At 41.8% G+C, this 72,089-nt stretch overlaps 2 protein-coding genes across 11 annotated transcripts; both read right to left on the reverse strand.

The window, feature by feature from the left end:
* Positions 1-21,999: 21,999 nt before the first annotated feature.
* LOC120027841 (alpha-amylase-like) lies at positions 22,000-44,971 on the reverse strand. Of its 8 annotated transcripts, XM_038972901.1 has the most exons (12): positions 44,621-44,943; positions 42,419-44,425; positions 42,027-42,224; positions 41,328-41,474; positions 33,056-33,262; positions 32,659-32,889; positions 32,167-32,300; positions 31,688-31,810; positions 31,511-31,610; positions 31,228-31,349; positions 23,870-23,995; positions 22,000-22,402 (listed from the first exon to the last, which is right to left on the reverse strand). In XM_038972901.1, exons 2-12 carry the CDS (start codon positions 42,575-42,577, stop codon positions 22,210-22,212), a joined length of 1,740 nt encoding a protein of 579 aa, XP_038828829.1. In that variant the 5' UTR covers positions 42,578-44,425; positions 44,621-44,943; the 3' UTR covers positions 22,000-22,209. The 8 variants fall into 8 exon arrangements, 6 of the variants coding, with proteins under 6 accessions (XP_038828829.1, XP_038828827.1, XP_038828831.1 ...); XM_038972899.1 differs by having other exon boundaries at positions 42,419-44,943; XM_038972903.1 differs by having other exon boundaries at positions 44,261-44,936.
* Positions 44,972-45,105: 134 nt separating this feature from the next.
* On the reverse strand, positions 45,106-58,705 carry rnpc3 (RNA-binding region (RNP1, RRM) containing 3). 3 transcript variants are annotated; one of them, XM_038972908.1, is made up of 16 exons: positions 58,656-58,705; positions 56,596-56,755; positions 55,030-55,077; positions 54,820-54,929; positions 54,639-54,728; positions 53,476-53,587; positions 50,717-50,785; positions 50,255-50,394; positions 49,776-49,901; positions 48,885-49,045; positions 47,390-47,566; positions 46,807-46,901; positions 46,579-46,637; positions 46,285-46,417; positions 45,974-46,049; positions 45,106-45,199 (listed from the first exon to the last, which is right to left on the reverse strand). In XM_038972908.1, exons 2-15 carry the CDS (start codon positions 56,749-56,751, stop codon positions 45,978-45,980), a joined length of 1,548 nt encoding a protein of 515 aa, XP_038828836.1. In that variant the 5' UTR covers positions 56,752-56,755; positions 58,656-58,705; the 3' UTR covers positions 45,106-45,199; positions 45,974-45,977. The 3 variants fall into 3 exon arrangements, with proteins under 3 accessions (XP_038828836.1, XP_038828834.1, XP_038828835.1); XM_038972906.1 differs by having other exon boundaries at positions 47,390-47,569; XM_038972907.1 differs by lacking the exon at positions 45,106-45,199 and adding an exon at positions 45,211-45,740 and having other exon boundaries at positions 47,390-47,569.
* Positions 58,706-72,089: the final 13,384 nt, after the last annotated feature.

Raw genomic sequence — 72,089 nt, forward strand, 5'->3', positions numbered from 1 at the left:
GGCTCCCAGAGAGATGACGATTCCTAGCATGCATGGGTTTCTGGCTATTATGAGTTGAGGAATCTGTGTGTGTTACTTGATATTGAGTAATGCAAACCATTTTTTATTAACTATTTCCAAATATCAACTACACTGAACCAAAATACAGACGCAACATACAACAATTTCCAAGATTTTACTAAGTTACAGTTCATATAAGGAAATCAGTCAATTTAAATAAATTCATTAGGGTCTAATCTATGGATTTCACATGACTGGGAATAGAGATATGAATCTGTTGGTCACAGATACCTTAAAAAAAGGTAGAGGCGTGGATCAGAAAACCAGTCAGTATCTTGTGTGACCACTATTTGCCTCATGCAGTGCGACACATCTCATTCGCATAGAGTTGATCAGGCTGTTGATTGTGGCCTGTGGAATGTTGTCCTACTCCTCTTCAATGGCTGTGCGAATTCGCTGGATATTGGCAGGAACTGGAACACGCTGTCGTGCATGTCGATCCAGAGAATCCCAAACATGCTCAATGGCTGTCATGTCTGGTGAGTATGCAGGCCATGGGACATTTTGGGACACTGGGACATTGGGACACTGGGACATTTTCAGCTTCCAGGAACTGTGTACAGATCCTTGTGACATGGGGCCACGCATTATCATGCTGAAACATGAGGTGATGGCAGACAATGGGCCTCAGGATCTCGTCACGATGGCATTGAAACTGACATCGATAAAATGCAATTGTGTTCATTGTCCGTAGCTTATGTCTGCCCATACCATAACCCCACTGCCACCATGGGGCACTCTGTTCACAACGTTGACATCAGCAAACCGCTCACCTACACGACGCAATGCACGCTGCCTGCCATCTGCCTGGTACAGTTGAAACCGGGATTCATCCATGAAGTGCACACTTCTCCAGCGTGCCAGTGGCCAGCGAAGGTGAGCATTTGCCCACTGAAGTAGGTTACGACGCCAAACTGCAGTCAGGTCAAGACCCTGGTGAGGACGACGAGCACATAGATGAGCTTCCCTGAGACGGTTTCTGACAGTTTGTGCAGAAATTCTTCAGTTGTGCATACCCACAGTTTCATGAGCTGTCTGGGTGGCTGGTCTTAGACGATCCTGCAGGTGAAGAACCGAGATGTGGAGGTCCTGGGCTGGCGTGGTTACACATATGGTCTGCGGATTGGACATCCGTTGGACATGCTGCCAAATTATCTAAAATTATGTTGGAGGTGGCTTATGGTAGAGAAATTAAAAATAAATTATCTGGCAATAGCTCTGGTGGACATTCCTGCAGTCAGCATGCCAATTGCATGCTCTCTCAAACCTTAACACTTGTGTAGTCTTATCATTCTGTATACTCCCCTTGTCCTAGGGGTAAAAAATTACCCGCCTTCACTAAACCCCTAAAATAAAGCAGCTTAATTGAATTTTAAACCCCAAATCTATTTTGCATGAAGTAAAAACCTGTCATTCATCACAAACTTTGTGAATATCTGTGTTTTCCCTCTTCACAATGCAGAAAGACTGCATTTAATCAGTGGACACCACTCATTTTTATTACAACACACCTCTCATAATTGTTTTCTTTACTAAAGTAGAGGTTTATTATTATTGCTAAAGGTGTAAACAATTTTTTTTGCAAGAGATATAACTTGTACAGCCTAAGAAAGTAGCAGAAATGTGCAGAAAGTAGTTTTGAATGCATTTTATTGAAGGGAAACAATATCAGTCTTGACCTTTTTGGGGTACATAGTGATATATTCTTATATACTGTAATATGAGGAATTCTGCTACAAAATACTGGTCTTCTCCCATTTTTTAACCATTGCCCCCACCCACAAGGTGTATAAACAACAACAATAAATAAGAATAAAATAAGATAATAGATACAAAACAAAAACGTGAAGAACATAAATCAATCAACTCTAATTAGCACATGTAGGACAGTATGCAAGTGTGTGTGCATGGACTTTGCAGATGTATTTCTCACATGTGCAGCACATATTATTGTTTTACAGTCCTTCTTTGGGGGGCAGAATTGGTATCTCCTCCTCTTGCCTGTCCCAGCTGCAGCCTCAGGTGATCAGGACAAGATTCAGCCCCCTGAACAGCTTTCACAAGCACTGCAGAGACTGCTGTGCGGGGGAGGTGCTCCCTTCTTTGAATGTGTGGGGTTACAAGTGCCTTTCCCAGCTGCTCAAGGAACACCGTCTTCTTGTTCCGCTTATCAGGCATCCAGGTAGGGTTAATCTTGTTCCATATCATGAAGGCATTGTATGAGGACACATTAATGGTGTTATGGAAGATGACCAGGGGCCAGCGGGCAGTTATCATCCTGCAGCTGTAAGTTCCAATCCCCTTGTCCAGGTTGTCCACGCCTCCTTTGTTGTGGTTGTAGTCCAGGATGATGGCTGGCTTCCTGTCCTCACGATCACTGATCTCAGCCGTTTTGTACGGTGTGCTCAGGGGGACCACATTCTTGTTCCACTTTGGGAGGTAAGAAACTAGAGTGGTGGTGGGGGTGAAGGCAAACTTTGATGAGAAGGCCTCTCTCCCCCTTGTTGCATGGAGTGCAGGGTGGAGCTCAGGCTTGTTCTTTCTAACTGTGCCAACCATGGTGATCTTCCTCTTCAGGAGCTGCTGGCTGAGTTCATAAGAGGTGAAGAAATGGTCACACGTGACATTGTGCCCCCTCAGTCCATCTGTCACATTAAGCACAACACACATCCCCTGGTTCTTCTCCGGGCCTCCACTGGTCGGTTTCTCTGTGTAGATTTGCATCTTCCAAGCGTAGCTGGATAGTGTGTCACAGGCCATCCATATCTTGATACCATACTTTGCTGGCTTGCTGGGCATATACTGCTGGAAAGGACAGTGACCTTTTGACAAAAAGAGATTACTATCAGTAATTAGTATCAGTGTCACAGAAAACAATCACATAAATCAATGATATTACAGCAATACATAATGACATTAACAGTGTAAATCACTTACATTACAGATATGAACATAAAAATGTACCTCTGAATGGAACCAGTTGCTCATCCACTGTGACTTCAGGCCCAGGGTTGTAGAGGTATGGCAAACGCTCCACCCACTTCTCCCAGACCTTTCTTATGGCCGCCAGTTTGTCTCTCACACGTCTTGCAGGTCTTGACTCACGGTTATCAAATCGTGGCATTCTTGAGAAAGTGTGAAAGACTTTCAGTGGCATCTTGGCACGGAAAATAGCCCTTCCACTCTCTCCAGCCCAGAGACTACATGTAGCTTCGCCTCGGGACCTATACACACCCACTAAGATTAGTAGCCATATGTAGGCATGCAGGTCAATCACATCCATCCTTTTCCTGTTGTCTCCATATTTACGGAAACCCTCCAAATTTGTAATCTCAAAGATGATTTTTTTGTAATGAACATGTAGAATGTTGAGGCGATGCCCTGGGCATGGGCAACTGCATGTCTTGTGGGCCATGGGGTCATCCTTATGACATTTTGTACTGCGATCCTGCCCTGGTTGTCATATAGTGACAAGGACCATGTTATTTTTCTGTTTTTTGACAAAAATGTCTCTCTTTCAGCTTAGGGGATTTCTTCTTCATCTGAAGATGATGCATCGTGCTCTGGGTTGTATTCTTCCCCATCTTCTTCTTCAGATACCTCCACTAGGAAGTCCTCTTCTAAATCATTGTTCTCTTGTTCCTCCTGGACATCTGAAATAATCTGATGTTATGACCTGTTGGGCACTGAAACGTGCACTCATGGCTTCAGCAAAGAGAGAACTGGGGGGACTGCCGTCTGCAGCACCTTCATAGCCTCTGTTGTGTCTGTGACTATCATTAAATGTGAAGACTGTTATTTTATCAAATCAATTCTCTATGTGTTATTATTATTACGTGATTAAACTAATCATGTAAACTTGAATTAACTAGGAAGTCGGGGCACCACGGGAAAATTGTTTATAGACTCTCATTTAGAAGGTTAACATCACATTACATCTTTTCACAAATAGTTTCATGTTTAATCACATACGTTTCACAATATTTAGATGTAAACCTGACAGCTGGGAAATGTCCTTGATGAGATCACCAAATGAAACACACTCGACATGACTGTCCCTTAAGTGTCCACGGACCATTTCCACATTCTCAAAAGTATAAATATTGTTTAGTTCTCCCATTTTGGGGATTAGGAGTTTTGAACCAAGATAAGCTCTTTGTTCTGGTAGACTCTCTCCCTCAATACTGCATGGCAGTTTCTACCAGGTATTTATGACCTGTCGTAAAGTCATAAAACTGTGGAGCGAGAGAGGGGGTGGGGGGCTATGATCCTCCCCCCAGGGCACGTCATGACACCTCTGACTGCATTCCTCATTAGTAAACAATGCTTTCAATACATTTTTACTTTGTCTGAAATTGTTATTATTTTGTCTGTGAACTTGAGTCATGTGTGGGGTCGTGGAGGGGAGATGCTGCACATGCACAATAAAGTTTTAGTTTTGTCTGAGTTCAATAAGTAGCACACAATCTCAATTTCTTATTGTGTGTGTGTGTGTCTTTGTGGTTTTTCTGGTGTATAAATGATTTTATAACTGCCGGGTCAAAAATAATCCTAAAACAATGGTTGTACCCTGGCGGTGTACAGCGTTCATGGAAATATGAACATAGGTGATGTTTCACTTTTTCTAATGTTGGGTCACTCTAGGAAAAGTAATCCAATTTTAAGTTGAAAAAATATAATTTAGGGGGTTTTCTCTGCTGTTAAACATAGTGGCGGGTAATGTTTTACCCTTAAGACAACACAAGGGTTAAGACATCTGTGGCATTGTGTTGTTTGACAAAACTGCACATTCTAGAGTGGCCTTTTATTGTCCCCAGCACAAGGTGCACCTGTGTAATGATCATGCTGTGTAATCAGCTTCTTGATATGCCACACCTGTCAGGTGGATGGATTATTATGAACCATTTCTTTTGTTTCCATGGACCCGCTGATACGGTAGAGTGTTGATTGTTTTTCTCACAGTATTTATTCCCTGATAGACAGCACAGTGTTTGGACCCATAGGAAAGGGTTGTTGTGACAGGAAGACAGATCTACAGTTCTGGGTAGCCTGGTTACATCCGTCAGATGAGACCACATCCACTTTGGGGGCCCCAACTGTTTTAGTACTGAACATCTCAAACAGGTGTCAAGACTGAAGAGGATGAAGATACTTTGAGTCACCCGGTAACAGTGCCCCATGTTTCACTTCAGACTGTTGTCATACTCTTTAACAATGACATGGTGTTGTTGTGTGTTATCAGTGCTGGGGAGATGACCAAACTCCTTCTCTTCACTCTCCTTCTTTCTCTCTGTGTCTCTCTCAATCACTCTCTCTTTCTCCATCTTTATCTATTCATCTCTGTACCTCTTCCTCTCTTTCCCCTTCTCTCTCTGTCCATCTCTTTGCCTCCCTTGCTCTCTTTTCTCACCCCCCTCTCTCTCCCTCCACTCTCGCTCTCCCTCTTTTTCCTCTCTCTCCTCTCGCAGTCTCAGTTATTTGCATAATCCCTGTGATACTCAGATTAATAACTCCACAGTAATTTGCATATCTATGCCTGGAACTGAGAACAGACATTAACACAGTCCATCTTGAAATAAACTGTTTACTGATGTAGGAATAGATGTGTTGAGTTATACTGGCAGAGTAGTGAGGGAAAGAAAGACAGCCTGATGGTTCCCAGGCCCCCAGTACACACACTCCCTCACACTGTCCTTCCTTCTGCTCTCTTCAAGCCCTTCACCCCGACCAAACCAGGCCTGGGAAAAGGGAGACCTTGCCACTCTAATGGTTCTCGGTAACAAACTGCAGTTTAAGAAAGTGTAACCCCAAATTACAAACCCAGAGCTTTGGTTAAAACAATGTTTTAACCAAAGGGGGCGAGGAACCACCAAGATCATATCTGCATCAACACTGTCCCCCAGTGGATATAAGATGGTCAGCTCTATCACAGATTTTTGCCTGGGAAGCACAGGACTTTGAGTTCTAGGAAAAGAGATGGTCTTTCCTAGTATGAATAGGAGATCCAGGACTTTGGAGCTTCTAGGAAAGGGTTGCCCCGTGTGTACAAAGCAATCCGACGTCAAATATCAAATATGAATGAGACAGTTGAGAATTGAGAAATCTATAACGCAGTACCAAACCGTCAAACCAAGCGGGCCAAGCTGGTTCAAGTGATTTCATTACATATCCTGCCGGGAAGAGATTGAGAATGTCTTCTCTAATAAACGAATTGAGGGTGGAACTCTGTGAACGAGACATAATATGCAAGTTCTGTCTGCATACAGATGAACAGCAATGTATGTACAGCTTCCATAAGAGCTTTAAGCATCTATTATAGTTTCTTTACCCTTATAGCCATCAATAGATGAAACAACAAGAGTTTTCTGACATTTCAATCTCATATGTCAAGTCCTTTCAAATCAGTGGTCAGAAAGGAAAGGAAACATAGAAAGGAGGCCTATCGAGCCAGAGAGAGAGTGTGTGTGTGTGTGTGTGTGTGTGTGACTGTTAGTTACTGACAGAGAGTGGCAGGGTGATCTCACCCCAGGATCTGGTGATAAGAGTCTGTTTATACTCCAGAGTTTGTGAACGTGGTCCTCCTGCTCTGCGCAGTGGGGCCTAATGCAATGCTACTGTGTGCTTACACTACACACACTCTTCACAGTCACACACAGTCACACACAGTCACACACACACACACACACACACACACACACACACACACACACACACACACACACACACACACACACACACACACACACACACACACACACACACACACACACACACAGAGAGAGAGAGAGAGAGAGAGAGAGAGAGATGCACCACTGCAGAAATGACATGTGTACAATGAGGTAATGACATTTCCCCCATAATGTGGCCGAAGGCATCTTTCAGCAGAATGGCAGGTCTAAGAGTCTGACCTGCTCCAGTGACAAGCCAGGCTCTAATCGGTAGGTACAGCTTTCACTGCGGCTCAGGACCCAGCCACAGAGTGGCCATTCAATTATTGAACAGGTGCAATATGTTCAGGCAGAGAGAGAGAGGTACTTCTCTAAAATGGCTGCAGTGTCCTTCCTCTGCTTGCTTGGTAGGAGTCATCAAATGTTAGACGGGAGAAAATGTCCAACTACTTTCCCCCTCGTTCCTTCGGTCCGGAAACATATTCCTCTCAATTCCCCAAAGGTGCAACGTCTTCGTCGGTTGTCAGCCGCGGCACTGATTTATTTTCTTCCTCTCCTATCTCCCTTTCAGACCTTTATTTTATTTATTTTTTTCTCCTAAGGATGTTTTATTGTTTTTCAGCTTTTCATCAGGGCCTGGGTTGCCATGACGACAAAGTGGAATGTCATGCTGAATTTCACCTTTGCTGTTTCACCTCATATGCAGCACAGCATCGTTGTGTGTGTGCGCAAGTCTCATATGGAGCTTGCCACTCAGAGCAAACACTGCGGAACGACTCGGCCATACAGATGCCTGATTTCACGGCGACGGGCGATGAGAGAAGGAGGCGGAGGGGAGGAGGAAGAGGAGGTGGCATGGGAGAGTGACCTTGGGAGAGTGTCCCTCTTGAGGTTTGGGGGGGAGGGGTGTTTCACTCAGCAATCTGCTGCTTGTGAGCCCCCCCAACACGGGGCCCAAATGGTGAGTGCCACAACTGCACTCAGGTGAAACCGACATGGCCTCCCACTGAAGGCTAAGGACTGGAGGGAAAGTTGAAATTAAAAAACAATAACACTGACTATACTGTTACTGTAGGAGACCTACAGTAATATCTGAGGGGCTGTGTTATGGAACGGTATTATACCGTTACTGTAGAAGACCTACAGTAATATCTGAGGGGCTGTGTTATGGAACGGTATTATACCGTTACTGTAGAAGACCTACAGTAATATCTGAGGGGCTGTGTTATGGGATGGTATTATACCGTTACTGTAGAAGACCTACAGTAATATCTGAGGGGCTGTGTTATGGGATGGTATTATACCGTTACTGTAGAAGACCTACAGTAATATCTGAGGGGCTGTGTTATGGAACGGTATTATACCGTTACTGTAGAAGACCTACAGTAATATCTGAGGGGCTGTGTTATGGAACGGTATTATACCGTTACTGTAGAAGACCTACAGTAATATCTGAGGGGCTGTGTTATGGAACGGTATTATACCGTTACTGGAGGAGACCTACAGTAATATCTGAGGGGCTGTGTTATGGGATGGTATTATACCGTTACTGTAGAAGACCTACAGTAATATCTGAGGGGCTGTGTTATGGAACGGTATTATACCGTTACTGTAGAAGACCTACAGTAATATCTGAGGGGCTGTGTTATGGGATGGTATTATACCGTTACTGTAGAAGACCTACAGTAATATCTGAGGGGCTGTGTTATGGGATGGTATTATACCGTTACTGTAGAAGACCTACAGTAATATCTGAGGGGCTGTGTTATGGGATGGTATTATACCGTTACTGTAGAAGACCTACAGTAATATCTGAGGGGCTGTGTTATGGGATGGTATTATACCGTTACTGTAGAAGACCTACAGTAATATCTGAGGGGCTGTGTTATGGGATGGTATTATACCGTTACTGTAGAAGACCTACAGTAATATCTGAGGGGCTGTGTTATGGAATGGTATTATACCGTTACTGTAGAAGACCTACAGTAATATCTGAGGGGCTGTGTTATGGGATGGTATTATACCGTTACTGTAGAAGACCTACAGTAATATCTGAGGGGCTGTGTTATGGGATGGTATTATACCGTTACTGTAGAAGACCTACAGTAATATCTGAGGGGCTGTGTTATGGGATGGTATTATACCGTTACTGGAGGAGACCTACAGTAATATCTGAGGGGCTGTGTTATGGAACGGTATTATACCGTTACTGTAGAAGACCTACAGTAATATCTGAGGGGCTGTGTTATGGGATGGTATTATACCGTTACTGTAGAAGACCTACAGTAATATCTGAGGGGCTGTGTTATGGGATGGTATTATACCGTTACTGTAGAAGACCTACAGTAATATCTGAGGGGCTGTGTTATGGGATGGTATTATACCGTTACTGTAGAAGACCTACAGTAATATCTGAGGGGCTGTGTTATGGGATGGTATTATACCGTTACTGGAGGAGACCTACAGTAATATCTGAGGGGCTGTGTTATGGGATGGTATTATACCGTTACTGTAGAAGACCTACAGTAATATCTGAGGGGCTGTGTTATGGGATGGTATTATACCGTTACTGTAGAAGACCTACAGTAATATCTGAGGGGCTGTGTTATGGGATGGTATTATACCGTTACTGTAGAAGACCTACAGTAATATCTGAGGGGCTGTGTTATGGGATGGTATTATACCGTTACTGTAGAAGACCTACAGTATATTCATAAAGTACTAAGACCCCTTGACTTCTTCCACATTTTGTTACGTTACAGCCTTATCCTAAAATGTATTCAATTGTGTTTTCCCCACATCAATCTACACACAATACCCCCTAATGCCAAAGCAAAAAAATGTTTTTACACATTTTTGCAAAAAAATAAAATATTACATTTACATAAGTATTCAGACCCTTTACTCAGTACTTTGTTGAAGCACCTTTAGCAGGGATTACAGCATTGAGTCTTCTTGGGTATGATGCTACAAGCTTGGCACACCTGTATTTGGGGAGTTTTTCCCTGTATTTGGGGAGTTTCTCCCATTCTTCTTTGCAGATCCTTTCAAGCTCTGCCAGGTTGGTTGGGGAGCATCGCTGCACAGCTATTTTCAGGTCTCTCCAGAGATGTTCGATTGGGTTCAAGTCCGGGTCTCCGGCTGGGCCACTCAAGGAAACTTGTCTCGAAGCCACTCCTGCGTTGTCTTGGATGTGTGCTTAGGGTTATTGTCATGATGGAAGGTGAACCTTCGCCCCAGTCTGAGGTCCTGAGCAGGTTTTCATTAAGGATCTCTCTGTACTTTGCTCTGTTCATCTTTCCCTCTATCCTGACAAGTCTCCCAGTCCCTGCCACTGAACAACATCCCCACAGCATGATGCTGCCACCACTATGCTTCACCGTAGGTTTCCTCCAGACGTGACGCTTGGCATTCAGGCCAAAGAGTTTAATATTGGTTTCATCCGACCACAGAATTTTGTTTTCATGGTCTAAGAGTCCTTTAGGTGCCTATTGTCAAACTCCAACCGGGCTGTCATTTACTGAGAAGTGGCTTCCGTCTGGCCACTCTTCCATAAAGGCCTGATTGGTGGAGTGCTGCAGAGATAGTTGTCCTTCTGGAAGGTTCTCCCATCTCCACAGAGGAACTCTGGAGCTCTGTGTGACCATCGGGTTCTTGGTCACCTCCCTGACCAAGGCCCTTCTCCCCCGATTGCTCAGTTTGGACGGGCGGCTAGCTCTAGGAAGAGTCTTGGTGGTTCCAAATTACTTCCATTTAAGAATGTTGGAGGCCAATGTGTTCTTGAGGACCTTCAATGTCGCAGAATGTTTTTGGTACCCTTCCCCAGATCTGTGCCTCGACACAATCCTTCGACCTCATGGCTTGATTCTTGCTCTGACATGCACTGACAACTTTCGGACCTTATATAGACAGGTGTGTGCCTTTCCAAATCATGTCCAATCAATTGAATTTACCACAGGTGGACTCCAATCAAATTGTAGAAATATCTCAAGGATGATCAATGGAAACAGGATCCACCTGAGCCCAATTTCAAGTCTCATAGCAAAGGGTCTGAATACTGTATAAATGCAAATAAGGTATTTTATTACATTTGCCAACATTTATAGAAATCTGTTTTCGCTTTGTCATTATGCGGTATTGTGTGTAGAATGATAAAATATATATATATATATATTTAATCCATTTTAGAATAAGGCTGCAACAGTACAAAATGTGGAAAAAGGGAAGGGGTCTGAATACTTTCCAAATGCACTGTATATCTGAGGGGCTGTGTTATTGAACTCACAAGGCAGTATTACAGTAAACCGTATAAATTATGTGATGTTTAATATTCGTAAACATCAGCTGTTTCTGAGTTCGCACAGTAAAGTTTAGAGTATGGCCTACAAATAATAACTGTAAACTCCTACTCAACAACCAAAACCATCTATTGTAATGACAGATCATGCAGTGTGTTTTCAGGAGTCTCTACATGCTCTGAAGGTCCCTATTAGACGAGTCATTGTTGTGAGAAGTGGCACGGTGCCACACAGGTGCCACAGCAAGCAGATGCTGTCGTAGCCTGTCACCGTTGAGTGGTAGACCGCAGGAAGAATACTCCCCCCCCCCCGAGAGAGAGAGAAAGAGAGAGGGGAGGGAAAGAGAGGGACATATAGAGATGGAGAGAGGGAGACTGAGAGATGGAGAGAGGGAGACTGAGAGATGGAGAGAGGGAGAAAGAGAGAGGGGAGGGAAAGAGAGGGACATATAGAGATGGAGAGAGGGAGACTGAGAGATGGAGAGAGAGAGAAAGAGAGAGGGGAGGGAAAGAGAGGGACATATAGAGATGGAGAGAGGGAGACAGAGATGGAGAGAGAGAGAAAGAGAGAGGGGAGGGAAAGAGAGGGACATATAGAGATGGAGAGAGGGAGACTGAGAGATGGAGAGAGAGAGACAGAGAGAGGGGAGGGAAAGAGAGGGACATATAGAGATGGAGAGAGGGAGACTGAGAGATGGAGAGAGAGAGACAGAGAGAGGGGAGGGAAAGAGAGGGACATATAGAGATGGAGAGAGGGAGACTGAGAGATGGAGAGAGAGAGACAGCGACAAAGACAGGATTGGGCTCGGTTTCGACATTGTTGTGTATCATGGGACCTCCTGTCAATCCTCCAGACAATGCCTCTCCTCTCCATTCATTCTGGGGTTTAACTGACAATAATGGCTCTAACTGTCATGGCTGACGGCTATATTATTCACCATGACAAATGGGGTTGAGTGAAGAGAGGTGCGGATGCCAGAGATCACCTCCCCCCTCTCTAATCCATACGTGTCTCTTTAATCCCCCCCTCCCGACACACACACACACCCCACACCCCCTTACGTATGCTCGCCTCTAAAAAGTGACAACTTCATTATTGGACTGTAGAGGAATATTGAGAAATAATAGCTTTTCTGTGGTCGTCAGTGTGTGTGTGTGTTAGTGGTGTGTGAAAAGGCTTCTGACATGTCTGAGAGCTATTGTTAAACCATATGACAGATGTCATTATGAAGACTTAGGAAAAAGGCACATAAAGCCATCAACGAGATTGACTGTCATCTGCCAAGAGTCAAACACTGTGACCAAGTCCTGAGTTATTACAGCGTAAGACTAGAGTGGAAAATTAATATAGCTATGGTGTCATACTCTGCCCGTACCGAAATGCATTACTTCCACAAACTGTTCCACAAACACCAACAACTATCACAGAATATTCTCTAAAAGCTGCATGTTCAAGATGGGTCTTTTAGTGGGCCTATATTCCTGTCAGTTATGATACGAGAAGGGAGAATAGATTATAAGGCTGCTATCAGGGGCCTTGGGCCGTATAGTACTGTCTGCTGTTACAATTCATTAAGTGAGGATAGGCCCTATAGGATTATCTCTGTTCAGAGGCCGGGTTTAGACGCTGGCATCAGGCAGCCTTTCTGACAGGTCATTATGGCGCATCACACTGGGACCCACTGCAGAGAGAGGAGAGGAGCAGGCCCACCATGCCACTGTGTGTGTGTGTGTGTGTGTGTGTGTGTGTGTGTGTGTGTGTGTGTGTGTGTGTGTGTGTGTGTGTGTGTGTGTGTGTGTGTGTGTGTGTGTGTGTGTGTGTGCGTGCGTGCGTGCGTGCGTGCGTGCGTGCGTGCGTGCGTGCGTGCGTGTACTTGTGCATGTGTGTGTGTACCCCAACAGACATGGGGCAGTAAAACCTGCTCTTCTCTGAGATGTGTGGAGGGTTCCCTGCTACACTAATGACTTATAGTTGTACACACTAGGCTCTGGAAGGCTTCACAGCAGTAGAGATGCATCAGGCATGCTTCAGACTGGGAGAGGAGGTCTGATACAGCGTCTTAATGCAGATTTTTAACTAGTAGGGGGCACAATGTTAGAATCATAGGAGAGTGAGCCAATGTGTACTGGATAGCATAGATGAATACACACACACACACACACACACACACACACACACACACACACACACACACACACACACACACACACACACACACACACACACACACATACACACACACACACACACATACATACATACAGTACCATTCAAAAGTTTGGACAAAAGTTTTCCCAATAATAGTGAAGACATCAAAACTATGAAATAACACATATGGAATCACATAGTGACCAAAAAAGTGTTATTTTATATTTGAGATTCTTCAAAGTAGCCATCCTTTGCCTTGACGACAGCTTTGCACACTCTTGGCATTCACTCAACCAGCGTCATAAGGTAGTCACCTGGAATGCATTTCAATTAACAGTTCTGCCTTGTTAAAAGTTAATTTGTGTAATTTCAGAGTTACCTCTGCTGCAGAGGATAAGTTCATTAGAGTTACCAGCCTCAGAAATTGCAGCCCAAATAAATTCTTCACAGAGGTCAAGTAACAGACACATCTCAATATCAACTGTTCAGAGAAGACTGTGTGAATCAGGCCTTCTTGGTCGAATTGCTGCAAAGAAACCACTACTAAAGGTAGTCGATACCAAAAATAAGAAGAGACTTGCTTGGGCCAAGAAACACGAGCACTGGTATTAATCTGTCCTTTGGCCTGATGAGTCCACATTTGAGATTTTTGGTTCCAACCGCCTTTGTGAGACGCAGGGTAGATGAACGAATGATCTCCATGTGTGGTTCCAACCGTGATGGTGTGGGGTTCTTTTTCTGGTGTGACGACCCTCCCACTCTGTCTGCCGAATTCTTTCTCTTTGCTCTTGTTTTCCTTAATAGGATGTCGGTGGGTGGAGCCGGGAGGGTCGTCAGCGAAATGGGACACACCTGGGCTCGGGTGTGTCCCAGGATAAACGCACCCCTTCCCCATTCATTGAGGAGACTCTCTCCATGCAGACACTGATAGATTTTGGTTGTGGCATTTTTGTGGCTGTTTTTGTTTGTTTGCGTTGGCACCTTTCAACAACACTCATTCACACTCACTTACACTACTGATTACTGAATACACACACAGTTGTTAATTGAATTTAGTTTACTTTAGTTAATAAATATATTTTGTTATTCCTTATCTCCACGTCGTCTCCCTTTTTGTTACGGGCTTCGAGCCGGTTCGTGACACTGGTGACACTGTCAGTGATTTATTTAGAATTCAAGGCACACTTAACCAGTATGGCTACCACAGCATTCTGCAGCGATATGCCATCCCATCTGGTTTGCGCTTAGTGGGACTATCATTTGGTTTTCAACAGGACAATGACCCAACACACCTTGAGGCTGTGTAAAGGCTATTTTACTAAGAGAGTGATGGAGTGCTGTATCAGATGACCTGGCCTCCACAATCACCCGACCTCAACCCAATTGAGATGGTTTGGGATGAGTTGGACCGCAGAGTGAAGGAAAAGCAGCCTCAGCATATGTGGAAACTCCTGCAAGACTGTTGGAAAATCATTTGAGGCGAAGGTGGTTGAGAGAATGCCAAGTGTGCAAAGCTGTCATCAAGGCAAAGGGTTGCTTCTTTGAAGAATCTCAAATATAAAACATTGTTTAACACTTTTTTGGTTACTACATGATTCCATATATGTTATTTCATAGTTTTGATGTCTAGACTATTATTCTACAATGTAGAAAATAGTAAAAATAAAGAAAACCCATGAATGAGTTGGTCTGTCCAAACATTTGACTCGTACTGTACATACAGTTGAAGTCGGAAGTTTACATACACTTAGGTTGGAGTCATTAAAACTCGTTTTTCAACCACTACAAATTTCTTGTTAACAAACTATAGTTTTGGCAAGGCGGTTAGGACATCTACTTTGTGTATGACACAAGTCATTTTTCCAACAATTGTTTACAGACAGAATATTTCACTTAGAATTCACTGTATCACAATTCCAGTGGGTCAGAAGTTTACATACACTAAGTTGACTCTGCCCTTAGACAGCTTGGAAAATTCCAGAAAATTATGTCATAGCTTTAGAAGCTTCTGATAGGCTAATTGACATAATTTGAGTCAATTGGAGGTGTACCTGTGTATGTATTTCAAGGCCTACCTTCAAACTCAGTGCCTCTTTGCTTGACATTATGAAAAAATCTAAAGAAATCAGCCAAGACCTCAGAAAAAAAATTGTAGACCTCCACAAGTCTGGTTCATCCTTGGGAGCAATTTCCAAACGCCTGAAGGTACCACGTTCATCTGTACAAACAATAATATGCAAGTATAAACACCATGGGACCACGCAGCCGTCATACCGCTGTCTCCTAGAGATGAACATACTTTGGTGCAAAAAGTGCAAATCAATTTCAGAACAACAGCAAAGGACCTTGTGGAGATGCTGGAGGAAACAGGTACAAAAGTATTTATATGGAAGAAGCCACTGCTCCAAAACCACCATAAAAGACCTAGACTACGTTTTGCAACAGCACATGGGGACAAAGATCGTACTTTTGGGATAAATGTCCTCTGGTCTGATGAAACAAAAATAGAACTGTTTGGCCATAATGACCATCGTTATGTTTGGAGGAAAAAGGGGGAGCCTTGCAAACCGAAGAACACCATCCCAAACGTGAAGCACGGGGGTGGCGGCATCATGTTGTTGGGGTGCTTTGCTGCAGGAGGGACCTGGTGCACTTCACAAAATAGATGGCATCATGAGGAAGGACAATTATGTGGATATTTTGAAGCAACATCTCAAGACATCAATCAGGAAGTTAAAGCTTGGTCGCAAATGGGTCTTCCAAATGGACAATGACCCCAATCATACTTCCAAAGTTGTGGCAAAATGGGTTAAGGACAACAATCCCATCGAAACTTTGTGGGCAGAACTGAAAAAGCTTTAGGACAACAAAGTCAAGGTATTGGAGTGGCCATCACAAAGCCCTGACCTCAATCCTATAGAAATTTGTGGTCAGAACTGAAAAAGCGTGTGCGAGCGAGGAGGCCTACAAACCTGACTCAGTTACACCAGCTCTGCCAGGACGAATGGGCCAAAATTCACCCAAGTTATTGTGGGAAGCTTGTGGAAGGATACCCAAAACATTTGACCCAAGTTAAACAATGTTAAAGCAATGCTACCAAATACTAATTGAGTGTATGTAAACTTCTGACCCACTGGGAATGTGAATAAATAAATAAAAGCTCAAATAAATCATTCTCTCGACTATTATTCTGTCATTTCACATTCTTAAAATAAAGTGGTGATCCTAACTGACCTAAGACAGGGAATTTTTACTAGGATTAAATGTCAGGAATTGTGAAAAACTGTATTTGGCTAAGGTGTATGTAAACTTCCGACTTCAACTGTACATACAGGCATACACACACACGAACAAATACGCATGCATACACACCCAGTAGTAATAACTCCTCTATGAGAATCCTTTCTTGATGGACATAATGTGTATGAGTTGTTCATATTGGCAGCAGAACGATTATCTACTGTGTCATGCTTGAGCTTAATACCCACTCATGTTTGATGTCAGTGACTCCCAGTTCAGCTAAATGTCTGTCTGATGCTATCTTCCCTTTCACAGAGAGTAGAAAGAGAGAGAGAGCGGGAGAGAGAAAGGGAGAGAAGCAGAGGGAGAGAGAGAAGGAGACAAGCAGAGAGGGAGGGAGAGAGAGAGAGAGAGAGAGAGAGAGAGAGAGAGAGAGAGAGAGAGAGAGAGAGAGGGGAAGAGAAGCAGAGAGGGAGGGAGAGAGGAGAGAGAGAGAGAACAAAAAAGAGAGAATGACGGACAGAGAGAGAGAGAGATGGAGATGCTACAGTGGGATGTTCCATATGTGCAGCAGACCTGGATCAATAAGCCTTGTTACTATGGCAGACCAGAGAGAGAGAGAGAGAGAGACGGACGGGGTATCTGAAGGTAGATGGTATCGATTTGCTCCCGTTTAAACAAACCTCCGTAATGCAATTCCGAGGGTAACTGACACACACACACTGACGACCACGGAAAAGCTATTATTTCTCAAAATTGCAAAACAAATTGCACGTCTGTGACTTTGAGACCACAGACGATTGAGAAACACAAGAGAGCGGAGCCCTTTAAATTGATCTGCCATTTTATTTAACTTGACCTCTCATAAACAAGGAAGATTATTAGAGGCTTAGATGATAAACCTGTTTGGCTGGGAAACTGCCTGACTTACAGACATGGACAGACAAACAGACAGGAAGGGGATACTAGATCTCATCAAAATGAAAGGGACAGCTCAGCTACCCGTCTCATATAGAGCTAAGAGCAGCTCAACTAGCCCTAATGTAATGTGTGATTGACTTCTCCCCTTCATGTGTCTGAGTCCGAGTCTGGCACAGCCAGCTCCTAAATAATAACAGAGCAAAGACCTAGGATTTATGGGGGGCTCATTGGAAGTGGGAGTGCACACACACACACACACACACACACACACACACACACACACACACACACACACACACACACACACACACACACACACACACACACACACACACACACACACACACACACACACACGTACACACACACACAAAGTACACACACATACACTACACACACATATAAAAAGTATGCACGCACACACACACACACAGCTTTCTCAATCACACAGTGGTGAATTAACAGGAATATGTAAATGAATTAGATGAGCATTAGATGAAATTACCCAGGCTGGGCTGCTCCCTCCCAGCTAATATTCATGGCTAATTACCAGGTGCTGGTCGACTGTCTATCAACATGGTTGGTGACGCGAGCAGACGTTACAAAGACCAGTTGGCCTAGGCGATGAGGGCAGAGACTGGATTAATGTTCATGACTGAGAAAACAGTGTTGAACTTCATACGGGTGCTGAGGGGAACACCATCAGGCTTGACAATGTAATGCACAGAAATGAAGTTGTGAGTTTGTAGGAACTCGATAGGATTTTGTCAGACCTGGGTTCAAATACTATAATAAAAATGTTTTTATACTTTGTTTACTGTAGCCTTTGCAACAGGCAACCTCAATCAAGGACAGCTAAAGAATTTGAAATAAATTCAAATAGTATTTGAACCCAGGTCTGAATCTTGTACATGCGTTACGCGTAGAAACTTTTCTCTAAAGAAATAAGTAGGACTTTCTTCAAACATCTCACTCTTCAAGGTCATACGTCTCTCTACGTTCCTGTTGCTTTAATTCATCTTTATTTAAGGATTCATATCTAATTCTACCAGTGGGCCTAGATTACCCTTTTGTTATTGACTCTGGCACGGCGAAAGAAAACCTGTTGGATTATTTCAATTGAAATGTAATTTTTTTTAGGCTCATAGCCGATTGCACACTGTGCAGCGAAGGTTTACTCACCACATCGATCTCCTGGACAATATTGAGGGTGGAAATCCCAGGATACATCATCACCCTGCGATGGCTCCTACCCAACTTCTATAAGAGACCAGGCCGTCCGGCTGCTCTCTACACACGCTACGAGAGAGCAGAGCACAAGGTTAAAAGTTTAGCAAAGTTCTGTTGAGGTTTGAGGCACCAAAGTAATGCATACCTGTCTGGAGCTTTGCATGCTGGGAGCTAGAAAAGCTAGAAATCTCTCGCTTAAAGGTCCAATGCAGCCGTTTTTATCTCAATATCAAATCATCTCTGGGTAAAAATGAAGTACCTTACTGTGATTGTTTTCAATTAAAATGGTCCAAAACAAAAATAGCTTCTTTGCAAAGAGCAATTTCTTAAGAATCTTCCTCCTCTCTTATGCTGTCTCCCTCTCCTTCTCTTCTCCCCTCCCATCCTCTCCCTCCCTTTCTCTCTTCATCAGTATGCTGTCAGGTCATCTTCATACGTCCCCTATGAGGAATCCCCCTTTAGGTGGGAGATAAAGATAAACATTATGTTCCATAATTCATCCCATTAATAAAGGAAGCATTTGCTTTTCAGATGTGGGAAAACATTATTATCTGTGCTCTGAAGGGAATCGCTGGAGACACTATCTCATTGATTACAATATTCAATGGCGACATGTTGCACTTCGGTAGTTGGTGCTACACATGGTTTAGTAGATAGCAGATAGTGGATTGTATAATGTCAGAGGCAATAGCAATATTTTTTATTCATGCAATACCTTCAGTTGCACTCCCTATCAGTTTGATCATTCTCGTTTGAACAGGCTCGACAGAAATGACTTGACTATTTTCGTGAATTGTATTTCTATGTTGTTATGCCTGTATTACAGAGCCAGTGGGTGGTAACTCACATTCCCAAGAGTGTTATCATGCCTGTAAGACAATCAAAACACAGTCAGGCCTGGGACTCAGTCTGTTCATCAGGTCAAACTGAACATCTTGTAAAACAAAGGCTGGTACAGTAGATGGCTATGTTAACCCCTGACACAAATGCACACACACTTGAATAAGTTGCATGTAAACAGATATGCATCTATGATAGATGTGACAATGTGGGCCTAGAACATACATCTTCCTGCTTTCTCAGTGTCACTACAGGACCTTTTTCATTTCTATATTTTTATTTGGGGGCGGCAGATAGCCTAGTGGTTTGAGCGTTGGGCTAGTAACCGAAATGGTTGCTGGATCGAATCACTGAGCTGACAAGGTAAAAATCTGTCGTTCTGCCCCTGAACAAGGCAGTTAACCCATTGTTTTCCGGTAGGCCGTCATTGTAAATAAGAATTTGTTCTTAACTGACTTGCCTAGTTAAATAAATAAAAAATATATATTTTAAATGTGTGTAGTGCTGTTCTTGTCAATTATTGTTCTGTATCAGGTTGAGTAGCTGATGCATTTGCAACAGCTAATGGGGATCCTAATAAAATAACAATAACACACACACACAGCTGAGTCAGGCCCACTAGGTCTGGGCTAATGATACACACTCATAGATGGATATCGGCCCGCCTTACCGGCTGTCTTGGAGCCGAAGGCCAGCTGAGCCATATTAAAACCATGGTGTCACAGCGGGCACACACACACACTGCCGTGCTGTTTGGCATGCTGCTCGGTCGCCTTACGTTAGTCCTGAAGAGTTACCCAGGGAATAGTTATATCCATACTGATCACTGCCCACACCCTTCTGGCCCTGAGAAATCAACAGGCAGGACATATATATTTGCCTTAGATTGCCTCTTCCGCATTTGTCCCCCCATAAATGCTTTTACAGCTCTACTAATGCCACTACGGGGAATAAGCAAGGTTACAGTGGATAAGATGAGGCCGAGATTTAGTTGGCAGTTCAGACAGCGCCGGACGAATGATGAGGAAGGGACTGGTGTTGGGCTGTGTGTGTTGATATGTGTGTGTGTGTGTGTGTGTGAGTGTGTGAAGGCATCACAGATGCTGTCTGTGTGTGCTCCCAAGCTGGGTCTAGTGAGAATATTCCTCAGCCTAATGTGACAACACCACCCCATTGTACTCTCAACACATATATTGAGTTTACTGTAGAGTGTGACATGTCTGTTCCATGTGTTGTTGTTTTGCTGGTGAAGGATTGCATAATTCAAGCCCTGTACTGTACCACAGCTATGGTGTTATGTCTATACCAAGCCCTCTGAATACATAACAAGCATGTTTGGTTGAATGAGGAAGATCCCTCTGTGACTATCTCTCTGTGTCTCTCTCTGTCTGTGTCTCTCTCTCACTCTCTCTCCCTCTGACTCTCTCTCTATTTCTCGGTCTCTCTGTGTCTCTCTCTATCTCTCCGTGTCTCTCTCTCTGTGTTTCTCTCACTCTCTCTCCCTCTGTGACTCTCTCTCCATTTCTCTGTCTCTCTCTCTCTGTGTGTGTGTTTCTCTCACTCTCTCTCCCTCTGTGACTATCTCTATTTCTCTGTCTCTCTCTCTGTGTGTGTGTGTGTTTCTCTCACCCTCTCTCTATTTCTCTGTGTCTCTCCCTCTCTCTGTGTGTGTCTCTCACACTCTCTCTACCTGTGACTCTCTATCTCTCTGTGTGTGTGTCTCTCTCTATCTGTCTGTCTCTGTGTGTCTCTCTCCATCTGTCTGTGTCTCTGTGTGTCTCTCTGTCTCTTTCCATGACTACAAAGTTGTTTATCAATGGGCAGCATTATTGAAAAGCAGCTCCTGGCTGAAGCAAAAACAGATGACCATGGTGCTAATGCTTATCAGAGACATCCACTATAAATGATTAAAATGAATGACTTCATTTCAGTTTTAAATGCTACTCATTTGGACAACTTCATGAAACTTGCAGGGTTTAAAGCCATAAAATATGCATAGTAAAGCCATCACTCGTTGGATAATGAATAAGCACACCTTGGAATTGACAGATTTGCTCCAGGAAAGTCTTGTTAAACTGATTACAAGAGTACTCTCTAGAGTTGGCTGGGTTCTCTTTACACACTATGTGAAGCCACATCAGCAATATTAGGAGAGGTTGTAAAACTGGTTTTGTCATCATTGTGCCATGGCCAGGTATCTCTAGAAAAACTACATGAAAGTTGTCAGTAAAAATAAAAACGGAACTTGATCTATTTCCAACTGGACATTTAATTGTATTTTACAAATGATAACACATACAGTATATAATGAATGTAAATGCATGTATATTAACGCTAAATTTGAAGAGTCATGCAGAATCTATAGTGCATGATCACATCTGACATAAAATTAACATTGATGTTTTTACACAGCTGTTGTTTGCATTTCACGACCCAAATTGATATGAGCCATAATAACACATGACATTTCAGTATACCAACTGTTGTATAATCTGGGTGGTTCGAGCCTTGAATGCTGATTGGCTGACAGCCGTGGTATATCAGACCGTATACCATGGGTATGAAAACATTGTATTTTTACTGCTCTAATTACATTGGTAACCAGTTTACAATAGCAATAAGGCACCTTGGGGGTTTGTGGTATATGGCCAATATACCACATGTTGGCCATATACCACACCCCCTCGTGCCTTATTTCTTAATCATCATCTTTCCAAACCTCGATAGAAAGACCACTTGAAATACAGTAATGATACACAAACTATAATATCACAGTGTGGTATAAAGTGCAGTGTTATTAGCTCCTACTCTAGCTTAGAGTGCGTGTGAATGGCAATGACAGGGTCCGGGTCAGAGGGGCTGATGGTGAAGTGTGCTCTCCCGTCCCCTCCAACGGTCACCTGTTTCCCCGAGCAACGCCCCCCTGACCTCTGACCGGAGATGACATCACAGTAGGTTCCTCCATGAAGGCCGGTGTACAGCATCACATCCAGGGAACTGAATAATAGGAAATAGCTCAAAGTGTTACAAACAAGTACTGCAGGATGACTACTAGGTTATGGAATTGATTTCCTTACCCATTCAGAGATCATCTTTTTAGTATTTGTCAATTCCGTCAAATGTCCTCTAACAAATTAATTAACTTCTTTGGGACTGGGGGGCAGTATTGAGTAGCTTGGATGAATAAGGTGCCCAGAGTAAACTGCCTGCTACTCAGGCCCAGAAGCTAGAATATGCATATAATTAGTGATTTGGATAGAAAACACTCTGAAGTTTCTAAAACTGTTTGAATGATGTCTGTGAGTATAACAGAACTCATATGGCAGGCAAAAACTTGAGAAAAAATCCAACCAGGAAGTGGGAAATCTGAGGTTTGTAGGTTTTCAAGTCTTTGCCTATCCAATATACAGTGTAAATGGGGTCAGATTGCACTTCCTAAGGCTTCCACTAGATGTCAACAGTATTTAGAACCTTGTTTCAGGCTTCTACTATGAAGGGGCAGCGAATAAGAGCTGTTTGAACCAGCAGAACGCCATGAGCTAAGTCTCGCGCGTGGCCGTGAGAGCGAGCTGCGTTCCCTTTCATTTCTAAAGAGAAAGGAATTGTCCGGTTGGAATATTATTGAAGATTTATGATAAAAACATCCTAAAGATTGATTATATACATCGTTTGACATCTTTCTACGAACTGTAATGTAACTTTTTGACTTTTCGTCTGGACTTAGTGCTCATGCGTTGTGCATTTGGATTACTGGACTAAACGCGCGAACAAAAAGGAGGTATTTGGACATAAATTATGGACTTTATCGAACAAAACAAACATTTATTGTGGAACTGGGATTCCTGGGAGTGCATTCCGATGAACATCATCAAAGGTAAGTGACTATTTATAACGCTATTTCTGAGTTTTGTGACACCTCTCCTCGGTTGGAAAATGGCTGTATGTTTTTCTGTGGCTAGGCGCGGACCTAACATAATTGCATGGTGTGCTTTTACCGTAAAACGTTTTTGAAATCTGACACAGCGGTTGCATTAAGGAGAAGTTTATCTTTAATTGTGTGTTTAACACTTGTATCTTTCATCAATGTTTATGATGAGTATTTCTGTAATTTGATGTGGCTCTCTGCACTTTCACCGGATGTTTGTTTGAGACAATGCATTTCTGAACATAACGCACCAATTTCAAATGAGGTTTTTGGACATAAAGATTAACTTTATCGAACAAAACAGACATTTATTGTCTAACATGGAGTCCTGGGAGTGCCATCCGATGAAGATCATCAAAGGTTAGTGATTAATTATAACGCTATTTCTGTCTTTTGTGACACTTTTGTGAAAATGGCTGTATGTTTTTCTATGGCTCGACGCTGACCTCTCTTCCCACATATCCCAGAGAAGTTAATGGCATTCATTGAAATATATGCTAATGTATTATCTACAACTTCTTCCATATGGTGAAACGTACCAGTTATCATTGTTGATAACTATGAAGCCTTGGTTGCCTCGTCCAAAAGCTATCTGGTTCCCCCCATTGTCCCACCAGTTAGACAACGGCTCTCCATCGACAACATTACGGAACATCACCATATTTCTACAAGGAGAGAGAGAGCAGTTCAGCAAAATAATAATCACCATCAAGCACACATACAAAATAACTGTACATTGACCAGGTCAAAATACTCACATTACTGGATGGACAACGCTTTGTTCGAAGGTGACCTACATTAAAACTTCATATAACACTTTCATAAGATGCTTATGTCAACATCCACATTTTTGAGAGGCTTACACACTTTTTAAGAATGCTTTACATATTGCTTACGAACGTGTTATGAAGTCCTTGTTAAAGTACCCTTCAAATAAAGTGTTACCCTTTACAGTAGGTCAATACAATACTATTCAACATGATTGACTGACTGAGATCTGGAGGTGTAAACTGTCACCTGATTGTGGGCCACCCTGTCTGAATGACGTGCCCAAAGTAAACTGCCTGTAGCTCAGGCCCTGAAGCCAGGATATGCATATAATTGGTACCATTGGAAAGAAAACACTTTGAAGTTTGTAGAAATGTTAAAATAATGTAAGAGAATATAACACAATAGATATTGTAGGAGAAAATCCAAAGAAAAACCAACTGGAAATAAAAAGAATTGGAGAGACCATCCTCTTAGAAATGCAAGAGTAAGGTCATATTGAAAAATGGCTCTGGATGCAATTCCTATGGCTTCCACAGGGTGTCAGTAGCTTGGGTTCAAGGTTTCAGGATTGTAACTTCAAAAACGAACAAGAAATATCAGCTTTAGCAGAAGGACACCGTCTTGGAAATTCGTGTTTGTGCGCACCATGAAGAAATTACGCACCTGCTAAAATCGGTTTCCTATTGAACATACTTATTTCCGTAAGAAATATTATAGTTTGATTACATTTTAGGGTATCTGAGGAGTAAATAGAAACGTATTTTGACTTGTTGATACAAAGTTAGGGGTAGATTTTCGGATTCCTTTCTCTGCATGTTGAACGAGTGGATTACTCAAATCGATGGCGCAAACTAAACTTTTTGGGATATAAAGAAGGATTTTATCTAACAAAACGACACTACATATTATAGCTGGGACCCTTAGGATGACAAATTTGAGGAAGATTTTCAAAAAGTAAGTGAATATTTAATCGTTATTTGTAAATGTATGAAACCTGTGTATGTATGAAACCTGAAACCTGTGCCAGCGGAAAAATATTTTGCCGTCCTCAAAAAATCGCATGTTATGTTTTCGCTGTAATAGCTACTGTAAATCGGACAGTGTCGTTAGATTAACAAGAATTTAAGCTTTCAGCTGATATAAGACACTTATATGTACATAAATGTTTAAAATCCATAATATTTATGATTATTTATTTGAATTGCGCGCCCTCCAGTATCACCGGAAGTTGTCCCACTAGCGGAACTCCTATCCCTAAAAATTATGTCAACAACCACATTTTGAGATGCTTACAGACTTTTTAAGAATGCTTCATATTGCTTATGAACGTGTTATGAGGTACTTTTTTTTTTTTTTTTTTTAAACAGTATTTTTATTGGAATTTCACAATTTTCACCCATATTAAAGAGATACAACAACAGAGACAAGGCAAAGAAACAAAAAAAAAAAAAAACCCGCACCCGCCTACACATACCTGCGCATACATATACATATACACATATACACATACACACACATACGCACACCATTTTCCTCTCCCCGCTTCTCTCACCCTATCCCCATCATTGCGTCTCTCAATACATACATTTTAAACAAACTTACAAACAGAAATTAAACAAAAAAGCTCGGTTTAAACTAAGAAGTTAGGTTCCACACATGGAACATACAGTGTAATTCTGAATACATAGATCACCACCATTCTAAGAAAATCCTTGCAGCATAATAGCTGATACCTCAGGTTCTAGGTAATTTAGATAGGGTTCCCACACTTTGTAGAACTGATCTGTTTTAGAATGCAATGTACATGTCAGATATTCCAGAGGCACCCATTCAAAAAGTATCTTATGCCAATCTTTAATAGAAGGAACCTTATCACTAATCCACCGTAAAAGGATGTTTTTCCTTGCAGCAAAGGTAAGGATGTTGTAAAGCCTCCTCTTACTCACAGAAGTAACATGCCTACTAGGGAGACCTAACAGTAAAGAAACTGGGTCCAATTCTAGATCAACCCCTAGGATCTTTTCAATTTCTTGCAGAACACCAGACCAGTATCTTTGTATTTTGGTACATGACCATAAACAATGTGTTAGGGTGCCTGTATCAGTTTTGCATTTAAGACACTGAGGAGAAGAGGAAGAGGGGCTAAATGCATGTCTGCGATTTGGGGATATATGCAATCGGTGTATTATTCTTAATTGGATTGCTCTAGTACGATTACATATAGATATTGTTTTTGCATATCTCCAAATGTCCTCCCACATCTCTTCGTCAATAGTCACAGACAATTCTTTCTCCCACACTTGTTTCACCCTCTGTGTGTCGACAGCAGGAAAGGACCTTAAAGCATCATAAAACAGACTTACAGACATTTTCCTTTGTGGAAAAAAAAGCATTCTCTCAATGACAGACATATCAGGGTTAGCAATTAATGTGGTGCTCTTCACAATATAATGTCTTACTTGTAGGAAACGGAAAAAGTCCTGCTTTGGGAGTCGATATTTCTCCACCATCTGCTCAAATGACAATAGAATCTTATCAGCAAATAAGTCATTTAGTCTGCGTATGCCCTTATTAAGCCAAAAGTTAAAACCAGCATCCAGCCATCCTGGACCAAAATCTGGGTTGTTAAGAATTGGGGTAAGAGCAGAGGTTAGTTTGGACCTTCCCAGGAAGCGCTGAACTGACCTCCAAACCTTGAGTGTGTTAAGTGTATTTGGATTATTGCAGTGATCTTCTACAGACTTGAAACTTCTGAAAAATAAAAGATCCTGTAAGGGGTATTTTGAAAGAGAAGTCTCAATGTCCAACCAAATAGAGGAGCCATCGTTTGTGATCCAATCAGAAATATAACATAGGTGGGCACACCACTGATAGAACCTGATATTGGGCAGATCCAAGCCCCCCATAGAACTTGGCAGCTGCAATATTGCCATCTTAAGCCTTGGCTTGCGTTTACTCCATATGAAGAAACTTAGCCATCCATTTACATCCTTTATTACCTTATTGGAGAGTAATACTGGGATCATTTGGATTGGGTAAAGTAGTCTAGGTAAAATGTTCATTTTCAAGAGGGATATTCTACCCAACCAAGAAATCGGGAGAGAGTTCCAGCGCTCCAGATCCTGTCTTATTGTATCAAACAAGGGAACAAAATTGGCTTTGTACATTTGTTGGAATTTAGGAGTTACAAATATACCCAGATATGTAAAGCCTGAGGGAGACCATTTAAAAGGGAAGGGGGGAGAGGTATTAGGTACAGAGTGAAGGCTACCAAGTGGCATAGCCTCTGATTTAGTTAAGTTAATCTTGTAGCCAGAGAATTCGCTGAATAATTGAATAATATTAATAAGAGATGTAGTTGAGGTCTCGGGATTAGAGATGAATATCAGGACATCATCAGCATACAAGCTTATTTTATGGTGAACATCACCAATGAGCAGCCCCTGTATAGCAGGCGTTACCCTGATGGCCTCGGCCAGTGGTTCCATAGCGAGTGCAAATAGGAGGGGGGACAAAGGGCAGCCCTGTCTGGTACCTCTGTATATAGAGAAGCTATTTGACCTTAGCCCATTAGTAAGGACAGCAGCCTGAGGATCATCATATAAAACTTTCACCCATTTTATAAAGTTGTCCCCTAGACCAAATTTATTTAGAGCAAAGAGTAGGTAGGACCACTCCACACGATCAAATGCTTTCTCAGCATCTAGGGAGAGCACAAGACCATCCCTAGCACTTTGTTGGTAGGCTTGAATTACATTAAGAAGCCGCCTGACATTGTTGCACGACTTACGGCCCTTAATGAAGCCAGTTTGGTCTCCTTTCACAATTAGTGGCAGTGAGTCCTCTAATCTTGTGGCTAGAATTTTAGAAAGTAATTTTCTATCCACATTCAGAAGGGAAATTGGTCTGTACGAGGAACAAGACTCTGGACATTTTCCCTTTTTGAGAATAAGTGATATGTTGGCTTCCCTCAGCGTTTGAGGGAGCTGGTCATTTAAAAATGAGTGGTTAAACATATCACGCAATGGCTCAAGGATCAGGCCATGAAACTCTTTATAGAATTCACTACCAAACCCGTCTGGTCCTGGGGCCTTACCGTTTTGCAGATTCTTAATTGCGAACATTATCTCTTCCTTGGTAATAGGGGCATTAAGGAGAGACCTCTGTTCTTCTGAGATAGTAGGGAGCTCAATCTTAGAAAATAAATTTTCCATTAATTTGGGTGCGTCATTTGGCAGTTCTGTGGCATAAAGATTTGCATAAAATTTCTTAAATGAGTCATTTATCAATTTATTTTCATATAAATGATTGCCATCCAAATCAGTAATAGTAGCAATTGACTGTGAGTCAGCTCTCTTTTTAGCTAGGTACGCCAAGTACTTTCCTGGCTTATCGCCATGTTCATATAGCTTTTGCCTGACAAATCCCATTTTCTTTTCAGCGTCCTGTGTTAGGAGAGAGTCCAACGTTGATCTAAGAACTGATATTTCCTTTAATAGGGCAGGAGTGGGAGTTTTAATGTAGTCCTTCTCTTTAGTTCCTAATTCACCCTCTAACCTTTTTTGCTTTTCACGCTTTTTCCGCCTCTTAGTGGCTGTGTATGACATAATCAGACCCCTGGCGTACGCTTTACAGGTTTCCCAAAGGAGCGAGGGATTATCTGTTGATTGAGAGTTAATAGAGAAAAATGTTTTAAACTCTGTAATAAAATATGATGTGAACGTATGGTCTTTAAGGATGGTTGTATTCAACCTCCAATGCCTTGACAGATTGAATGCCCCGTTGAGTTTTATGTCCAGGATCACCTCCGCATGATCAGATATGACTATGCTTCCTATCCTAGCGGATAAAACAGACTGCAAAGACGTCCTGGGCATAAAAAAGTAATCTATTCTAGTCTGACATCCATGAGGTGCAGAGAAAAAAGTGAACTCTCTGTTGGAGGGGTGAAAAGTTCTCCAAACATCAGCATACCCCAGATCATCACAAATAGCTTTAAGTGACTTAGCTCGAGGAGAGAGTGAAGCTATACCGCTGGGAAACTTATCAATAAGGGGGTTCAACAAACAATTAAAATCTCCTCCAACCACTGCAGTGTCTGAGTTTAATTCTGAAAAGTCTAGAAATACCTTGGTGAGGAAATCAGGGGGGTGGGCAGGGGGGAAGTAAATATTCATTATGGAGATGCTCTGCCCTTGTAAAGTACCATTAATTATAACAAAGCGACCAAATTTATCTTTCACACAATTCAGGACCTTAAGTGGTAAGTTCTTTTTCACAAGAATTGCTACACCTCTACTTCTGGATGTAAATGATGAGAAAAACACTTGACCAAACCCCCCTTGTTGTAATTTCAGATGCTCCTTATCATCCAAATGAGTTTCTTGCAACAGGGCAATATCAATATTTTCTTTTTTCAAAAACGACAGTACCTTCTTCCTTTTAATGGGATTATGGCTCCCTCTAATGTTCCATGTACATACACGCAGTGTATTACCTGCCATTGCACTTTGACCGTTTCATATTCAGACTGAATCCCACCGTAAAAATGGGGTGGTACCTTTTTCCATGTGTTGAACTCTCCTCTATCTCACCGAGCATAAACAAACGATATAAACCCTGAACTCTAACTATACTAAACCCAAAACTTAGACATGTAACGATCCAAAAGGGGGTTTTCCCACTAGCTAACATGCAGGGGATTTCAACTTTCCAATGTAGACTCTTAAGTCTGCATTGCCACTCAATAGCCTCGTCCTTTATACATATGAAAAGGAAAATCAATATATTAAGATTGAGGCTCTTCCACCTAAAACCAAGCCTGGGCACCAATATAGATTCACCCATATCTCAGCCTGAGCTATAGCGGCAGTTACTTTAGCAAGAAAAATAATAAAAATACGAATATTACTGAACCGGAGCATGTGAGAACTCACACCACTGTTTCCTGATCAGATTCAAATAAGATAATAAAGTTATCCAATGCTGCGGCGGTGCAGCTTAAAGATATTTACCCGAGAGAGTCAATAAACGCAGCAGCCTCCTCAGGTGTGGAGAGTTTCTTAGGCGATCCGTTGACCATAATCTTCAATGTGGCCGGGTACAGCAGTGCGTAGTCCATCTTCATTCTCCTGAGTCGAGCCTTCGCCTCATCAAACCCTTTGCGTCTTCGTACAACCGCTGTGGAGTAATCATTGAAGAATGAGACCTTTGGACCTTTACGTTGACTACCGTCAGAGCCGATGTTTCTAGCCGCATCCATAACGCGCTGCTTGTCGGTGAAGTTGTGGAACTTTATAACCACTGGCCGTGGGCGCTGGTTGGGACCGGGCATCGGTGCTTGAGAGCGATGGGCTCTGTCCAGCTTCACACGACCAGCCTTAGTGTCCATTTGTAAGTAGTCAGGGATCCATTCCTCAAAAAATTTTACTGAACGTGTCCCTTCAGAATTTTCCGGGAGTCCCACAACACGAATATTGCATCTGCGTCCTCGATTATCCAAGTCGTCAATGTGCTCCGCCATTTCGCGCACCTGTTTCTCAAGTGCTTTCATCTTAGTGTCCATAGATGTAGTTGAAGCTTCCACTGTAGCAATTCTTCCTTCCGCCTCATCGACACGTTTGATCACCCTCTGTAATTCAGCTGAATGGCCTGCTATTGCTTCCAAGACCGTTCTTATCTTAACATCGATCACTTTAGTAATGTTGTCCGTCATCTTTTGAATCACCAGGTCCATTGTGCCTGGATCCGCAACGGCGTTAGCCTCGCTAACGGAAGCTAGCTCCTCTTGCACATCTACAGGGATGGTGGTTTTGGTCGAGTTCTTAGTAGCTCTGCTGGGCATGTTGTCGGAGATTTTTGAGAAATAACCGTCAAGACTCATTGCAGGATAACTTATTTTGCCAATTCTACCACTTTTTCAAGCTATGAGATTAATGAAAGAATATAAATTTACGAATGCCACGGGAGCTCGCTGAAACACAGTGTTCTCTCTACGGCGCCATTTTGTCCCCCCCATGAGGTACTTGTTAAAGTACCCTTCAAATAAAGTTACCCTTTTTAGTAGGTCAGTACAATACTATTCAACATGATTGACTGACTGAGATCTGGAGGTGTAAACTGTCACCTGATTGTGGGCCATCTGTGTTCACACACCCAGCCCTCCCCACAGCTGCCGTCTGGCTGGATGGGGACAGGCTTGGTGGAGCCGTCAGGGAAGCTGGGAGGACCTATCCAATCATTCTGGTCCTAACAGACAGGTAGCAAGACGAACAGCACGACCGTGAGGCGAGCGGTCACATTGACCATAGTCATACACAATGTGAGGTTAAAGATCTAAAGTGTTGCGGTTTAACGGTTTAAGTCAACAGAACTTTTTTTTATATAGTTTTAGACTGTCAGAAGCATACCTTTCCATCCACAACATGTTGATCCCACCGGTAGCTTGACATCACTCTCGTAACTCCATAGGGATGGGCCAGCATGAAAGCCACAGCCATTTTATACATTCTGAGGATATATGATAGAAATAATTTGTCTATACTTATACAACATCTATAATCAGATTCTACAGTATTTGTCCCTACCTGGGCTCCCAGAAGGTGAGGATGGAGGCCCCTCCTGCACCGTGCCCTCTCTGGTTGTCATGGTTATCCACAAACACCAATGCCTCGCCTGAGGGCAGCAGATCCCAGCTCTCACCACACGTCCTGAAACAACAGAGTAGAAGCTAATTTTCACCTCAGAATAGTCCGAATTCTCACAGTATCACAAGCTGGTTCTCTTTCAGTGATGTTTCGTTCTCTCCATCAGATAACCAGGGTTACGTAGTAACCTAGACAATATACTTTAGTCATTAATGCTGAGGGTTCAACATATATTTGAGAATTTGCTGATATACAATCTGCCATATTTATATTCTTAGACCATGGCAATATGTTGTACTATGTGTGTGTCCCCCAAATGGCACCCTATTCCATTCATAGTACACTAGATTTGACCAGCAGGGAACATAGGGCACTATATAGCGAATATGGTGCCATTTGGGAGGCATACTATATCATACTTGAGGTCAGAGAGTTTCCCTTGGTTCCACTTGCGGATGACAGAGCCCAGCATAGTACCATACTTGAACTCTGTGACAAGACCCAGTCCAGAGTATTCTGTCGCTTTTATCGGCTCGCCACCGAGGTCGATAATCTTGAAGAGAAAATGGGAATGTGTTGCTGTTGGATATGTAGTGTTTTTGCTAAATCACACAAGTAAACGTGGTGCCCCCAGTAGGCCTACAGCTTCAGTGTCAGAAGCTGATCGATAAATTCCTAAATCTGCAGCATTAATGTTTAATTGACACTTACAGGAAACTCATGACAAAAAGTATATATATATATAAAATATTTGCTAGACTAGCCTGCAGGTTGGACAAATTACAGTACATAAAAAATATTGGAAGCAATCAAAAATGATACCATTCAGGCTAAAACAACAGAATACATAGCCTACTTAAATACATAATACAAGTACAATAAGTCAACATATGGACATTTCTCATTCCAACCTCTTGGTAAATGAGTGGTCTGGATCCCTGTGTGAACCAGGTGGTGTTGAGGTTGTGAAGTCTGCTGTAGATGTTCTTCAGGTCCTCAGGCCACATGTGTTTACATGCGTCCACCCTAAAACCTGCTATACCCATATCCACCAGTCTGTTCATGTAGTCCACTATCCTCTCCCTCACATGCTCCTTGTCCTGCGCCAGATCCAGAAGACCTAGCAGACGACAGTTACGCACCTGGTGGGTTGAAATGCCAAAGCAATACAGTGTATGATCTCTGGGTTTATATTACATTACATTATTTAAAAAAAAAGAGGTTTGCAGAGAGACATAATACGTCTCCATCAGTGTCTAGTGGTATTTACAAGGAGTTATCCTTCTTATTTTCTCTCTGAAATAATACCTGATAAATGTCTTGGTAAGTCTCAATATTTCTGCTGCTGGTGGTGCATTTGTCATCGTTGAAGTGGGAAGCGGAGTAGGGCACAGATGGGAACTCCCTCTTGCTGGCATTGAAGTATGAGCCACAGGTCGAACGGCGTCTGCCCTCCCCCTCGCCCGCGCCAGACATACACATGTGATTAATGACCACGTCTGCATAGATCTTCACCTGCAGAGGGAGATGTGTTCATAACCACACTAATACTGATGCACAAATGTATTTCACTATTCAAAGGGATATCACATCCATTCATAGCTGTAGTTCATGCTATTTTAATGGATCTACAATGAGAGACCTAAAGGCATTTAGTACAGTGCAGCCGTGCTCCCACCTGCAAGTGTTCACATCCACATGCATACCTGAAATTCACACCAGAACTTTATATTTAAATATTATTTATATCTTATACAGTGCCTTCAGTATTCCACACCCAATGACGTATTCCACATTTTCTTGTGTTACAGACTGAATTCAAAATGGATTAAATATACTGAACAAAAATAGAAAACATGTAAAGTGTTTGTCCCATGTTTCATGAGCTGAAATAAGATTACAGAAATGTTCCATACACACAAAAATGCACAAATTTGTTTAGATCCCTTTTAGTGAGAATTTCTCATTTTCCAAGATAATCCATCCACCTGACAAGTGTGGCATATCAAGAAGCTGATAAAACAGCATGATCATTATAACAGGTGCACTTTGTGCTGGGGGCAATAAAAGGCCACTCTAAAATGCACAGTTTTGCCACACAACACAATCCCACAGACATCTTGCGTTTTGAGGGAGCGTACAATTGGCATGTTGACTGCAGGAATGTCCACCAGAGCTGTTGCCAGATAATTTGTTAATTTCTCTACCATAAGCCGCCTCCGATGTTGCTTTAGAAGATTTGGCAGTACGCTCAACCGGCCTCACAAACGCAGACTACATGCAACCAAGCAAGCCCAGGACCTCCACATCCAACTTCTTCACCTGCGGGATCGTCTGAGACCAGCCACCCGGACAGCTGATGAAACTGTGGGTTTGCACAACCGAAGAATTTCTGCACAAACTATCAGTAACCATCTCAGGGAAGCTCATCAGCACACTCGTCATCCTCACCAGGCTCTTGACCTGACTGCAGTTCTGGCATGGCATGCTGGATGAATTCCGGTTTCAACTGTACCGGGCAGATGGCAGACAGCGTGTATGGCGTTGTGTGGGCGAGCGGTTTGCTGACGTCAACGTTGTGAACAGAGTGCCCCATGGTGGCGGTGGGGTTATGATATGCGCCTTACGGATTGTGGTTGTTGTGGATGGCTGTTCATAAATCTAAATGTGTATTTAAACCCAATAATGGTTGAATTCAAGAAGTTTAAGCTGCCTATCAATTATTGTTTTTGAAACCAGTGGACAGCCGTTGAAAAATGCGCTCTTGCAACAGCTGCATATATGCGTATCCCAGACTATGAAATAAAAGTAGGGCTTTTATTACGCAATCTAATTCATGCTGATAAAACAAATACATCCATAGACGTAAATGGACACATGCTCAAACTCACACACTTTTGATAGACTTAAAAAGGGGCAATCTGTAGTTGCTACATCCATTTTTGGAATTATAAATTATATATATATACAGTACCAGTCAAAGGTTTGGACATACCTACTCATACCAGGGTTTTTCTTTATTTTTTACTATTTTCTACATTGTAGAACAATAGCGAATACATCAAAACCATGAAATAACACACATGGAATTATGTAGTAACCAAAAAAGTGTTAAACACATTCAAATATATTTTATATTTGAGATTCTTCAAAGTAGCCATCCTTTGCCTTGATGACAGCTTTGCACACTCTTGGCATTCTCTCAACCAGCGTCATGAGGTAGTCACCTGGAATGCATTTCAATTAACATTGAAATTGTTAATTGAAATGCATTCCAGGTGACTACCTCATGACGCTGGTTGAGAGAATGCCAAGAGTGTGCAAAGCTGTGTTAAAAGTCATTGTTAAAAGTCAATTTGTGAAATGTCTTTCATTCTTAATGCGTTTTAGCCAATCAGTTCTGTTGTGACAAGGTAGGGGTGGTATACAGAAGATAGCCCTATTTGGTAAAATACCAAGTCCATATCAAGGCAAGAACAGCTCAAATAAGCAAAGAGAAATGACAGTCCATCATTACTTGAAGACATGAAGGTCAGTCACCCCGGTGCAGTCGCAAAAACCATCAAGCACTACGATGAAACTGGCTCTCATGAGGACCGCCACAGGAAAGGAAGATCCAGAGTTACCTCTGCTGCAGAGGATAAGTTCATTAGAGTTAACTGCACCTCAGAAATTGCAGCCCAAATAAATGCTTCCGAGAGTTCAAGTAACAGACTCATCTCAACATCAACGGTTCAGAGGAGACTTGGTTCCAACCGCAGTGTCTTTGTGAGACCAAGAGTAGGTGAACGAATGATCTCTGCATGTGTGGTTCGAACCGTGAAGCATGGAGGAGGTGGTGTGATGGTGCTTTGTTGGTGACACTGCCAGTGATTTATTTAGAATTCAAGGAACACTTAACCAGCATGGCTACCACAGCATTCTATACGCCATCCCATTTGGTTTGCGCTTAGTGGGACTATCATTTGGCTACTTTGAAGAATGTAAATTAAATTTTGATTTGTTTAACACTTTTTTGGTTACTACATTATTCCAAATGTGTTATTTCATCGTTTTGATGTCTTCACTATTATTCTACAATGTCGAAAATAGCACAAATAAAGAAAAACCCTTGAATGAGTAGGTGTGTCCAAACTTTTGAATGGTATTGTTATATATATCACACAATGTTTGTAAACATTGTAAATGTAAACAAACAATGTATAGCCTCATAACATGGTTAAAACCATAATTTTGATATAATGGAAGGTCAGTCCTTGCATCCATAGCTATGTCTATTCATCTGAGAGTGGTTACATTTCTCCAGGCCCATTCCTCAGCGTTTTACCAAAACAGAGGCGGGGCGACCGTTTTGTTATTGTTTCATCTGTAAATTTGCCCTTTAAACAGCTGCATTATCAAGATATCAAAGTGTGACCAACAAAAAGGTAAACAATAAGCCTATAGCAAATACAGCATATGACATTCATTTTTAACATGTAAATAGCCCTTTGCAGTAGTGCTCAAAGCATGCCATTCCATGAGCACAACATTTATTTTTCAACTCAAAATCGATGATCCCAGTCAGTCCTCCATAACAACAAAATCATAAACAATAGAGTAGGCTTGGCTAATAAATCCTTAGTTTTGGGGTTATGCTCAGGTAAAACAATTTGGCTAATCTATACTTCCATATTTCCAAGTCCTATTTTTGAAGATCAAGGGGTGTAACATTTATTGGAATGACTGGAATTCTGAAAGACTTTGGTTTTTAATGTAAAGATATAATTGAATCGTATTATTAACCAACCCATAAAGTAAAATGTAACATCCATATGTGGCCTGCTATATAAACTTAAACATTGATTTATCCTGCAATAGATGTTGTTTAATTTGTGACATACATTGCTGTCTTCTTCTAATGCCTCTTAAGGGGAAAGTAATCTAAAAATTACTGAATGTAATCAGATTACGTTAATGAGTTTGGGTAATCTACAAGTTACGTTACTGATTATAATTTTGGACAGGTAACTAGTAACTGTAACGTATTACATTTGGAAAGTAACCTACCCAACCCTGGATATGGGCAGGCATAAGCTAGGGACAACGAACACAATTGTGTTTTATCGATGGCAATATGAATGCAGAGATAACGTGATGAGATCCTGAGGTCCAATGTCGTGTCATTCATACAACGCCATCTCCTAAATGTCGCATACCATGTCGCATGGATTTGTACACAATTCCTGGAAGCTGAAAATGTCCCAGTTCTTCCATGGTCTGCATACTCACCAGAAATGTCACCCATTGAGCATGTTTGGGAGGTTTTGGATTGACGTGTATGACAGTGTGTTCCAGTTCCTGCCAATATCCAGCAACTTCGCACAGCCATTGAAGAGGAGTGGGACAACATTCCACAGGCCACAATCAACAGCCTGATCAACTCTATGCGAAGAAGATGTGTCACGCTGCATGAGAAAAATGGTGATCACACCTGATACTGACTGGTTTTCTGATCCATGCCCCTACCTATTTTTTAAGGAATCTGTTGCCAACAGATGCATATCAGTATTCCCAGTCATGTGAAATCTATAGATTAGGGCCTAATGAATATATTTCAATTGACTGATTTCCTTTTATGAACTGTAACTCAATAAAATCATTGTGTCACGTTCCTGACCTGTTTTCCTTGTTTTTGTATTTGTTTAGTATGGTCAGGGCGTGAGTTGGGGTGGGCATTCTATGTTATGTGTTTCTATGTTTAGGTTCATTGTCTATTAGCCTGATATGGTTCTCAATCAGGGACAGGTGTTTTACGTTTCCTCTGATTGAGAACCATATTAAGGTAGGTTGTTCACACTGTTTGTTTGTGGGTGATTGTTCCTGTGTCTGTGTATGTCGCACCACACGGGACTTTTTCGTTCGTGTATGTGTTCGTTCCTGTTAGTGTATTACGTTCTCTAGTTCAGGTTTGTTCACATCGTTTATTGTTTTGTAGCTATCCAAGTGTTCTTCGTGTTCGTCTTTATTTAATAAATTCATCATGTATTCCACCTACGCTGCATTTTGGTCCGATCCTTCTCGCCTCTCCTCATCCGAGGAGGAGGAAGAAATAGACGAACGTTACACATTGAAATTGTTGCATTTATAATATTACTCAGTGTAAATACAAATTCTCACCCAGCTACACAGAATACCCCATAATGACAGAGTGAAAACATGTTTAAGACATTTTTGCAAATGTTTGGAAAAATGAATATACAGAAATAGCTCATTTACATAAGTATTCACACCCCGGAGTCTATACATGTTAGAATTACCTTTGGCAGCGATTATAGCTGTCAGTCTTTCTGGGTAAATCATTTCCACATAATTTTTTCAAATTCTTCAAGCTCTGTCAAGTTGGTTGTTGATCATTGCTAGGCAGCCATTTTCAAGTCTTGCCATATATTTTCAAGCCGATTTCAATCAAAACTGTAACTAGACCACTCAGGAAAATGTAATGACGTCTTGGTAAGCAACTCCAGTGTATACAGTTGAAGTTGGAAGTTTACATACACTTAGGTTGGAGTCATTAAAACTCATTTTTCAACCACTCCACAAATTTCTTGTCAACGAACTATAGTTTTGGCAAGTTGGTTAGGATATCTACCTTGTGCATGACACAAGTAATTTTTTCAACAATTGTTTACAGACAGAATATTTAACTTTAAATTCACTGTATCACAATTCCAGTGGGTCAGAAGTTTACATACACTAAGTTGACTGTGCCTTTAAACAGCTTGGAAAATTCTAGAAAATGATGTCATGGCTTTAGAAGCTTCTGATAGGCTAATTGACATCATTTGAGTCAATTGGAGGTGTACCTGTGGATGAAATTCAAAGCCTACATTCAAACTCAGTGCCTCTTTGCTTGACATCATGGGAAAATGAAAAAAAATCAGCCTAGACCTCAGAAAAAAAATTGGTAGACATCCACAAGTCTGGTTCATCCTTGGGAACAATTGCCAAATGCCTGAAGATACCACATTCATCTGTACAAACAATAGTACACAAGTATAAACACCATGGGCCCACGTAGCCGTCATACCACTCAGGAAGGAGAAGCGTTCTGTCTCCTAGAGATGAACGTACTTTGGTGTGAAAAGTGCAATTCAATCCCAGAACAACAACAAAGGACCTTGTGAAGATGCTGGAGGAAACAGGTACAAAAGTATCTATATCCACAGTAAAACGAGTCCTATATCGACATAACCTGAAACGCCGCTCAGCAAGGAAGAAACCACTGCTCCAAAAAGACTGCGGTTTGCAGCTGCACATGGGGACAAAGATCGTATTTTTTGGAGAAATGTTCTCTGGTCTGATGAAACAAAAAAAGAACTGTTTGGCCATAATGACCATCGTTATGTTTGGCGGAAAAAGGGGGAGGCTTGCAAGCCGAAGAACACCATCCCAATCGTTAAGCACGGGGGTGGCAGCATCATGTTGAGGGGGTGGTTTGCTGCAGGGGGGACTGGTGCACTTTACAAAATAGATGGCATCATGAGGTAGGAAAACTATGTGGATATATTGAAGCAACATCTCAAGACATCAGTCAGGAAGTTAAAGCTTGGTTGCAAATGGGTCTTCCAAATGGACAATGTCCCCAAGCATACTTACAAAGTTGTGGCAAAATGGATTAAGGACAACAAAGTCAAGGTGTTGGGGTGGCCATCACAAAGCCCTGACCTCAATCCTATAGAAAATGTGTGGGCAGAACTGAAAAAGCGTGTGCGAGCAAGGAGGCCTACAAACCTGACTCAGTTACACCAGCTCTGTCAGTAGGAATGGGCCAAAATTCACCCAACTTATTGTGGGAAGCTTGTGGAAGGCTACCCGAAATGTTTGACCCAAGTTAAACAATTTAAAGGCAATGCTACCAAATACTAATTGTGTGTATGTAAAGTTCTGACCCACTGGGAATGTGATGAAATAAATAAAAGCTGAAATAGAATAATAGTAGAGAGAGTGATTTAACATTTCACATTCTTAAAATGAAGTGGTGATCCTAACTGACCTAAGACATGGAATTTTTACTAGGATTAAATGTCAGGAATTGTGAAAAACTGAGTTAAATGTATTTGGCTAAGGTGTATGTAAACTTCTGACTACAACTGTATATGGCCTTGTGTTTTAGGTTATTGTCCTGCTGAAAGGTGAATTTGTCTTCTAGTGTCTGTTGGAAAGCACACAAAACCAGGTTTTACTCTAGGATTTAGCCTGTGCTTAGCTCTATTCTGTTTCTTCTTATCCTAAAAAAAACTCCCTATTCCTTGCTAATGAAAAGCATACCCATAAAATGATGCAGCCACCACCATACTTGAAAATATGAAGAATGGTACTCGGTGATGTGTTGGATTTGCCCCAAACATAACTCTTTGTACTGAGGACATAAAGTTCATTTCTTTGACACATTTTTTGCGGTTTTACTTTAGTGCCTTATTGCAAACAAGATTAACGTTTTGGAATATTTATATTCTGTACAGGCTTCCTTTTTTTCACTCTGTCATTTAGTTAGTATTGTGGAGTAACTATAATTTTGTTGATCCATCCTCAGTTCTCTCTTATCACAGCCATTAAACTCTGTAACTGTTTTAAAATCACCATTGGCCTCATGGTGAAATCCCTGAGCGGTTTCCTTCCTCTCCAGCAACTGAGTTAAGAAGGGCACCTGTACCTTTGTCTTGACTAGGTGTATTGATATACCATCTAAAGTGTAATTAATAAGGTCACCATCCTCAAAGGGATATTCAATGTCTGCTTTTTTGTTTTACCCATCAACTGTACCAATGGGTGCCCTTCTTTCCAATAGGTGCCCTTCCTTGCGAGGCATTGGAAAACCTCCCTGGTCATTGTGGTTGAATCTGTGTTTAAAATTCACTGCTAGACTGAGGGACCTTACAGATAATTGTATGTGTGAAGTACAGAAATGAGGTAGCCATTCACATATCCTGTTAAATACTATTATTGTAGTCCATGCAACTATGTTACTTGTTAAGCAAATTTTTACTCCTGAACTTATTTAGGCTTGCCATAACAAAGGGGTTGAAAACTTATTGACTCAAAACATTTCTGCATAATTCAATTTTGACATTTTGGGGTATTGTGTGTAGGTTAGTGACACAAAATCTCAATTTAATCCATTTTAAATTCAGGCTGTAACACAACACTATGTGGAAAAAGTCAGAGTGTGAATACTTTCTGAAGGGACTGTACATGTTGTGTCTTAATATAAGGCTCTCGTTCACACTATTCAAATATATTTACACAATGAGGTCAAAACGCATGCAGTACAGTATCTGAAGGCAGTTGTGTTCCTTCCCTAACAATTAAAACAGAAATTTGGTACATCCCTCTCGTACAAATGAGTTAAATTATGTCTCTTCTCAAGCATCAAGCATTGCATAACCCATTATGCAATAACCCATTGCATAACCAATGAGATGACAACAAATGAGATGAGAAATGATTGAACCAAGACATCTTTCTCAAAATGTATATAACCATGTCCATTTTTCCTTCTATAAATGAATTCAAAGGAATCATGTTCCATCATCATTACCCCGACATTGTTGCACCTGCAGACCATGTCTCGGAGCTCCTGTTGGGTTCCAGAGCGGGAACAGAGGTTGTAGCTGACTGGCTGGTACCTCTCCCACCACGGTCTCCATGGTTTAGTCACCACCACATTCTCACTGGGAGGGGAGATCTAGTAAAAGACATTTCTATGAAGAATATAGTCTGTAAAATGTATCAATTATCAGTCATTTCTATGAGGAATACCTACTGTGCATGTGCATCAGTGGAGGCTGGTGAGAGGAGCTATTGGAGGACGGGCTCACTGTAATGGCTGGAATGGAATCAATGGAACGGAGTCAAACGTGGATTCCATATGTTTGATGTGTTCGATACCGTTCCATTTATTCCATTCCAGCGGAGGCTACTGAAGGGAGGACGGCTTATCATAATGTTTGGAATGGAGTTAATGGAATGGTACCAAACACAAGTGGTTGATACTATTCCATTGACTCCATTCCAGCCATTATTATGAGCAGTCCTCCCCTCAGCAGCCTCCATTGATGTGCATCTATACTGTATGTACATATTATCTATATTATCAGTAGTGTTAACAGTGGAGGCTGGGTCATCAGATCTTATACCTAAATGGTGTAATAGACTTTAAAAGTAGAAGCGGTCTTCCAACAGAAATACAATGTGATTTGACTGTACTGTTGCCTGGTAGAAAAACACATGAGCCTACCTGCACTCCATCAAATCCATTGGGTCCCAGATATCGCTCACACTCTTCAGCTATGTCATTCCAGCGCCACTCAAACAGGTGGACTATGGTTGACCTGCCCTGCTGGATGTGATGCTTTGTGTGACTTTTAGACTGGTACTGGGAGAGGCCTACTCCAAGACCCAGAGCCAACAGGCAGCCACAAAGTTTAGCTTTTACCTGGTGGAGGCAATGACACAAGTGAATGATTAATTGATTACAATACCTAGGTTTCCATCCAACTGGCGAAACAGATTTTCATGTGAATATTCTAAAATCTCCATAAAAACGATATGCAAATGTTCCCTCCAGAGGGGTGTTCATCAACACTGACTTGTTGTGGATAAAAGGCCGTGAGTGATAATGTAGTATACATTAAATAAACACTTTTGGTCCTGGGTGGCGCAGCGGTCAAAAGCAATGCACCGGACAACCGGCTGTGACCGGGAGCCCCATTGGTCTGTGAACAATTGGCCCAGCGCCGTCCGGGGTAGTGGATGGTTTGACCGGTGGGGCTTTTGTTGTCTCATCATGCTCTAGCGACTCCTTGTGACAGGGCTGGCGCCTGCAAGCTGACTCCGGTCGTCAGTTGAACTGTGTTTCCTCCGACACATTGGTACGGCTGACATCCGGGTCAAGCGAGCAGCGTGATAAGAAGTAGCCGACCAGGTGGGTCATGTTTCGATGGACACATGGCTCGACCTTCGCCTCTCCCGAGTCCATTGAGGAGTTGCAGAGATGAGCCAAGGGACCAAATTCGGGGAGAAAACGGGTTAAAAAAACATGTTAGTACTGGTACGATGACCACATGGGAATACCAGCTCAATTTTTTGATTTTATTATAATAATTACACAAAATAATACATATATATATACACTTTTGTGGTTAAGTTCCCATGTACGCAATAAAAAATCTAAGTTAAACTGAATTCCATCACATTTTCAACTCTACCGATGGTTTTGTCACAAAAACTGATATGGATAAAAAGGCCGGCAGATAGCGATATTAAGTTGTTTTATCTTACTGTACAAAGGGAATGCATGCATAGGAGCTATACACTGGTTTTCCCTGTGGACCGGTTTGTACATAAAACATTATATTCAGGCTGCAGAGATGACTATTACCTCCTTAACTCGATTTAATGGCGAGAAGACAAAAATATATAAAAAAGGGAAAATATGCAGACGTTCTTTACGAAGCACCATTTTCCATCACCATGCTATGGCTAATGCTTCCCTAGTTCAGCCAGGGGGTAAACAACAGACTTCAGCAACCTGATTGACTGAACGCAATATCCGGGACTAGGCATTCGTCACATGCTGGTGGAAAATGTTGTATCACTAAGTAGTAATATTTTCCGTATTTTTTCGCCTTTTCATTCAATCGAATTTAGAAGGAAATATATGTCTTTGGAGCCTGAATGAAGACTGTTTATTCACGAACCGATCCACAGCAGATACAAGTTTATAGCAATGCATGCATTCACTTGAACAATAAATGAAACGACTCAATAGCGCCATCAGCCGGCGTTTGGGCTAGATAAACGCCAGATCACTTTTATTTTATTATTGGCAGCCAAGCACCGATCATGTCACCAGCATAAATCAAATAGCCCACCCTCGATATTTAGTGGAAATGTGCATGAAGCTCATCGCCGTTCACCTAACCACCATAAATTAAGTCACGAAATAAGTTATAAAGTTCACAATTTATTCCATCTGTCTATAAACGCGGCATGTTTTTCCACGTGGTGGTAACATGAAACATCGCGTGACTACAAATTTAATGGGATGGTTTTTATATAAACAATTCCGCACAAAAGCGTTTCCACCGCAATTGTCGCATAATCCATTTCAGCGACAAAAAAGATCCCACCTCGTCTTGCAAGTATTACGTTTAGTCAAAATATGGACATTTTACAGACACATTTGCTGCTTCCATAAGGCCTCTAGTGAAACCTCAAAGTGAGATAAAGAAACCTCACGAACACTAATATAAGTCCTACAACCAATTACATGGGAATGATTGAACAAATGTTTCAATGCAATAGAAAACATTAACTCAAGAAAAAAAGCATTAATTTGCAAAGGATACTAGTTTGTCTGTTCACAAATTTTGGCAGTGGTAAAGGCCTGTCGCACCAGATATTTGTAACTAGTGTGTTTGTATCATTCAATACCACATCTGCAGTAGCCTATAGTTCTAAATGACTCACCTTCATGTTTGCTCATCAGATCCATGCAGTCCAGTTGCAAGCTGCTTCTCAGACAACACAGCCAGTCTGTACAGCATTTGAAGGGGCTTGTTTATAACAGGCCCTAAAGCAGGGAGCTGTTCCTCTTCTGAAGCCCACAGATCAGGCACCCTCGGTGGGCAGTAACTAAGATACCCTGGTCAGTATCTCTACCAGTAGTTGCAAGTCATGCAAACGCTACCATACATTCCGAATACCATATATCGGTGCTTAAGATATGAATGGGTGACTGATTATCTTCATGAAACAAGGCATGGAACTGACAATACAAGAAACGTGACTTTAATAATAAACAATGTCTGTTTTAATTGCACTGCTCACCTTCCTCCAGTGTGCACTTTGCTCCATCCCCAATAAAATCTAGCAATCATCATGAATCCAGAGTACAGCCAGCAGGGTACAGCCAAGTTTACGGACTCAGTCCCTGCCTACCAGCATCTCTCACAGTCCGTGTTTGTTTGCTTGTTTGTTTGTCTCGTCTCGTCAGGAGTGCGTTACTCTAGTCTACAGCGTTGACACCACCATCTGTTGCTGCAGCTCACAGCCAATTCAGATTTCAAATTGCTTTCACTGTCTATATTTACCTACTCTCTCTTTCCTGTTCAGTTCTCACTTTCTCTGAGGTTAAAAACTCCTGTGACCCTACAGATAGTTCACCAATGATACACAATTGTGTAAATTCATATTTATATTTTCTAATTAGGCCAATTTGACATTGTGTGATTATGTAACATGTACCATAAAAAAAACTATTCAACAAAAAAAGACCTTACAGTGGACTAGTAGGTATTTATAGACAGACAATATATATATATAAAAAATATTTTATTTAAAATAAAAAAAAACTGAAGAAATTATATTCCTAACGTGTTGTCTTCAGTTTGCAGAGGATTCCATCACCTGTAGTTCAGAACCAAACAGGGGAGATGTCAAATATTGAATATTGATTTTCACAGATTAAAAATACTACATCTCACAGCAACATATTTTTTTTTTATTATCAGGGGAGAAGAACATTTCAGATAAATAACACTGACTCCAGGCGCTACCATTTCTGCAAGAATCAGTGTGTGCATGTTGGAAGGATACAAACAGGTGTGTATTATGTCCCTCATCAGAAAAGAAAAACCCATAAGCCTGTATACTGTGATTTCTTTAAAAAAAATTATGTTAGGCAGTTAGGTTGTAACCTATCATTTTAAAACTGCTATTGATTTCACTGGATATTAGAGCTATGCTTAATGTTTGGCGTTTTAACGCCAAGGTAATTTCAGAACGGCATGGTTGTCTATGGGTCTAATGTGTACCAAAGAGGAGGAAAACACAGGTATCGTGATGGTATGATGTGCTTTGGAAAGGATATGACAGAATCAGAAGGATACGAATGGTACTGACTGCTGGGCCACACTATCACCATGTAACTTCAACTTGACATCAATATCTTCAACAAAAAATTTAAAGATACAGATAGTGTTTTAGATAAATATAGGGATCATGTTTTATATACAGAACTACTATAATTTCACAAATAAATAGCTTGAATTTCTCAGATTAGGCCTATCTTTGAATCAACATTCAGCACAGGAGTTATATTTCAAGAGTTCCATTTCTCTATTTCAAAAGTCAGTGAGACAACATAATATGGACCTAGAAGAGCAGAAGAACCCTTCTCACCTGTTCATCGGGTTCGTTTGGGTCCTTTCTTGGGGTCCGGGGTATCCGCTTTAGGTCTGGCAGACCTGGCAAACGACTGGAAGGTCTGAGTTAAGGTCTGAAAGAGTTAAAATATTGTACAGGAAACATCACACAAACTGTGATCCACTAAGCGTAATATGTATCTCTGAAAAATTTCAAAACCAACCTAGCTTTATAACTGTTAAAACTGTTTTGATTACATTTTTTAAACGAACTAAACAAGTATATTCTTAATGATTGTTGAAAGTATATATTGGTCTGTTTTATAAGGGATTAGAAGTAAAGGATACGACGACGAGGGGCTTGTCATAGAGGACGTAACCGTTGGTGTCTCTCAGGGCCTTCTCTGCACTCCTCTCACTTGGGAGACCAACGAATGCCTGGCCCTTCATACGACCCTCCTTCATCAGCACTATGTCAAACCTTAGGCAGAGACAAGGGAGAGGTTATTCTCACTGATACCTAGTCTACACATTCCCTATGTCAAACCTGGGGGAGAGAAGTGGCGCAGATCGTTCTCATGAAGATATCCTACATTTTTTATTTGAAGCACCGTACACTGCAAGAAATGTCTTCATACATACATATTTCTCTCTGCCTCAGATGAAACGTCGATGTATCGCCCATAGATGTATTTCAGATCCTGCAATACAGAGAACAACAAATAGCTACCATCAACATAGTCATCTTAACACCACATTGTACATGATTTGATGCAATTAGACGGTAGAAGCAGAAGACAAGAAGCAAATGTGTGTAAACTAAACATACATATTGAAAGTTTGCCAACTCTATAGTATAAAGGTACCTACTTTCTCTTCCACTGACTTGGCGATGTTCTTCACGTAAAGTCTGCTGGTCGGCTCTCCAGGTTCATAATTTTTATACACAGACATCCTTTTTATCTCTGGTTTAAAAGAGGTAAGAGAAGAACCCAGTCAACCCCAGTCCTACGTCAATAAACACAGCTACAGAAGACCACAGGGGTGCCTCTGCCAATCTGATGGCAATTCAAACCTTATTTCAATTCAAGGCCAAACATTGAGTCACTCCCTACAGTCAGAATACATTGCTACATTAAAAAGCATGTTTGATCTCAACACCCCCATTTTCTTTTCCATTTGATCTTTATAAACAAGTGAGCTGGAACCAAACAACCAGCCTGGCGGACCCATTGCCAACAACGCTTCACAACAGTTACAAATCCAGACACTACACATTTCTCTCAGGCTTTTGAAGTAATGGTGCCCTTTCAAACATTGAACTGCTTAGAGAGTGGCGTCTGAGCTACCCAGATAGAGTAGTGTAGTGGTCTGGTAGAGTGAGAAGTGTACCGTCTCTGTCTGTTGATCAAAGGCTGTAGTAACAGACTAGTGATCTGGTAGGTAAGTGTACCGTCTCTGGACAGCCGTCCCTTATCCAGTTCCTTCCTGGAGATGACATCAGAGGGGACATCCTCGTCCTCATCACTGTCCTCCTCCAGTTGGGAGGCCTGGGCGGCAGGGTAGATCTTCCCAAAGCCCTCCCCTGGATCCTCCTCTGTAGTGGTGGTGGCCTGCATCTCCTCAGCTGCTACTGGGACAAATAGGGGATTATTAGTCTCAATTGTCATGTTACATTTGGCTTATGTAATAAATACATTGGAAATCTTATGTGTTTAGGCTGAACCAGTCTACTGTAATGAGTGGACAAGCTGCAATAAATGATAATTTGTTGACTGCTACTGACTGCTATGCAGTTTTAAAACAGAGCCTTCAGCACGCACTGCTCCATGGAACTTTCACTTGAGGCTGAGGGAAAAAAGTAGTTGGGAACTGTAGCCTGGAGGTTAACTCTGAGGTGCGCGCGCACACACACACACAAAATGATGAAGAGCAGCGAGCTTATACAAATCCTCTGGAAACTTGTCACACACATCCAGCTTGCGCGTGCTCGCCCACCGCGGCGGAACGCCAGGGCTGTTCTGATACTGAGAACTAGATCCTTTTTTCAAATGATCCTCCTCATCACACCCCAACCCCCTTCGCATAATTTAAAACAGGTTGTTTATCAGCGCCCCAAAACAAGACTAATCCAAAAACCAACCTGCCAGTTTGTCTTCTATGCGTTAGACAATCTTTTGCCCTGGATTCTTTAGATATGTTTTATTTCTCGGGAGTTGGGACGAGAGTGGATTCATGGGAAGAGGGTGGCTTATAAGAGACAGAAGATAAGACAAGCTGAGACAGCCAGTCAGGGTGGCAGGTGACGACAACAGTGCCAAAAGATGACATTTCTCTAATCCTGATAGTGAAACACCTTCCTGCTTTGATAATTCTATAGTGCATTCTATAGAAGCGTTGAAATACAATACAGCATATCCTGTGATTCCTCTAGGGGTGCGGCTACTGATTGAAATTAATCCATGTATTGTAAACATGGAATCACAGATGCTCCAATTCAAATTCCTTTCACATAATTCTATGAGTACTCATTATTACCATTCAAAATGGGCTAAAATATGCTAAAGCTGTATTATAACCTTTGTGTGGCCTATAACCTATTTTGATTTGGTTAACACTTTTTGGGTTACTACATGATTCCATATGTGCCATTTCATAGTTTTGATGTCTTCACTATTATTCTACAATAAATAAAGAAAAACCCTTGAGTGAGTAGGTGTGTCCAAACTTTTGACTAGTACTGTAAATGACTTATGGATTCATTTTGAAATGGCACCCTATTCCCTATATAGTGCACTCCTTTTGACCAAAGCCAAATGTAGTGCACTATATAGGAAATAGGGTGCCATTTTGGATGTAACCTTAGACCACTGAAACTGTGGGTAGTCGGTATGTTTCCCAGAGTGGTGCAGCCTGGCCCTGTGGCGAGTCCGAGTCGAAGGCCCTACCTTCAGCCTCCTCAGTGGGCTCCTGTTGCTGGGTGGAGTTGCCTCCTCCTCCTTCCAGTATGGCTGACACGTCTGTTGAAATGTGGAACTCAATCTTCTTCTGTCCGCAGGGCTGGGGCTGCTCAAACACATCTGATGGCTGCAAGATGGGCCCTGGAGCACTGAGACCACAAGAAAGCTAAAATATACCCCTAAACACAAGGGTCTGGTACAAGAAAGCTAACATACCCCACTAAACACCAGGGTCTGGTACAAGAAAGCTAACATACCCCACTAAACACCAGAGTCTGGTACAAGAAAGCTAACATACCCCACTAAACACCAGAGTCGGGTACAAGAAAGCTAACATACCCCACTAAACACCAGAGTCTGGTACAAGAAAGCTAACATACCCCACTAAACACCAGAGTCTGGTACAAGAAAGCTAACATACCCCACTAAACACCAGAGTCTGGTACAAGAAAGCTAACATACCCCACTAAACACCAAGGTCTGGCACTGGGCACAGTAAACTCTATTTATCTGTGAATCTAGCTTGTTAATATTTTTTTCTGGTCAGCTTGATATTTCCCAGGCCACTGAGTAGACTTAGGGAACATTTAGGGTGCGTTTGTTGTATTTCTACACTCTTCAAACTGAGTTTGTGGTCTGATCTATTTTGGGGTTACACAAGGTGCAGGCAGATATCCAATATGCAGTCGAAGCCACATTGGTGGACTATTACGAGTAAGAAATATCTGGAAGGAGGACAAATCCTTCACAGCTAGTTGTGTTGTCTGGCCCTTCAGACAGACAACCCTGTACCTTTCAAACAGAAAACTGCATATTTTAAAGTTGAGAATAGATTAAGAAGAAAAGGGAGAGGGTTGATGTGCATGAGCGGCTGAGTACCTCTGAGAGTCGGGCTTGGGGACAAAGAGAAGGTCCTTGAACTTGGGTTTCTTTCTCTTGGAGGACACTTTAGTTCTCAGAGGTCTCTTGCATGCTTGGTTGACCAGACCCATCAGGCGAATCATCCTGGAGAAGAAATCAACAAAAGAAAATAAAGGCAGCCTAGACATTCATGCCACTGTGCAAATGATGACTGCTCTAGAAATGGCACAGGGGAAATAGTGGTATACTGTGAAATATTGTCAGAATAATGTGACTCAACATTCATTGCAACAACCCATTTGGATATGCTCGTGCAAATTCCTAGCTGTGAAAAAAAAAATACAGGTACAGCTACCACACAAAAACACCAAAATCTCATCTCTCTTGTAATCATTTGGCTTGAGACCAAAATACATTGACGGGGGCAGCCTCTAAACTGACTTTATTGGTTGAAATTTCAATCAATCGCCAATAAAGTAGTGTGATTGGTCCCTCACCTCTCTTTGTCCTCGTCATCTCCACTCTCATACTCAGACCCCTCCTGGCTGGAGAGGTCCATCTCATCTGCTGGTAAGGGGGGGTATTGGGGAGGATAGGGGGGCGGCATTGGTGGAGGGGGGGCAGGATGCATCTCATACTAAGGGTAGAAAGAGAGAGTATATTCATTGAGGCCTGAATTTACAAGACCTGCTACAGTACACAATCTTTCATACAATCACACACAAAGTTGTAACACTAGTCTACATCCACAGCTGGGATTGAAATCTAACTAGTGTATAATATACAGGTATTGGACAATCTAGTCTAGTTGTGACAATAATCTGGGGCTTTCGGAGTATGGTCCCCGTAATCTAGCTATTGAATAATCTATAGATTATTAATCTGTGTTTTAGAATATGAAATGAAGGTAGTATATAATCTACTAATCTGTGTGTTGGAGTGTGATCCGGTAATCTCACCATCGGAGGTCTTGTTGTGATGGGGCCGAACGGAGACGGTAGGTTCATCTTGTTCATCAGGTGAAGGACCTGTTGGATGACAACACACGGTACTGTAGCACCCAGACAACAATGCTCCACTTCTTAAAGGCTTAGCTAGCTGAAGCTCTGCATCAAATGATTTATTGTAAAACGTCTGGGCGGATTGGCGTGACTGTGCTAACATCACAAACACACACTAGCAACCAGGCCCCCAGTGTCTCGTCTGGAGCGCGAAGTCACAAGCTCTGCTAGGCGACTAATGTGTAAATTATGATCGCCAGATCGGCCCCCCCCAAAAATGTTAAAATTAGTTTATTATGAACAAGTTCAATACCCACAGTGAATTATTTGAACGTTCGGTACAAATCGAAATATTTTATGAAATAGTGATCCATTCTGACTACTACATTTGTCATCATACATGCTGACACAAACAAATCACGGGTGAGCAGGCTACGAGGAGGCTATAGTTGACCCTCTGTCAGGATGAAACGACTACATCGACCATGATCCTTTGCGAGTTATGGCCACTTTCACCATGATCCTTAGCGATTTTTTGGTGCCATTCAGCAATATGGCACAATTCAAATTGAAATACTTCCGGCTTCATGCGCCAACAGGAGTTTTCAATAGGAATACGTGGATGACATCAGCACTAGAGGTCGACCGATCAATCGGCATGGCCGATAACAATCGGTAATCGGCCTTTGTGGAATGCCGATTATGGCCGATTACATTGCAATCCACGAGGAGACTGCGTGGCAGGCTGACCACCGGTTACGCGAGTGCAGCATCAAAAGAACCTTGTGGCAGCAAGGAGCCAAGGTAAGTTGCTAGCTAGCATTAAACTTATCGTATAAAAAACAATCTTCACATAATCACTAGTTAACTACACATGGTTGATGATATTACTAGGTTAACTATCTTGTTCTGCGTTGCATATAATCAATGCAGTGCCTGTTAATTTATCATCGAATCACAGCCTACTTCAACTAGGCCAAACGGGTGATGATTTAACAAAAGCGCATTCACAAAAAAAGCACATTCGTTGCAATAATGTACCTAACCATAAACATCAATGCCTTTCTTAAAATCAATACACAGAATATTTTTTTTAACCTGCATATGTAGTTAAAAGAAATTCATGTTAGCAAGCAATATTAACTAGGGAAATTGTGTCACTTCTCTTGCGTTCAGTGCAAGCAGAGTCAGGGTATATGCAGCAGTTTGGGCCGCCTGGCTTGTTGCGAACTGTTGAATGGCCATTTATTCCCAACAAAGTCTGTAATTATTTTGCCAGAATTTTACATAATTATGATATAACATTGAAGGTTGTGCAATGTAACAGCAATATTTAGACTTAGGGCTGCCACCCATTCGATAAAATATAGAACGGTTCCGTATTTCACTGGAAGAATAAACGTTTTGTTTTCGAAATGAAAGTTTCCGGATTTGACCAAATTAATGACCAAAGGCTCATTTTTCTGTGTGTTTATTATTTTATAATTAAGTATATGATTTGATATTTGATAGAGCAGTCTGAGCGGTGGTAGGCAGCAGCAGGCTCATAAGCATTCATTCAAACAGCAGCTCTTATAAATGCTTGAAGCACAGCCCTGTTTATGACTTCAAGCCTATCAACTCCCGAGATTAGGCTGGCAATACTAAAGTGCCTATAAGAACATCCAATAGTCAAAGGTATATGAAATACAAATGGTATAGAGAGAAATAGTCCTATAATAACTACAACCTAAAACTTCTTAACTGGGAATATTGAAGACTCATGTTAAAAAGAACCACCAGCTTTCATATATTCTCATGTTCTGAGCAAGGAACTTAAACGTTAGCTTTTTTACATGGCACATATTGCACTTTTACTTTCTTTTCCAACACTGTTTTTGCATTATTTAAACCAAATTGAACATGTTTCATTATTTATTTGAGACTAAATGTATTTTATTTCTGTATTATATTAAGTTAAAATAAAAGTGTTCATTCAGTATTATTGTAATTGTCATTATTACAAATATATATATATGTATTTTAAAAAAAATAGTCCGATTAATCGGTATCGGCATTTTTGGGGTCCTCCAATAATCGGTATCGGCGTTGAAAAATCATAATCGGTCGACCTCTAATCAGCATTATCACCATCTACTGCAACGTTTACCAATGGAACTATACAGTGGGTGAGGTAGTGAGTGAGGAGAGTGCCTGCATTGTTAGGACAATGGCATGCTCTTCCACAACACACTAGCGCCACCAAGAGACCATTATGAGCTACTCCAAATGTGAATAGTTCCCACAGAGTAAGAAGGGCAGCCCAGCAGCATGGAGGCAAATGTTAAACCCTTTACTCATGCCTCCCACTTAGTCTTAATATTATCATTTGCAACGCACAATCATTTTCTGTATGATCTTTAAATTTCTGTATGATCTTTAAATTTCTGTATGATCTTTAAATTTCTGTATGATCTTTAAATTTCTGTATGATCTTTAAAGTGTGTTGGATGTGGTAAAAAAACAAACACTAGGGATAACTCTTTTTTTAATGTTCTGAGTCAATATTTTGTTAACACAATTGTTTTTCTCTAAGGTTAAAAGAAGGACATCTAACTGTGGAATAAATAAAAGCAGAGATATGAGGAATAATATATATTTGAATAAATACATTTCCCAGCATGATTTCCAAAATAAACCAACACAGAAGGAAATATCACTTTGCAGGATGTACTCACCTGAACGTAAAAGTTTGGTACGCTCAGAAGGGCATGTGTTATGTTTGTCAGGATCCCATTCGAAGGAGGTGGATATAAATATTTCAGACTGGGATTTGATTGAAATTTCAACCTGCAGCGAATGAGGGACAAAAAAAGCCACAGGAAAGAGAATAATTAGCACATAAAACATGTCAAGCGCTACCTACGAACGTACGGTCTCCCAACACGCAAAAATAATACCAGAAACAATATATGTCTAAATAATGGGGCCGCATAAATATGTAAGCAGGCTACCGAGGTTTAGTAGCTGGCTTTGGCTGCCTTTCTCCTTAACAACCTGCACAGCATGCGACTGAAATACACTCAATATCACACTTCCTCTTCAGGGACGTTGGGAACAGTATGCTATCTCAGCATCTATTCAAGGTCTGTTCTCATGTAATGACTAAGGTCTGAGCTTAGACTAGGCCCTGTTCAGTGCTGGGCCAGCCATAGAGGCTGAAACTCATTAAATTCAAAGTCTATTTACACTCAGGGTATGGGGGGCCTTTTAATTAAAAAAGCCATTACCTGCATTAAAAATAATATTTTGTAAATGACTGTGCAGGGAACATGAACTCAATGGGCTGCTTTCCTGGAATAAGCCTATTCCTGGACTAAAAAACACTTTCAGTATAGGACTGAGAACCCGTCCCTAAAGCACAACTTGCTGCAAGTCTTGCTGTAGGCTTACTGGAGCTTCAAAGCCACGTAATTACAAAAAATTACTGTACACATGCATTTCATCCAACAACGATTATGCACATACCCTCAAATAACTGACAGACAAATCAACCTCCAATATGTGTGATGTGTAGGATAGGAGACTTCTCATAGTGGCATGACACCTTACACCTCAGCCCTGAGTGTCTTTATCAAAGGCCACCTGGTGCCACCAACTGGCAGCGGCAGATGGCCTGCCACTGCTGATGTCACTGCCGAGCACCAAGCCACAGACCTGACCTGCCATTGCTGATGTGCTCAGCCACAGACCTGAGACCTGGGGTTACAATTGGACATGAGAATGCTGACAGCTCCTCATTGGAGATTCCGGCTGAGTCTTAGTCAGTCTCCCCCCAGGCAGCACACATACACACGCACAGCATCAGTCTCAAGACACACACATGCAGGCACACAATTACCCGAGTTTGGGTGCAGTGCCAGTCTCTATTAGTGGTATACTCGGTTGTGTCACTTCCTTTTTCTTCTTCACATCTTTGCCATCTGTTGCACTGAGAAGAATAAAGGGTTTAATACACACTAGACAAGTTCTGCTTTACAATTGAACATATTTGACTGCCTCACCTAGTTGAGGTAAATTACCTGTCTGACACAGGTGGGTCTTTCAGCACTGTCACATGTTCCTGGTCTTTGGCAAACTCCACCACCAGGGTATGGTTGAGGATCTGTAGCTGGTGAAGCCTGCTCAGAGCCTGCAGGACAGGGGAGAGAATACAGGTTTTACTAGAATTCTAATTTACATCATGTAATATGATAATGAACTGCTACTGAAGGCAGAAACAATTAGCCTACCTTTGCTGCAGACTTTTCACTCGCAAATGTTGCAAAGGCTGTGTGTCTCTGGAGGTATAAGGATTGAATTGCATTAGCACGAGAAACGCTAAAGCAGTCATTGTGACTGTTCATGATTTTGTAGTTATTTATTACTCTGCCATTTAAGTCAATATCCGTCCTTGACTTTTCCTAAATAAGTCTAAACAACTAAAATCTTAATATCATAAAAAGAAATGGAGCTAGAACCAGTTTGAGGAGGACAAGTAACTTTTTTGTATTGTTTTCCCCACGGCCTCTCCTTCTCTGATAATCACACCAATAATTGCCTCAAAACTGAATCTAAACTATACCAAAATGAATTTCACACATACACTATATGTAGACAAAAGTATGTGGACACCCCTTCAAATGAGTGGATTTGGCTATTTCAGCTACACCCGTTGCTAACAGGTGTATAACATCGAGCACACAGCCATGCAATCTCCATAGACAAACATTGGCAGTAGAATGGCCTTACGGAAGAGCTCAGTGACTTTCAACGTGGCACATCATAAGATGCCACCTTTCCAATAAGTCAGTTCATCAAATTTCTGCCCTGCTAAAGCTGCTCCGGTCAACTGTTAGTGCTGTTATTGTCAAGTGGAAACGTCTAGGAGCAACAAGGTCTCAGCCACGAAGTGGTAGGCCACACAAGCTCACAGAACGGGATCGCAAAGTGCTGAAGTGCGTAAAAATCGTTTGTCTTCGGTTGCAACACTCACTACCAAGTTCCAAACTGCCCCTGGAAGCAACGTCAGCACAAGAACTGTTCGTCGGGAGCCTAAGATCACCATGCGCAATGCCAACAGTCAGCTGGAGTAGTGTAAAGCTCGCCACAATTGGACTCTGGCGAAGTGGAAACGCATTCTCCAGTATGATGGGGAGAAAAGGGGAGAATGGGTGAGTTGATGAGCGAGGGGAAGCAAACGATGCATAATTATGTAATCACCAATTATGAATGAAGAACGCGCGGGGGGGGGGGGGGCATTCTATTGTACTGATCCATTCTAATCTTAAAATGGTATGTACCCTACTTCAGTCCACTAAATAAAAGCAGTCTTATCAGTCTACTCTGGCCATACTTGGAGTAGGCCACACAGTCATAGTAGGCGTAATTGTACATGCTGAACGGCTTTCAATATCTGTGAAAATATCTACATCGGGCAGCAGGTGAGCGAATGTCGGAGACCTTATGAGAAATGTCACCATGGACAATTTCTTAACTTCACTGTCATTGACGAACAAGTTGCTTGCAGAGGAAACAAGTCTGGCCGGCACCATGAACAAAGTGAGAGGCAAGCTCTTTCCCGCTGCGCAAAATAAGGCACCGCCGTACAACGGTGCTGAAGAATGACAAGACAACGGGAACGCAAAGAGATATGAGTCTCCAGCTTCAGTGATCTATTAAATGTGCTATTGGATTGTTTTTTGATGTCATGTTTTTTTTTATCATGATGGTGTTGTTTATTGTGAAAAATCTACTGTTTTACGACAGTAGCCACCTAAGACTGAAGATATGGCAGTGGGCTACATGGTCTGACCTACCAGTACTCCTTTATCAGAGAACACTCTGACTCCCACGGCACCAAAGTACTTGAGTAGATCCTGCTTCTCATCCCTGGACAGGTCAGCAGGAAGATGGCGGATGATCAGAGTTCTACTTTTCCTCGACTGGACCAACTCCTCATCCTCACCCGCCATAGCGCTGTCAGAGATAAATCAGAATATGTTGACTAACCCGGTAACATTACCTGGGGATAGAAAAAGAAAGCTAACAAGCCACGAGAGTTAATGTTACTGTTGAGGGAGGGATGAATGAATGCAATATGGTGGCTTGCAAGTATGCATCTGCAATGGTGTGAACCTCTTGTCTCCATTACTTTATCTGTAGTGATGTATAGGAACTGGGCTTTTACCTACCCTGTGTTCTCAGATCAGAGTGCAGATAAAGGAGAATCAATGACAAGGCTGGGAAATAACCCACATTATTGAGAGATCAACCTGTGCTGGCTAGCTAGTTGCTGTAGTGTACAGTTAACTGTCAAAATAGAGGAAACGCCAACATAAAGTGTGTTATTAATTTGGTGTTGGGCCACCACGAGCCAGAAAAGATCCAATGCGCCTTGGCATAGATAAATGTCTGGAACTCTATTGGAGGGATGCGACACCATTCTTCCTCAAGAAATTCCATAATTTGGTGTTTTGTTGTTGGTGGTGGAAAACGCTGTCTCAGGCGCATCTCCAGAATCTCTCATAAGTGTTCATTTGGGTTGAGATTTGGTGACCATGGCATATGGTTTACATCGTTTTCATGCTAATCAAACCATTCAGTGACCTGTGGATGGGGGCATAGCCATGGTAGCAAAAACGAATGACCAAAATAATGACCTGCACAGCATTATAATACATGACCCAAAACGTGATGTATGTTAATTGCTTAAAGGAAAACTCCACCCATAAACTATCTTTTGGTACTCGTTTCATTAGTCCATTGTTGATATAGTCCCAAAAATGTTTTGCATGTCAGCAATCAAGTTTTCAAGAGATATAGCTTTCAAAAACAGAAATACAGCTGGTATGAGTATTCAGCATCATATGAAGCAAACCGCAGCATCATATGTGTATGCGACCAATACAATTGTACTTGAAAACGCAGCATCATATGATGCAAAATGCATCATACCAACTGTATTCTTAAAGTTATGGATCTTGAAAATTGAATTTTCATTTAAACAACTCAATAACCACACCCGTGTGGAAGAATCTGCTTTCAATAGACCTTGTATTCCTCATTTACTCAAGTATTAACATTATCTTGGCAGTTAATGTGGGTGGGTATAATTTGTGGAACGTTCCAACAGGAATCTATTCCAAAAACTTCGTAAAGTACAAGGACGCCAACAAACAACGCATACAAAGTAGTATGACCAATTCACCTCGCTGACTAGCTGCCGAGTAGGTATCAACTAACCACTTAGCTTATTCTTAACGTTTGTCCAGACTACCAGAGTGAGGACAGACATTTTTCGGAATATACATTGGGAGTGAAAAACGTAATTAAAAAGCCCAGGCCCTACGTTACCGGTATCTTATTCTGCCGCTCTACAACTTTGTATGCGTTGTTTTTTGTCAGCCTTGTTATTTACGACATTTTTACAACAGATTCCTGTTCGAACGTTCCACAAATTATTCCCACCCGTTAACGTTACCTATACATTGATCAGCGAAATGAAACCAGCTAGCTCATCCTCCCGTCCGAACACGGCCTGCCAAACAAAACCCACACCGGTATGATATCCAACATATCAAAGATTTCTTTGGTTATTCCTTTCTGATAGCTAATATCCCACAGCGTCCAGACACAGACCAAACGTTTTGTCGATGAACTCAACTCAGACTCCGAGGCAAGTACAGTAGCTAGCTAGCTAGATAGCTATTGGACCTGCATCAGCTAGATAAACTGATGTTTGTAACTAGCGTTTAATTCATATTCTCCACCATTCAATGTCGTACATTTAGCTATAACATTACAACACGTCATTCAATGAGTAGCTCATTGTAATTAAATACATTTATGATTTTAAAGAACAGTTTTTGCCACATACCTGCTAGCTAATATAGGTTTTCTTGCAGCCAGAAGCGCATGCGAACCACTTCCGCCCAAAATGATCGATGATTGGATGTTTACACATTTGACCGCCTACCAAGAGTTCAAAGTCTGTTGGTTAATCAAGATGTCCATCACTAGGATTATTTACTTGAGTGTATCGCTTTCCTTTCACCAGTAGAGGTCAACATTATCAATAAAATAGTCAGGTCCCTAAAGTTTATGAACTATGGGAAATGAGAGGTTTTAGTTTGAAACCCATTGCACAAAGCACATCACAGTATTGTAGGTATACTCACCGTTTTATTTGTCTTTGATTGTCTAGAGATACTACTAAGAAGACACAGACAACTGAAAGTAAATGTTATTACTTAGTTGGTCTGAGTAATGAGGAACAACAACCCCTGAAACTATTGTAGACAAGACAATGAATCCAGTATTAATATATATTTCCTCAACTACCCCAGTTGTCCTAACCATAGTGCATTGTCCGCAGTGGCTCCAAGTGGCTCTCTCTCTCAGGGGCCTGTATAGTTGGCATTTGGCCAAGCAAAATTGCCAACTTCTGTCACTCATTCATTCCAGGCCAAACTAGTTTCCTGTGTCACACTTCATCTTGGATAGAGGCAAGCTTCTAGAGACAATTTTGAAAATGCCCCTCAAACAGGTGGTTACTATCTGGGATGTTATAATGTATGATAAAGTAATCTGAGATATGAAGAAAAATAACTCATCAGATAACATCATCACAGAAGTTCCTTACTGTCACATACTCATATCTCATTGCAAATTAGGGCATATTAATCTACAGTTACACAACCCACTGACCAGTTAGTGACCAGTCCCACCAGAGGACATCAACCCAAGATCTCCTCTATGTTCTCAAGTCTCAAGGAGCTTCCAAATTCCTGTGCAAATGAAGCCTTTATTTGAGGACAACACGGGGCATTCCTCTAGGGGGGAAACAATGCCCCCTTTCACCCTGGCTCCCTCTGAAATTTCACAGGTGAGGGGAGGAACGGTATACTTTTTTCCCATCCCAGGACTACGCACTCAGCCCAAGCCCCTGGCAGAGGTTGGGTGGAATTTTATGGGAGAGAGAGAGGGAGATAGAGAAGGAGACATAGATAGAGGGTGAGGGAGAGAGAGGAGAGGGAGAGATAAAGCCCTTGAATTGAATTGGATTGAGAGAGAGAGAGAGACATTCCCACAGTGACCATCAAGCACTTATTTGTAAAATATATTTTACAGTGTTTAGAGCAATATCACTTTACAGTAGAAAATTAAAATGCATTTTGTCTCAAATCATACGTGAAACTGACAGCCCTGAGATTTGGGATTTGTGTTCGTTGCAGTGTAAATGTACAGTTGAAGTTGGAAGTTTACATACACTTAGGTTGGAGTCATTAAAACTTGTTTTTCAACCACTCTACAAATTTCTTGTTCATAAACTATAGTTTTGGCAAGTCGGTTAGGACATCTACTTTGTGCATGACACAAGTAATTTTTCCAACAATTGTTTACAGACTTTATTATTTCACTTATAATTCACTGTATCACATTTCCAGTGGGTTAGAAGTTTACATACACAAAGTTGACTGTGCCTTTAAACAGCTTGGAAAATTCCAGAAAATGATGTCATGGCTTTAGAAGCTTCTGGTGGGCTATTTGACATAATTTGAGTCAATTTGAGTCAATTGAGTCAATACCTTCAAACTCAGTGCCTCTTTGCTTGACATCATGGGCAAATTAAAAGAAATCAGCCAAGACCTCAGAAAATAAATTGTAGACCTCCACAAGTCTGGTTCATCATTGGGAGCAATTTCCAAACGCCTGAAGGTACCACGTTCATCTGTACAAACAATAGAACACAAGTATAAACACCATGGGACCACGCAGCCGTCATACCGCTCAGGAAGGAGACGTGTTCTGTCTCCTAGAGATGAACGTACTTTGGTGCGAAAAGTGCAAATCAATCACAGAACAACAGCAAAGGACCTTGTGAAGATGCTGGAGTAAACATGTACAAAAGTATCTATATCCACAGTAAAACGAGTCCTATATTGACATACCTGAAAGATCGCTCCGCAAGGAAGAAGCCACTGCTCCAAACCGCCATAAAAAAGCCAGACTAAGGTTTGCTACTGAACATGGGGACAAAGATCGTACTTTTTGGAGAAATGTCCTCTGGTCTGATGAAACAAAAATATAACTGTTTGGCCATAATGATCATCATTATGTTTGGCGGAAAAAGGGGGAGGCTTGCAAGCCGAAGAACACCATCCCAACCGTGAAGCACGGGGGTGGCAGCATCATGTTGTGGGGGTGCTTTGCTACAGGAGGGACTGGTGCACTTCACAAAATAGATGGCATCATGAGGTAGGAAAACTATGTGGATATTTTGAAGCAACATCTCAAGACATCAGTCAGGAAGTTAAAGCTTGGTTGCAAATGGGTCTTCCAAATGGACAATGACCCCAAGCATACTCCCAAAGTTGTGGCAAAATGGCTTAAAGACAACAAAGTCAAGGTATTGGAGTGGCCATCACAAAGCCCTGACCTCAATCCCATAGAAAATTTGTGGGCTGAACTGAAAAAGCGTGTGCGAGCAAGGAGGCTTACAAACCTGACTCGGTTACACCAGCTCTGTCAGGAGGAATGGGCCAAAATTCACCCAATTTATTGTGGGAAGCATGTGGAAGGCTACCCAAAATGTTTGACCCAAGTTAAACAATTTAAAGGCAATGCTACCAAATACTAATTGTGTGTATGTAAACTTCTGACCCACTGGGAATGTGAAGAAAGAAATAAAAGCTGAAATAAATAATTCCCTCTACTATTATTCTGACATTTCACATTCTTGAAATAAAGTGGTGATCCTAACTGACCTAAGTCTACGATTAAATGTCAGGAATTAAGAAAAACTGAGTTTAACCTATTTAATCCCATCGGTCACAATAGTGACCGTAAAAAACGTTTTCAGTTATAAGGCTCTAAAAATGTTACTGAATGATCTATCAATGTATTTCCAGCAAATATTGAAAGAATAAAGGGTCTCAATGAAAGATGTGCAGTGTCACATGTTTAGTGTGAATTGTCACATGACCAGAGCTGTTTACTTCCTGGTTGCACCATGAGAAGAGGATGACTGCATCAAAGCTCTCAAACAAAAGGTTAGTAAAGTATGTTAACATAAAGTTAGGACAAAGATTTTTGGTACTCATCATCTTTAAGGTGTCTAGTATTGATACATTCATTTGCAATTACTCAACTTTGTTCAGTGTGGTCATAGAATGTGTAAACATGTTGACGGCAACAATAGTGACCGGTGGGATAACACAGTGCATCTAGGTATACACATAGTTATACACATACATAGTTCTTGTTTTACCTAACTTTCTACTCTGTTCTTTCTTTTAGTTTCACTTTGAGTCAAGTTCTGGATATGTTGGATCTAGGTGACTGCCCAGACAAGCCATGCAACATTGCAGTTATCCCTCAAAATGAGAAAGATGCTGTCCTGAGTGATTGCGATAGCGATGGGTCAGATATGGACTATGGAAAGGCCATTTGCCAACCAGGCTGTTGAATGCATATGCTGAACATATGCAAACAGATCATGACAGGAACAACGTTATCAGTGATGATGACCTACCCCCCCCCCATCCACAACCCCCCCCCCCCCCCCCCAAGGGAAAATCAAAAATAAAGATTGAGTGTTCAAACGATCGAAGAGGCCTGCCACTGATGTAATTCCAAAACACATAGTATACAGCCCAAATATGCAAAAGTTTGGCACGAAACCACTGAGCCACGGAAGGAGATCTTTACTGACTGCTACTGTTGAAGATCAGGCATGATATGACAAAACTTCTCACTGGCCAATCAAGACGATGCACCGGTTCCAGAGAAGTCGTCATTGTGACAAACGTACTACCTATGCATGTGAGAAATGCAAAGCGCCACTGCACATTGAGTGCTTCAAGATATACCATGGACAGTAGAAACGGAGATAAGATCGAATGAAAAAGGGCTGAAAAAGACAATAAAAGAAAAATAGAAAAGTCGATAAAGGGTGAGGAGAAGCAGTACAACGGACTCTAGGAAGAAAAGAAAAGTCGACGAAAAAGACAATCAAAATGACTGAAATGTTTTTGGAAAAGAAGGTCAATTGATTCAAGACATACTGTATGACAGTAGGACTGACTGATCACAGTTCAAAATAGTGATGCACAAACTAATCTTGCACTTGGTTCTGAAGCCTAACTCTATGATATACTGTATATATATATATAAGCACTCATTGTGCAGTGGTGCTTTTTAAATATATATATATAATTTTATTTTGTTCAGTGTAGGCCTCTACTTGAATGCATATTCTACAGGCTACCTCTATCCTAAATGTTACCTTTATGTTCAGTGGGAATGAATCACACGACTGCTATACAGTTGTTAGTGACTGTTGCACTAAAATGTCACAATGACAATGTTACAATGAATATTGCACTAAAGTACAAGTTCAAATGTTACAATAAAGTTACAATATTAATGTTTCAATACATGTTGCACTAAAGTAACAATGTTACAATAAAGTAACAATGTTGAAATACATTGATGGTTGTTTTTTTGTCTTTGCTCTCAGTATTCGTATCGATGTAGTGTAATGGTTTTTGATGTGTAAAATAGTCACACTAGAATGTGACGGGGCATTCTAGTGGCAATGCTGGGGACTGGTAGTGACAGACTTTTAAATGTGTTAATAACTGGGTTGGGATATATAAGAACTTTGATAACTGCATAGGAGAAATATGTTAATTCAGTATACGTAACATTATCCCACCGGTCACAATTGTGACCGACCATAAAACACACTTTTTCACCTACTTTTCCATTAAAATTTCAAAAAATTATGATTGATTACTTCAAAGGGTTACTAATGGCACTTGATTTGGATATTTTCATGTCTGGGAAAAATTCGGGGTTAAATGTATTTGGCTAAGGTGTATGTAAACTTCCGACTTCAACTGTATTAGTAAGCTGGTCACGTTGAGAAATACTTTCTTAGCTGTATATGACAGTAGCCAACAGTAAAGATTTGGGTTCGTTGTGTGAGTATTACAGCACGAACAGATCTGCAACCAGCAGGCTTGTGGATCTCTGCTGAAGTTCCCACCCACTGTTAAGAAAGTGACTGAGAGATGTCAGATCTGAAACATCTGCTCCACATAGCTCTAAAACTTAAAAGTGGGCAACTACAGTTCACCCCTCAAAGAAGAACCAATGTGACATTTTCTGAAATAATGATGCAATATACTATTTGCAGGGGGATATGTATTTCCGTGTACATATATCTCCATTCGTTGGGTTCAAGTCTGAGAGCGCAGAGCTGAAACCTTGATGACTTTTAAAACATGTATTGTATATAATGACCAGCAGTCATGTTAGAAGAAGTTGAATGTTTGGGATTTGAGGTTTTCCTTCAACCAGAAACAGTAGTCTTGGTTTAGAGCTGTCCTATATATTACTGCATGTGGAATGTGCTCCTTAAACTTTGTGTTGATTCAGACTTACACTTTAATTGCAGCCCGGCTATTACGCTGATTCCCAGTCTCTTGTCCCCCACACTCCAATGGATGTTTATTACTGGCAAACATCTCCAACTTTGGCTGGTCTCCCAGTGGAGAACATTGGGAAACTATGGTCTGTCTCTTTGGGGAGAGGAAGAAGAGGATGAACTGGTGGCATTGAACACACCAAGACCTTGCCAAATACTGAAGAACATGGCTTTTCTACTTAGGTCCTAGACAGCAGGCCCAAATCTTTACTGTTGGCTACTGTCATATACAGCTAAGAAAGTATTTCTCAAGTTGGTAAGACAGCTCAAACTGATCTGGGACCAGCAGTTTAGAAGTCCTCTGAGAAGGTTCCTGTTTCAAGTTTTATTGTCATGTGCATAAGTACACTGAAATGCCTTTCTTGCAAGCTCTTTCCCAACAATGCTGTAATCAGTATCAGTAGTAAAAAATATTATACTATAAAATAAAGTAAAGTAGAACAAAAACACACAAGAAAAATAAATAAAAATAACACAAGAAAGTATGTAAGCTAGTTCCAGGATCAGTGCCAGTACCATATTTACAATGTGCAGGGGTACTGGAGTGGTACACTCTTAGAAAGGGTTCTCCTATGGGGAGAGACAAAGAACACTTTATGGTTTTAGATAGAACATTTTCTAAGATAGCACCTTTGCTGTAGTAGGAGTAGATACAGTATGTCTAGGGGTAAGGTGACTAGGCATCGGGAGATATGATAAACAGAGTAGCAGCAGCGTATATTATGATTATACCTGAGTGTGTGTGCGTGTGTGGAGAGTCAGTATGAATGTGTGTGCGTGTTATGTTTGTGTGAGCAAATGAAGTGTGTGTGTGTGTGTGTGTGTAGAGTCTAAAATAAAAATATAAGGGTCAATGCAGATAGTCCATGTAGCCATTTTGTTAGCTATTTAGCAGTCTTATGGTTTGGCAATAGAAGCTGTTCAGGAGCATGTTGGTGTCAGACTTGACGCTCCGGTACCGCTTGCCTTTCGGAAACAGAGAGAACAGTCTATGGCTTGGGTGGTTGGAGTCTTTTCTGGGCCTTCCATTCACACTGCCTGTTATAGAGGTCCTGGATGGCAGGGAGCTCGGCCCCAGTGATATACTGGGCTGTACGCACCACCCTAAGTAGTGCCATGCCAGATCACTGACCTCCTCCCTGTAGGCTGTCTCATTCTCACCAGTGATCAGGCCTACCACCGCCATGTCGTCAGCAAACTTGATGATGGTGTTGGAGTCGTGCGTGGCCACGCCGTCGTGGGTGAACAGGTAGTAGAGGGGACTAAACGCACACCCCTGTGGGGCCCCCGCGTTGAGAGTCAGCGTGGGGGAAGTAATGTTGCCTACCCTCACCACCTGGGGAGTCAGGAAGTTCAATATCCAGGTGCAGAGAGAGGGGGATATTAAAATAGGTTCCGTATTCGAAAGGTTCTAGGTTCCATATTTCTGAGCTTGTTCAAGCTCCCTGAGTGCTCCTTCAGCAGGTCGTTGGTGCAGCAACCCCAGCCCAGACCCAAACAGTAAACCAGGTCATCCCCAGCCTCAGACTGAGGTCTTTCATTATGGGAGAACTGGATCTAGGTAGGGGAGAGAGTACCCTCAGGTAAGTAGGGGCCAGACAGTGTGTTTATAATGGCCTTTATGGAAACTGTAGTTTCTATCCATGATACATTGTCCTTTCATTAGCCTGGACAGGAAGTGGCGAACTGGGAGTGCGGTTTCCATGGTGTTCACAGGGTGGGTTTGTATTTGTGTTGTTTTAACACAATAAGACCGTTATGCATGAAATTAGTAGTTTTTTAGGTATTTTAAGATTTTTTTATCTTATCCTGCTGGTCAAAAGTGCACTCTATAGGAAATAGGGTGCCTATAAGATGCAGCCTAGCTGAGTTAGCCACACACAATGAAGGTATTTGTAAGATCACAACCAATATTTAATAATGACATACTATTACATGGGTTGCATGTTATTAAATGGGGCAAAACAGGGCCATATCTGTGTTATCACACATTTAGTTAATCTCAGAGAGTATAATGAGAAGCATGTCCAGAGGATATGAACTCTCCTGCTCCAATGGTTTTCCACAGTAATGTGCCATGCAGATGTGCTTCACTTCTTTTGATGGAAAAAAATCTACGCCAGGCAGGACTCTTTGAAAAGGGTTTCTTTTTTTCATCCCTTCTTTGCTCTGTGTTCAATCTGCTTTCAACAACAGAACTGAACCGGGAAAGGTGGCCTACACTGCTTCGACCAGGGAGGGAATTAAGAAATTAGTGCCCTAAAGTTTTGTACTGAGGCCAACAGTCATATACAAATTGATATTGTCCCGGTATTTATTTCATCTTCATTTATTTGAATGAGATTGTGGTTTCTGTGCTGGAATCTCTGTTTTCCTGATTTCATGTCTCTTAGCCTGGCTACATGCACTAACTACACTAGAAGCCAGTATAGTATGACTGACTGCAGACAGACAAAGTCCAGTCCTAGATGTTATCCATGTTAGGACCATATCCTCCTTGTGTTTCAAGGGGCCTTAGTGATAATCAATGATGAAGGAACTAAATCCTGTGTTATTCCGGTATATTCTCCCTTTGGAGAAATATTCAAGGCAATTGATGTGTTCATTTATTGGCTTCCCTTTCCTGTCCATATGGGAGTGGGTGAGCATGGCCGGCCCTAGACTTTTTGGGGCCCTGACCATCATTTTGGGACGGATAGAAAATATTGCAATTTCAAAGCAAATTTACTGCAATTCTACACAATTTACAATGACTTATGCCATGTTCGTATACACTACATGACCTAAAGTATGTAGACACCTGCTCGTCGAAAATCTCATTCCAAAATCATGGGCATTAAAATGGAGTCCACTCTTCTGGGGAGGCTTTCCACTAGATATTTGAACATTGCTTCCATTCAGCCACAAGAGCATTAGTGAGGTCGGAACTGATGTTGGGCGATTAGGCACAAAGTTGGCATTCCAATTTATCCCAAAGGTGTTTGATGGTGTTGAGGTCAGGGCTCTGAGCAGGCCAGTCAAAATCTTCCACACCAATCTCGACAAACCATTTCTGTATGGACCTCGCTTTGTACACAAGGCAATTTGTCATGTTGAAACAGGAAAGGTCCTTCCCCAAACTGTTGCCATAAAGTTGGAAGCACAGAATTGTATAGAATGTCATTGTATGCTGTAGCATAAACATTTTTTCTTCACTGGAACTAAGGAGCCGAGCCCAAACCATGAAAAACAGCCCCAGACCATTATTCGTTCTTCACCAAACATTACAGTTGGCACTATGGATTCGTGCAGGTAGCGTTCTGCTGGCATTCGCCAAACCCAGATTTGTCCATTGGACTGCCAGATGGTGAAGCGTGATTCATCAGTCCAGAAAACGGATTTCCACTGCTCCAGAGTCCCAGTGGCGGTGAGCTTTACACCACTCCAGCCGACGCTTAGCATTTTGAATGGTGATTTTTGTTTTGTGTGCGACTGCTCGGCCATGGAAACCCATTTCATGAAGCTCCAGATGAACAGTTCTTGTGCTGATGTTGCTTCCAGAGGCAGATTGGAACTCAGTAGTGAATGTTACAACCGAGGACAGAGAATTTTCACGCGCTACGTGATTCAGAGATTGGCAGTCCCATTCTGTGAGCTTGTGTGGCCTACCACTTTGCAGCTGAGCCGTTGTTGCTCCTAGACTTTTATACTTCACAATAACAGCACAGTTGACTGGGGCAGCTCTAGCAGGGCAGAAAGTAGACAAACTAACTTGTTGGAAAGGTGGCATCCTATGATGGTGCCATGTTAAAAGACACTGAGTTCTTCAGTAAGCCCATTCTACTGCCAATGTGTGTCTACGGAGATTGCATGGCAGTGTGCTCGATTTTATACACCTGTCAGCAACAGGTGCAGCTGAAATAGCCGAATCCACTAATTTGAAGGGGTGTCCACATACTTTTGTATATATAGCGTATCTGAGTGAGAGTCACTAACAAAATCAATGGGGGCCTCCTGGAGATCAGGGCCCCTGGGCACAAGTTTAGATAGCTGGCACCTTGTGTATTCTACTATTCTAACTCTCAACAGTAAGTTTAGACCCCAACTGAGTTCCTAAAATCTCAGACTGAGTTCCTTTTATTTGGTCACTAAGCGACCCTGTGGGTGAGGTATAAAGTAGTGCCATTCTACGTGGCCATGGTATTGACAAGGAAGGATAGGAAGAAAAATATATATATTTGTTAGAAATGGCCAAAATTCACTCCCTAATGTTGGAGTTAACATGTGAATAAATAAATGGGTAGTTAGATCCAATTATGTTATCCAAGAATTGAAAAAAATCTAAGCTAATTTCGGACCACACCCTCTTGATAGTAAAGCTCTATATGAGGCCCCCAATAGTACGGACTAAATACGTCACAACATTGTGAAATGACAAGCGTAGGCCTTCGTACCAGACATTGACATTTTCAGACACTGCCTCTCTAATCAACTCATGAAGTCCTTGTTTGACATATGTTGTCTCAGTCTGGGGAGACCACAGCGAGCTGAGATATGGAGTTATGGTTTCATACTGACAATTACTTCTCGGTGACACTGAGATCATACCAACAAATTACAGTAGAAAAAAAGACCCAGGATTTGTCCAGGGGATCTTGCTGCATTGTATCAGAGTTTATCATTGCCTGTAAGAAGAGAAGTTTGAACAAACATAAGGTACTTTTTGAAAACACCAAATAGATGTTCAGGCTATCAAATAGTTTCAGCATGTTGAAGCACAACAGTAAAATGTGTCTCCCAATAGCAACATAGACATAGTTTAAAGGGTCTAACATTGCTAATCTAACTAGGTCTAACTTAGCTACCTCAACAAGAAACAAGAAAAAAAACATGTATAATTATGATCATTTGTATCCAGCAGCCTACCACCAGAAGAATACCATCCTGCATCCCACTGCTGGCTCGCTTCTGACGCTAAGCAGGGTTGGTTCTGTTTGGTCCCTGGATGGGAGAACAGATGCTGCTGGAAGGTTACAAAGACAGTAGGAGGCGCTCTTTCCTCTGGTCTAAAAAATAATAAAATTGTATGTCCCAGGGCAGTGATTTTGGACATTATCCTGTGTTGGGTGCTGTCTTTTGGATGGGATGTTAAACGGGTGTTCTGACTCTCTGTGGTCACCAAAGGTCCCATGGCACTTGTCATAAGTGTAGGGAAAGGGGGATACTTAGTCAGTTATTCAACTGAAATCTATCTTCTGCATTTAACCCAACCCCTCTGAATCAGAGAGGTGTGGGGTGCTGTCATAATTGACATCAATGTCTGCGGTGCCTGGGGAACAGGGCTGTTAACCCTGGTGTCCTGGCTAAATTCCCAATCTTGCCCTCACACCATCATGGCTACCTAATCATCGTTTCCAATTGGCTCATTCATTGCCTCTCCCCTGTAACTATTCCCCAGGTGGTTGCTGTAAATGAGAATGTGTTCTCAGTCAACTTACCTGGTAAACAAAAAATGGATCCTTTTTATTGCCAGTTTTTCTAAGTGAATCTCAGTTGAAAGGTAGCCTATTCACTCATCGGCCAAGTCTGGCCGTTAAGGTTTATCTTATCAGGCATATACGGTACATTATGTCGTTTTTTGTTCGAGTGTGTGCATAGAGAAGGCAGCCATCTTGGCATGGTGGGGGTAAGGTTGGGACATGGTATAGAGCCTCTCCACTGACCTCTATTTTGAGGTGCATTTTCGGCCCTCACATGGAATCAGTATTTTCTCTTCCAACAAGGCCCCAGTCATGAAGGCTGCTCCTGACACGGGCTACAATGGACTCTCTGTACTGCTCACCTAGAGTCTCCATCTGCCACATAGGCATGAACGATAATGAGTGACATTTACTCAGAGGTTGCTGTAATGCACTGTAAAACACTATTCTTTAGCACAGGTGAACCCCCTGAGAAAGAGGATCTAGCCCTCTCCAAATGCGACACGATAAGCAAACTGCTGTAGTTGTATCATGATGCTAGTCTACCTGTGATTTAGTTGTTATATGATATGGGGTTTTTCCCAAGAAAAGTGGCCATCATTGTTAAGTGTCATTGAGATTGTACTTGGGAAAGCCCTGAATTGTATGTCTAGGACCCAATGCCAGAACAGGATATTCATGTATAGTAGCCTATATGCCGAATATATAGCAAGAATCCTCCAAGGTACTTTTTTACAAAGGCTATCAGAAGTAGGCTGATCTCAACACAAATAAATGTCTCCGTTATTTGGAGAAGTTGTTTTCAGTATCAGAGAAGAAGATGAAGATGAAGAAGAAGAGAACCCATCTCCAGCAGCGTACTGAGCGCAGAGGAGAACAGCAGCAGTCTCAGTGGGCTTGTTTAACTAATCTGCTCAGACCATTTAGTCTCTCCCCTTGAGGAAGAAAAGCATTAACACTGTTCTTTCTTCCTGCATGCTGCTCTGCTATGGGATTATGCCACCCAATCCTATTTTACCAAGAGGATCAATTCACTCCATCCTTCATACTGACAAGTGTGTCTTCTATCCAAACACCTGAAACAGAAATAAACAGTGAAAGGAGTGCTGCCAGTCAATTGTTTTATTTGACATGCAATGTTACTGAGGTGAGTAGAATAGTGGTAAGAGTGGCTGTCCTGGCTGAGTCATACCAAAGACTGTAAAAATGGGACCGGATGGGTCTCTAAGGAGCTAGATTGGAGGTAAAGCGCTGTGATAGACTAGCGTCCTGTCCAGGTGGTGTACTTCAAGCTGCCTCATGTTACAGTAGATAGACTCCTATTAGCCATTCTGGTTGGCACAAGCTAAGGCTCTTGCGAGGCTACTGACTTACATACCTGGTACCTAAGCTTCAAAGGAGGGTGTTTTTGGCCTTGAGCTGCTAAATCTTACCTCATAGTGCATTGTCAAATTGAGTGATGAAGCCTATACACCTCTCTCTCTCTCAGCATGTCAAGGCAATGGCTAGGCGCCGTTCAGACACAAACCAACATGCCAAGTTGTCTTAGTTGAGTAAAATCTGACTTTTACTCACATTGTGAGTGAAACGAATCAAAGTATTGATGGTGTCTGGCTAACACGGAAAATGTGGAGAATAGGAGTAGCTTAAATATGAACAGTGTCACTGGGAGATTGTTTAAGTCCTTGTTTGGAATGCCTGAAAGAAAGACACAGCTCTTTAACAGCAGTAATAGGGAGGTACTCTCTCTGTGCAGCATAATCACATCGTTGCCCTCCAAACGCTCCCAAAATTAAACCAAATCTCACACGTTGATAGCCGGGTAGCTGCAATCATGGTTTTCAGAAATCACAATCTTGTCTAAACATGGTCGCTGTAATTGCATAGTCACCCGGATTGTTTTAATGAAAAATCCCTTGGTGGACTTTCCTTCCACTCTGAATGGGTTTGTTAGAACTACCTCTATGCTGCAGGGACTACATTATTTCAACCAGCGTAGTGTTATCATGGTGCTGCAGCATCTCTGTTGGTGTGCAGCTGTCTCTAGGGCCTTTGACCTCTCAGCCTGTAGGTGAAACATGTTGGGGTCAAGGATCAAGGCTTCCACTTCGTGTTGGTTGGTTCACTACCTCCAGCGTTGGACTGCTGCCTGTCTCTGTATTGCCCAGACCTGCTCTGCCACGTCTGGGCTGTGTCATCCCAGCAATGCCCCCCTCGTTGCCTCCAGCACCAGCGCCAGGGCTCACTTCCACCTTCCACCACAAGCCCCGTGTTGTGATTGAGTGTGCTGCCAAAAAGCAAATGGGCAGAAAGAATGAGGAAAAATGATTATTTACAAAAAAAGAGACCTTCACTTCTG

Source organism: Salvelinus namaycush, chromosome 33 (assembly GCF_016432855.1).
Source record: "Salvelinus namaycush isolate Seneca chromosome 33, SaNama_1.0, whole genome shotgun sequence".
In the NCBI taxonomy this organism is placed as follows: Eukaryota; Metazoa; Chordata; class Actinopteri; order Salmoniformes; family Salmonidae; genus Salvelinus; species Salvelinus namaycush.

Excerpts from the sequence above, each read along its gene's own strand:
- rnpc3 (XM_038972906.1), bottom strand. The coding sequence starts at position 56,751 with ATGGCGGGTGAGGATGAGGAGTTGGTCCAGTCGAGGAAAAGTAGAACT. Across the intron at positions 50,395-50,716 it reads TCACAACAAGACCTCCGATG|TATGAGATGCATCCTGCCCC; the intron begins GTGAGATTACCG and ends TTCTACCCTTAG. Across the intron at positions 49,046-49,775 it reads CCCAAGCCCGACTCTCAGAG|TGCTCCAGGGCCCATCTTGC; the intron begins GTACTCAGCCGC and ends TTGTGGTCTCAG.
- LOC120027841 (XM_038972901.1), bottom strand. The coding sequence starts at position 42,577 with ATGATGAGACAACAAAAGCCCCACCGGTCAAACCATCCACTACCCCGG. Across the intron at positions 31,811-32,166 it reads GGGAAACTCTCTGACCTCAA|GACGTGTGGTGAGAGCTGGG; the intron begins GTATGATATAGT and ends CTGTTGTTTCAG. Across the intron at positions 31,350-31,510 it reads AACATGTTGTGGATGGAAAG|GACCAGAATGATTGGATAGG; the intron begins GTATGCTTCTGA and ends CCTGTCTGTTAG.